The 70,568-nt window shown below is 33.1% G+C and overlaps 12 protein-coding genes across 12 annotated transcripts; 6 read left to right on the forward strand and 6 right to left on the reverse strand.

Annotated features, from left to right (window-relative positions):
• The first annotated feature begins 2,437 nt into the window (after positions 1–2,437).
• LOC133322707 (inositol-trisphosphate 3-kinase homolog) lies at positions 2,438–5,190 on the forward strand. Its single transcript, XM_061531672.1, has 3 exons — positions 2,438–2,562; positions 4,178–4,290; positions 4,355–5,190. Exons 1-3 carry the CDS (start codon positions 2,536–2,538, stop codon positions 5,175–5,177), a joined length of 963 nt encoding a protein of 320 aa, XP_061387656.1. The 5' UTR covers positions 2,438–2,535; the 3' UTR covers positions 5,178–5,190.
• Positions 5,191–7,079: 1,889 nt separating this feature from the next.
• On the forward strand, positions 7,080–12,845 carry LOC133322709 (UDP-GlcNAc:betaGal beta-1,3-N-acetylglucosaminyltransferase-like protein 1). Its single transcript, XM_061531674.1, has 5 exons — positions 7,080–7,112; positions 7,187–7,610; positions 11,901–12,031; positions 12,101–12,593; positions 12,649–12,845. The coding sequence occupies exons 1-5, from the start codon at positions 7,080–7,082 to the stop codon at positions 12,843–12,845; spliced, it is 1,278 nt and encodes a 425-aa protein (XP_061387658.1).
• A 428-nt stretch (positions 12,846–13,273) lies between these two features.
• LOC133322710 (uncharacterized protein C19orf47 homolog) lies at positions 13,274–15,099 on the reverse strand. Its single transcript, XM_061531675.1, has 7 exons — positions 15,069–15,099; positions 14,730–14,901; positions 14,546–14,667; positions 14,318–14,482; positions 13,987–14,258; positions 13,580–13,933; positions 13,274–13,507 (listed from the first exon to the last, which is right to left on the reverse strand). The coding sequence occupies exons 1-7, from the start codon at positions 15,085–15,087 to the stop codon at positions 13,274–13,276; spliced, it is 1,338 nt and encodes a 445-aa protein (XP_061387659.1). The 5' UTR covers positions 15,088–15,099.
• A 2,317-nt stretch (positions 15,100–17,416) lies between these two features.
• On the reverse strand, positions 17,417–18,326 carry LOC133322711 (transcription factor Adf-1-like). The gene is made up of 3 exons (XM_061531676.1): positions 18,197–18,326; positions 17,938–18,094; positions 17,417–17,870 (listed from the first exon to the last, which is right to left on the reverse strand). Exons 1-3 carry the CDS (start codon positions 18,324–18,326, stop codon positions 17,417–17,419), a joined length of 741 nt encoding a protein of 246 aa, XP_061387660.1.
• Positions 18,327–23,000: 4,674 nt separating this feature from the next.
• LOC133322712 (DNA polymerase subunit gamma-2, mitochondrial) lies at positions 23,001–24,056 on the forward strand. The gene has a single exon (XM_061531677.1). It carries the CDS (start codon positions 23,001–23,003, stop codon positions 24,054–24,056), a length of 1,056 nt encoding a protein of 351 aa, XP_061387661.1.
• Positions 24,057–25,432: 1,376 nt separating this feature from the next.
• Positions 25,433–26,320, reverse strand: LOC133322713 (uncharacterized). Its single transcript, XM_061531678.1, has 3 exons — positions 26,191–26,320; positions 25,981–26,125; positions 25,433–25,919 (listed from the first exon to the last, which is right to left on the reverse strand). Exons 1-3 carry the CDS (start codon positions 26,318–26,320, stop codon positions 25,433–25,435), a joined length of 762 nt encoding a protein of 253 aa, XP_061387662.1.
• A 570-nt stretch (positions 26,321–26,890) lies between these two features.
• Positions 26,891–27,658, forward strand: LOC133322705 (exosome complex component RRP41). Its single transcript, XM_061531669.1, has one exon. The coding sequence runs from the start codon at positions 26,891–26,893 to the stop codon at positions 27,638–27,640; it is 750 nt and encodes a 249-aa protein (XP_061387653.1). The 3' UTR covers positions 27,641–27,658.
• Positions 27,659–27,693: 35 nt separating this feature from the next.
• LOC133322715 (peptide chain release factor 1-like, mitochondrial) lies at positions 27,694–28,926 on the reverse strand. The gene has a single exon (XM_061531679.1). It carries the CDS (start codon positions 28,924–28,926, stop codon positions 27,694–27,696), a length of 1,233 nt encoding a protein of 410 aa, XP_061387663.1.
• A 2,743-nt stretch (positions 28,927–31,669) lies between these two features.
• On the reverse strand, positions 31,670–32,830 carry LOC133322716 (uncharacterized). The gene is given in 1 exon segment (XM_061531680.1): positions 31,670–32,830. A coding segment is annotated over 1 exon segment (1,161 nt).
• Positions 32,831–35,927: 3,097 nt separating this feature from the next.
• Positions 35,928–39,849, forward strand: LOC133322702 (actin-binding protein IPP). Its single transcript, XM_061531667.1, has 8 exons — positions 35,928–35,931; positions 37,402–37,656; positions 37,734–37,921; positions 37,981–38,172; positions 38,253–38,601; positions 38,665–39,157; positions 39,220–39,475; positions 39,545–39,849. Exons 2-8 carry the CDS (start codon positions 37,404–37,406, stop codon positions 39,677–39,679), a joined length of 1,866 nt encoding a protein of 621 aa, XP_061387651.1. The 5' UTR covers positions 35,928–35,931; positions 37,402–37,403; the 3' UTR covers positions 39,680–39,849.
• A 1,563-nt stretch (positions 39,850–41,412) lies between these two features.
• LOC133322706 (alpha-ketoglutarate-dependent dioxygenase alkB homolog 4) lies at positions 41,413–42,414 on the forward strand. Its single transcript, XM_061531670.1, has 2 exons — positions 41,413–42,168; positions 42,231–42,414. The coding sequence occupies exons 1-2, from the start codon at positions 41,426–41,428 to the stop codon at positions 42,412–42,414; spliced, it is 927 nt and encodes a 308-aa protein (XP_061387654.1). The 5' UTR covers positions 41,413–41,425.
• A 2,172-nt stretch (positions 42,415–44,586) lies between these two features.
• On the reverse strand, positions 44,587–47,532 carry LOC133322717 (tubulin polyglutamylase TTLL5). Its single transcript, XM_061531681.1, has one exon. It carries the CDS (start codon positions 47,425–47,427, stop codon positions 44,587–44,589), a length of 2,841 nt encoding a protein of 946 aa, XP_061387665.1. The 5' UTR covers positions 47,428–47,532.
• Positions 47,533–70,568: the final 23,036 nt, after the last annotated feature.

Raw genomic sequence — 70,568 nt, forward strand, 5'->3', positions numbered from 1 at the left:
AAAATATGAGAAAAAAATAAAACGTCAATACATTGTAAAATGAAACGTCAGGTCCACCTTTTTTTTAAAAAAGGTCACAATTGACGTCATAATAAATTTAATTTTTTTCGCCAAGAGAGAGAGAGATACACTTAAATATCGTCAGCAATATTAAGCATACAAGAAAAACGGACAAATTTATAAATGTATGCAAAAACAAACGAAGAAACATATTTAAATGTAAATTTATAGTTTGTTTGTTTTAGTTATTCATTCATTCGTACAAAAGAATAGCATAAAAATTGCGAATACAAAAATTTTAAAACATTTCAAAATTTTAAGCGGACATTTGATATTGATTCCAGGAAAATCAAATTGCATGTAGTATATTATTATTAAACCCAGTGAATATTTGTTTCGGTTATTTGTTTTAATTGCCGTTAACTAGGTCCATAATTTAAAAGATCAGTATGTTAATCCAGTAAAAGACATCTAAAGCACTTTTTTGTAAATTGTTTGATCTATTTATTTGAAATATTTAGTTCAAAACATGCATATGTTGCTAACAATAGGCTTAGTTCAAAATTACGTATTTCGATTCTAGCATCGTTCAATGGCTTTTATTTTCCTTGTTGTTTTTTATTTAATTTTTATTCAACTATTTGGTTTTCTTTATTTTACTCTTGTGAAGGTTAGTAACTTGGCGAACGTGTTTTACATAATTAAATTTTTTTTCCAAAAAAAAAAAATCAAAACAAAGGCATGCGCTGAAAATCCGAAACACAACAAAACAAAATAAACAATAACCATATCATAATAATTATTTAAAACAATTATTCATATGCGACGCATAATAACACTGTTGATTATTTGGATACGCACAAAGACAGTGTTGATTACATCGATACACATAAATTACTCTATTTATTATTAAATTATACCGGAATAAAATAATTATTATTTTTTTATTAGAAAACTAATTTACAAGATTTAATTGTTCAAACGAATGTATTTTTGTATGTAATTTATTGTATTTTAATTTCCGAACATATTCCAAAATATCCATCATATTTATGATTTTGCACCGAAGTGTGTGCGTAAAAATAAATACAATGTTTATTTCCGGTTTTATTATTATCGTTTTTTTCAATTGTCAAATTAAAATCACACAAATAATTGAATTTCATTAGAAATTGATTGATTGATTATTTATTCAACAAAAGTCTGTCAATAAAGTATGACTACAACAACAACAACAGCATTTTGATAAATAAATAAATTGTTAATTTCTATTAAAATATATTAAGAAATTTTATAATTTATATATAAATATACGTAATTTCCGTAAAAAACATATCATTATAAGTTTTCCTAAATCAAAATGTTGGAAACTCTAAAAAAATATTTTATCTAAAACTATTCCCACTGATAATTAGATAAACTATGAATGCAAGTGTGATAATATTTAAAAAATTATATTTATTCTCTCTTTTCAAAATATGTGGCATATTTTTAGGCGTAAATTTTATTTCAGCTGTTTTTCAATGAAAATCCTATTAACAATTGTTTAAAATAACTCCATTTATGTAAATAAAAAAAAAATAGAAATAAAATATACTGTAAATTCGCATTCTACTCTATAATCTGCATATTTAATGTATGTAAATCGCAAAAAAAACTACGTATACGAACAATAACACAAAAATTCCCTGACGGATCTTTATTTGTCACATGATAAAAATTTAAATAGACGACGACGTACACAGCAATCGTAATAACAAATCTCATGGTTTTTTTACATTTCATTTTGTGTTCATAGAAAAGAACACCAGAAATGGGAAAAACCCAAAAGGAAAATTTATACAAACGTGACTTTTTCCCAAATCCAAAAATGATTATTTTTAAAAAAGAAGAAAATATTTACACTTTTAACACGTAGTTTATTATATTGTAAATTATATCGCTTGATAGTATATTTTCGAGGTCATATATAAGATGTTATCAACGACTTTTTATTTTTATCATTTTTTTTTTTTTTTTTTTTTTGTGAAATATTTTCTTTCATCATATTTTTGTTTTATTGTTATGGGGGTATTATATATTATAACGACATTTTTACATATAAATATAGAGAAACTCAGCATTCTTATCACAGAAACCAGTCGTGGTTTTTATTCGTTGACATGTGTTTTTTGTATGATAACATAATATCAAATAAATGTGGAAGATTGACATGACAAGAAAATATCTTTTTCCACCTTTTATATTTTTATTTTTTAATTTAATAAGGTAACATTTTATAACCGTAAAAAGTAAATTTAGTTCAAGTTGAAATTCTCAGCAAGCAAGAAGTATAACATTGTTAAAGAAGAAGTACACAAAAAATAATAGTATTATGGAACAAAAGGTTTATATCATAAGTTCTTTATTTTTTAATAAAAAAAATTGTTACTAATTGTTTTGTTCGTTCTTCTTTTTTTCCAGAACATTTCCTATGACTACTGTGAAAATATCACCGATTATTTGGGTCAACGTGACTTTGATGCTCCCAGCCGCATGTCTTTGCTTAAATTTCTGGCCATTGTAAGTATCCACAATTTTTGTTTAATTTTTTTATTGGCATTTACATTTTACACTGACAAGCCGAGCTAGACAAAACGATTGTTGTAATAACACATTGTAGCTTATTTGTTTTTTACAACTGCTTGTTAATTAATCAATAGGTTTTTATATTAACAAGTAAATAAAATATATATTTTTTGCACTAGCCATAAAATGAAAAATTCCATGAATGGAAAATTTTTCAAAGATTACCAAAAAAATAATTCCATTACAAGGAGCTTTAATATGTCTGTTTGTTTATTTGCTCTACAAATAATTAAGCTATGTAAATTATAGCACATGGCTCTTATTTTTTTTATAATGAAATAAATTACTTTCGTGTACACCAGATTAACCATTAACCAAAATCAGGTGACTAGATTCTTTTTCATGAAACACACTATGGGGTCACATTTGACGTATGGCTTCCTTCCATAATAAAATATCAACAAAAAGTTCAAAATGTTTGGAATATTCTTTATGGTCCAAAGAACATGCTGATAATTTTTTTTTGTATATACATGCATATATTTTTTATTCGTTTTTTGTATTTTTTTTCCCAACTGACAAAATGATGCAATTTTTGTTTATTTTCAATTGTTGTTCATAGTTTTATTTTCTAATCTCTTATAGCAAAGAAGTAAATAATAAATAGGAAATTTGCTCACCTCTGGTGGGTGTGTAAACAATATTCCAATATTTTATTGTAATAAATTAATAAAAATTTGTTGCAATGTGTAATTACACAAGGTCCACCCAATGACGTCAATATTCAATTAATTTCCCACCTTTAACTCTCTTTAGAATAACAGCAAAAAAATCTATAAACAGTTTTATAATCTAATAAAGACGTTACAAATCTATGTAAATATTTTTAATCTGACAAGGCACAGACAGAATTTGCATTGCATACATGCACACGCCTTAGATTCGCTGGGGTGTGTCTTCCAAACACATATAGAAGCAATGATTTAAAAAAATATATTTGAGAAGTATCCAAATTTTTAAACTCAAATGAAAAGCAATTCATCTTCGATTTATTTGTTTATATTTACAAAGTAGCATACTTTTGGGCTTTGGAGGCGTGTATTTATTTGCAAAGCTAACTCCACGTGTAGCCACAATAAACCAACAGTTGTTTTTTCGTTTATTTATCTAAATAAGGTATTTATTATATTGTTTACTTTGTTTAAATATTAAACAAACGTTAGAAGAAACCAACTCTTTATTATTTTTCCCCTGGCAACAATTGCAATGGAGGCCTTTTAATTTTATTTGCATACAAATAAGGTAACATTTTCTCACAGACATACTTTATGGCCAAAGGGAATTTCCATTGTATTAAGACTTAACATATATTTGGCAAATTAGAAATATGTTTACAAATTTATTAAAAAAAAAATCTTGATAACCTTTCAATAGCGAACGACAAAACAAAACTAAATATGTATTTAACCCAAAACAAACAATAAACCTTCGTCTGTCTGCCTATACTTCTGTCTATATAGCTACCACAAACTTTTAAACAAAACAAAGCTCACCCCACTTTTTTGGTTAACTTATCACTAATTAAATATTTCATTTTTTCTAATTACAGAATGCTTTGGAATTAAGTGCCCCAGCAACACCAGTTCTACTACAACAACAACAGCAACAGAATAATAATCAAAAACCCACAGGCTGGCTACAGCTGTCTGGACATCCTGAAAGGTAATTTAATTAAAACCTCCTTTTAAATCTAAAACAAAATCTAACATTTTCTCTTTTATTTTAGTATTGTTCCCTGTGCCAGTGGTGTTGTCCGTAAACGTGTTGCCAGCTTCAGTGACTATGAAGTTCTGGCTTATCAACAATTATCCCAAGAATCGCTAACCTCAAAAATTGTACCCGAATTCTATGGTAATATACAATTGGAATCTGGTGAAATGTTCATTGAACTGCAGGATTTGCTCAAAGGTTTCAAAGATCCCTGTGTCATGGATATTAAAATGGGTTGTCGCACCTTTTTGGAATCAGAAGTTAGCAATAAAACCCTACGACCTGATCTTTATCAAAAAATGATCAAAGTCGATGTTAACGCCCCCACCACCGAAGAACATGAACAACAGGCCATCACAAAACTTCGTTATATGCTGTTCCGTGAAGCCATGTCATCATCGCAAAACAAAGGTTTCCGCATTGAAGCCATACGTCTAAAGGGTAAACCACCCATGAAAGATTTAAAAACCGTACGCACCTCCGAACAAATATCCCAAACAATTGATCAATTTCTGAATAGCAAAAAATCCGTTCAAAAGGATCTAATCTGCCGGCTAAAACATATGCGTACAGTTATGGAAAAATCAAAATTCTTCCAGACACACGAAATTGTGGGTTCCAGTATTTTCATTGTCTACGATGACGTCAAAGTCGGTTGCTGGCTAATTGATTTTGCCAAGTCGCGGCCTTTACCCGATAACGTAAAGGTTAACCATCGCGACGAATGGATTCCTGGCAATCGTGAAGAGGGTCTACTCAAGGGTATGGATGAACTTATTCATGCATTCGAGAGTGCCAATCAAAAACAGACCACAAGCAGAAAGTTTTTACAAATTTAAATTTGATTTGCTTTTCATTGGAGAAATCAAACCACAATCAAGACTGATCATTTGTTTTTTTATTAAACCCATTCATTGTAGATGTAAATATGAACCCATCAATTTGCTGTATACATTTTATTGTTATTAGAAATTTATTTTTCCATATTGGAAACAAATGTGTTATTTTGCCTATGAATTTGTATAGTTAATGAGAAAAGACTTTATTTTATTTGAATTAAAATGAATTTGTGCAGAATTTGTTTATACGGCAAAATGTAGTATTTTTATATGATAACGAAAAAAAAACTGTTTGTTAATTGTCTAGTTTTGTGTATAGCCTTTTTGGCACAATAATTCGAAGAGAAACAAAAACTTAATTACTAAAAATCTTTATCGATTTACTTAATTAGTTTTAAGTTTTGAAAACAATTGTTATGTTCAATGAATTTATATTTAAGAATTTTATATTTTATAAGAAGAAAAGAGAAACTAAATGAAAATATATATAAATGTATTTATTAAACATATTAAATGAACATGTCTTTCATTATTTTAACATAAGCGCAAAGAACCGAAATAGATTGTTAGTTTATTTTTATATCGGAAATTAATAAAAACATACGCTTGGGTCGAGAACAGGGCCCATTCAATGGGAAGATAACAAAAGGTGAACAAATATAGACTACATTAAATATAACCAGCTGAGATACGAGAAGGTTCTATAGCCTTTCCTTTCTCGCATATATATATATATATAGCAATAGCAAATTCCAAAATCATAGATTCTTTTTATCAACACTCAACGGATACTGAACGACTTAAGATTATTGTTCTTGGACATAAAAAGTATTACGAACGATACATTCAATATTGAGATAGTTCGAGGACGAAATTTTAGATGTAATCTACCAGTATCTGGAACCAATAATAGCAGATACTGACAACGGCGCTGTTAAACTTCCAAAGACTATTAACAACAAATAAAAATGCATTCGATGTTTAAAAACCAACTTCCACTTCTAAAAGGGAAAGTTTTAATACAGAGGTCGCAAAGGGGAACGTGAAAAAATGAAATAAAACAGCCCAGTTCAATATCAAATGTCCTTTAATTAATTAGGTGGTTAAGGACAACATAATGATAGTTGTCCTAGTACCAACTGTTAATAGGGCGGATTTGAGCAGAGTGGAATTTAAGTTATCTGTAAGTTCTAAATAGCGTAGGCTTACCAGCAAGTTTTTAGCTGTGGCCCAAGAAAATACATCGTATATTTAGAGTAATTAAGTTCACGGGAGATCAACAAAAATTTGAGCTCGTGGATTGAGTCCCTACGATTTAATGTAAATTGTGCACCAAAGACGAGTTACTATTTATTATTTATTATACAAAATGATTTTAGATTTTTTTAGAATAAAAATATGCCGAAAAGGGTATATAGTATTAGACCAATAATAATGTTAAATTCTATTTTCCAATTATAAAAAAAATCTCTTATCTCATAATGTTGCAAAATTACACAAATTCTATTTGAATTGAAGGCAGTTGCAAATATGATACATTTTGAACAATGTGCATATGTTTGTATATATGAACAATTATTTGCAATTTAACATTCAGATAAAATATCGAAACAAACCAAAAACAAAACTGATTTTTTATACTTGAGCATTTGAAAATACTAAAAAAACAAAACTCCTTCAATGATATTGTGCCAAGAAGAAGAATTGAGTATGATGCTATTTACCTTTACGAACGAATGAACAATCACACAAACAACATGACATTATAGCCTGGTCAGAAGAGAGTAAAACATTGTAAATGCCAGACGTGTATCTATGTATAGCTCAGCGGACAACAAATCTATACAGCATTTATTCGGCTACCGGTATCAATTGCTGCAAAGCAAATAAAAACCCCATAAAATGCCACACATAACTGAAACAAAAGACACAATTGTAAGTAGCATAACCTCTAGAATTCCAATAAATTCTAATTGAAATTTCTTATTTTCCTTTATATTCTCTACAAGTCAATAATTATTACGGTCTTAAATGGTGCAAAATGGGTTGATGGTTGCATGGAATCGATTATTAATCAGACAGCTGTGAGAAAATGCAAAACAAATACGTTAGGCGAAGCGCAGACTCCTGATGTGTCAAAAACCATGACCTCACCAACAACATTTGTAGTTACCGCCAAAAATAACAGTAACAGTGATAGTACATTTGCTCAATTAACAAAACAACAGGCAACAAGTATAACAACAAATGAATCTCGACAAGAACATCAAAGACAATCATCCGAATCACTACTACAAATTGAAATTTGTGTATTTGATGATTGCAGCTGTGATAATACCTACGATTTACTTTGTTCGTGGCAAAAAACACTGAGAGAAATTTATAATATACCAATGATTATCTTGAAGAATAGTACAGGACTAACCAAAGGAGGTTTGTAAAACAAATGACAAATTATTACATATTTCAAATAACACAAATTTAATAACATATTTATAGGTAACTACACGATTTAAATAGACAAAATTAAAAATTTAATCTTATTTTCAACTAGATCTATTTCGCTCCTCTGTTCGAATCGAAGAGTGTTTTAAGAATGATAATGGTAAAATTTTAGATATTAAGTCTTATCCCCCAGATAAAAGAAAAATGTACCTTAACTACTACCCCCAAACCCCCACGAAATTTTTAAAACAATTTTCTGAAAAAAACAAAAATCGTAAAATTTTTTGAGTATATTTGTGATATCATTGGGACCTTATACCCATAAAAAAAAGTATTTTTTTAATAATAATTAACATTAAATTTTGGAGCGAAATGGGTTAATGTACCCCCCTAAGCTTTAACATATTATACTGACTAATTATAAAGTCCAATTAAATTTGATAATAAATTAAAAAAAATAATTTAGTTTTTTATACTCTTTCGAGTCGAGCTTAATGATAGAAGTTTTGCAATGAAAAGGAAAGCCAATATGCCTGATGAGCCGCTTAACCAACAGCGAAACGCGTCGCATAATGGTGGGTACGTAGGTTCTTCTCCTGGCAAAACTTCTATCATTAAGCTCGACTCGAAAGAGTATAAATAACTCACTTAAAATTACTTTCAAATGATCACAGCCCTTACAAGGCAAAATTCAAATAACAAAAATAAAAAAATTAATAATTTTTTTTAAATTAATTATTTGAAACAAAAACTCAAAAGATGTGAGTCAACCTTAAAACCTATTCGATTTCCAAAGGCTTTATTGAAGAAGGCCGGAATATATTTGTAGTATGTGAGGAAATATCGGTTAATATGGGAATTTATTATATCAAATCCATTGTTCGAGAGTATAAATGATATTTGATCCAAAAATATATCAGTCACAACAGAATAAACTGAGATAAACGCATTCGTACCAAAACCTATAAATATTGACTTATGTTTCGTGGCAAGCCCCATATAAACGGAGCCCTCTTTCTTTGGTTCTTTGGGGATTTTGAGCACGTTTTTAAACCAAATCGACTATATTTCCTATTTCGTTATGGTATAAAGTCACATAATGTTACACCCGTAATACAAAAACGACGCTATTTTGATATTAAATGAAATATTTTTTCCTTATGTTTGATCCGCCAGTTTGGATTTATTTTATTTCATTTTCAGGATTTTTGTAATTTCATTCATACAATTTTAAATGTAAAATGTACTGCCATTTTTAACCCTTGTTATTAAATGTTTACTTTCAGCGTCCCCGAAATCCTCTTATGTGGTATTTATTTCATAAACCCTCTGCTTTAATTAACGCAAAAACCCATAGTGGAACGGCCGTATTTCAGTTAAATTGCAAAATTACTAATTAGATATTCTAAAATCTGCAGAAATATAGTTCATTATTCACATAGTCAATTCCATAATTCGCCCTTTCTGTGGAATTTTGAGCAAATAATAAATCTGAAAATTGAATATAAAGATTGAAGACGCCTTGTATATACCAAAATACAAAACAAAGGTCAATTCGGCCGGTCAACAATTTTTCTATGGATACTGAAAATAAAGGGATACTTCATATGTAATGAAAAACGAAGAAATCTATATATGGGATATACTAAAATAACTTAATTATCTTTTAGCATTTTCCTAAAATCTTAAAATACCAAAAATCATAACTTTTGGAAAAATACTTCCCAATGTGAACCCCACATATCAAATTACAATCAATTCGGCAGGAAAACGTGTTCAAACCAAAATACCGCATATCAGAGGGGACGATCATATGAGTAATATTCATTGACCCAACATGTATAGTTCTTGGTAATTTTTTTTTTTACCCAATGAAAATATTTAATTATAGTAAACTAGCGGGCCCGGCAAACGTTGCCTTGCATAGCAATATTGCTGATGTATAATTCACATATCCCAATATTACGATAGCCCAATATGTTTGCTTTTCTACCCTCCAGGATTTGAGATAGTGCTCTGATATTTCCACGTACATTGCTACTTCTCCTAGCATATTTGGGAATGAAAATGTTCAATATTAGTTCACTGTTTAGGGTAGCACCCATATAACGGTACCTCGAAATATGAGAAATTTGGACGATGCTATCAACAGAATTGGTTGTAATTGAGCAGAAAGTGTCCGTACCAAATATTAATAACATTGGCACATGTTTCGGGGTACTGCCCATGTAACGGTAGCAATAAACATTCCGTATTTTGAAGATATTGGCCACGGTTTCCAACAGAATTGGTTTTAATATAATATAGGGGATACGTATTGAGCAGAAAATCTCTCTACTTAAAATTATCAATATTGGCCTAAGTATCCGGGTAACCCCTAATATTCCGTTTTTGGCTGTAATTTTATATTTTGGATGATCATTGAGTACAAAATGTTCCTAAAAAATTTGTGCAAGCTTCCAATAAGCCTCCATATAAGCGCACTCCACATTTTTGGGGCACGTTTTTCAACATAATCAGTTGTAATTAATTGTCTTATTTGGTAGCATGAATCCTACTTAAAATTGTCAATATTGGTTAACTCTTCTGTATTTTGAGAGGTTTGGTCACATGTTTCATCCAAATTGGCTGTAATTTTGTATTTTCGATGATCAGTGAGTACAACATTTCTTTACAAAGAATTACCAATATTGGTCCAACTTTCCGGATAATATATCTCCATTCCGATTGTCGTAGCTAAAATATGTCATTCCGGGGTATTGGGTGTGAATAAGCATCATCCCAGAAATGATGCACTATAGCTTAAAGTTTTAAAAAGACCCACAATTATTTCGCGTTCAATTTTCGGTATGTTGAAATTCTTACCCCCTTTTACAACCTGAGTGTTATCGGTAGTTGGCATGTTCAATACGAATAGGTAACATCGGACGGAAGTTTTGTTATAACCTTCAAATTAGATATCATGCTGTTTTTCTAATATTGCTGTTTTTTTAGTTGTTCTCTTTACATCTGAGCTTAATGACAGATTTTTGAAAAATATCTCGTATATTAGCATTCCCTGTGATACACATTTTTGGTATCGGATATATGCGAGGTGTTCTGTGTACGTGAATTTAATGGAAAACGTGTACATGATCGCGTGTACATTCAATGATATACTTCTCAATTATTTTTTTGTATTCTCCCAAAAAATGTTTTAATACAATGTTAATACAATTGAAAAAATAAAAAAAAAATATTTTGAAAATTTTCAATAATTGTCAAATGAAAGCCTTGAGGAAAGATCCACCAACAATTTTACCCCAAAATATCTCAAAATAGCAACTACGACGTGGTGCAATCAAAATAGCTCTAATCAAAATTCGTGGAAATGCAAATATGCGTCATAATAATTTTTTGCAAAATTTTCGCGGTTTTCGATTTTTTCTCAACTTTTAAACCTTCCCTGGAGCTCCACGAACATTTCAAGACTAAAATAAGAAAAATCCGTTCAGCCGTTCTCGAGTTTTAGCGAGTCTAACGAACAACAATTCATTTATATATATACATATGTATATATGTATGTATATATATATATATATAGATTTTGTTGGAAAACGTATAACAAGATTCTAAGAATACTCTTTACATAAACGTGGACGCAGGCCATATTCAAACCTATGGCGAATTTAAACTATCCGTTTTGGTTTGTCGGATGCCTTCATTTTTGCATTACAATGTTCGTACACACTGCCACTTCTAAGTAATTTCTGAAAAGTGCGGTAAGTTATTTTAAAAACCTATCGGTATGAAGGGACAGAACAAGCACCGTGACTATTACAATTTATTGGTTAGTTTTTATTCCTGACTACGGCAAAATTATTCTTTATCGAAAAAGTTCTGATATTGCATCAGAGTGTTTTGATTTTTTTCATATTTTCTGTGATAGCGTCAGTTTTCTTATATATCAACTGTCCGTTCAGACCGTACTCAGCGTCTCTTTGCCACTTTGATCTTAAGAAGTGTGTTATATATTACCCCAAGTGATATTGATCTTATATCATTGATTACACAGATTATTTCGTTATTGGCCTAAAGCCTTTGTTATACATGTTAAGATTGAAATAAATAAATAAATTTGTAGTTATCAAAACAAACTTTTGATGGAAATTTTTGTATTCATAGAGTACAAACAACACTTTTTAACCAAAAAATCGTGTTTTAATTTATCCCACTATAATAAGATCATATATCATTTAAAGATGTATTTTTGAACATTAAATGATTTTAAATTTTCAGTTGGTTATGGGCGCAATAGGGCCATTGAAGCTTCCACAGGGAATTATTTATGCTTCCAGGATATTGATGATGAAATGATGCCAGAACGCATTTCAAAGCAATATACATTGGCAAAACTCCATACTAATGCGGTAATTGTGTGAAATATTTTTGTTTAAATAATAGTAATAAGTAATTTATAATCAAATTTCCTTTAACAGATAATTGGTTCGAAATTTACCCGCATACCGAATAATGCAACCTGTCGCTTTACAAAATGGGCCAATGATCTTAGCGCGGAAAAATTAATGATACAAATCTACACATCCAATGGACCCACAATAATTATGCCAACATGGATGTGTCATCGTATGGTTTATAATCAAATCGAAGGTGGATTTTCGGAAGAAGGTAAAGGATGTCCTGAGGATTTGATATTCTTCTACAAACATTTAGATAATAATGGCCATATTAAGAGAGTAGATGAATATTTAGTAAAATACCGATACCACAATGAAGCCACAACATTTAGTGTCCAAGAAAAAACCATACGACACATTAGATTAAAACATTTATTACAGAATGTAATGCAAAGAAAGCCATGGTCTGAGGGGTTTTCAATTTGGAATGCTGGTAAACAAGGTAGAAGACTTTTTCGTGAATTGCCAATGGAGCAAAAAAGAAAAGTTTCGGCATTTTGTGATGTTGATAAAAGTAAGTAATTTTGAGTTGTCCATAGCAATAATGACCCACATTTCCTTTCTTATAGACAAAATAAATAAATTTTACAAATACTATGATCGTCTATGCCGCCAGCAAACCTTTAGCATTCCCATTGTACATTTTAGTCAAGTTCAACCTCCCATTATAATTTGTATGAAACTGGATTTAACAAATGGTGATTTTGAGGCAAATTTACAAAGCCTTCAACTCAAAGAAGGCAAAGATTATATTTTATTTACATAAATAATTGAAATGCTTAAAAAGTGAAACAATTTCAATAATTAGTTGAAACCAAAAAATGTAGTGATAATTATTATAGAGTGCAATTTGTAATGAGTGATATGCAATAAAATACATAATCTATTTATTTTAAACATTCAAATTATTTATTTTACATAAAATATATCAAGGGAAGGAGTCATTTTATGTATTCACCTATCTTTTTATGTTTTCACAAACAAACCAAATTGTTGTTAAGAACCGAAATGAATTGAGATTTGAATATGCAATTTATTAAATATAAATTAGTAATTAAGCATACTTTGTAAACACAAAAGTTACAATGTGTTAAACCAAAAATTTTATAAAAATTATAAACTATAAAACTACACAAACTCCTGATTTTTGTTTGTGTATGTATTTAAGTGAGTGCAGCCTTTGTGAAATTGTTTTTAGCTATTAAATCCCAAACGATCAAATACAGACGCTTTCGCGTTCTTTGTCTGGTTGGCGGCTGAACCTGCTACATGAACTTTTCCCAAACGTTTTGAGATTGATGATACACCAGCTGTGGGACTTGATTTGACATTCGATGCATTACCCAAACGTTTATGGACAGGTATATCTCGGCGACTTAAATCCGCCTTCATTTTTGGCAAAGCCTTTGCTTTGGAGGGTGGTGAGGCCTTGAATGACACAGGTTTCTTTACCGTATGCAGTTTAGAATCTGTAAATAAGGTTTCTTGTTAAATATAAACAAAAAACGACATTTTAAATTTCATACTCAAACCCAGCCTTGCTTTAACTGGTTTCTCCTTCATCATGTCTTGGCGTGCATTAAATGTTTTCTTTGTTGGTGAACTATATCTTCGCGAGGCAAATTCTCTCACCTCAGCAGTAGATGCAAATTTTACAAACTTCTCACTTCCCCCTGAAGTGTCCATATCATTATCCCACATATCCTCGTCGGATATATCTGCGCCGTCATTGTTGTCATTATCTGTATCATCTTTAAGTGGAACCTTTTTGACTAAGAATACTTTCTGTTTAATCGGTTTCACAACAGTTGGCGCGGTGGCAACAGTTTTTGCCTTGACAATTGTTGATAATCTCTGAAATATGAATTGTGATATTAATGGCATTACAAAACTCGTATATAGCTAACACTTACATTCTTAGCTGTATTCTTTAATATGGGCTTAATTTGCTTCGTTACAGCTGCAACATCTTCCTCTTTACCACCCAAACGCGAAAATATTGATGATGATGTTTGTGATTTACTTCCCAGGCCAGTGATTCTTACTTTAACATTATCTGAGCTTGTGGATGATGATGTAGTCGATGTCTCTTCGTCAATCTCTATGGTATCCTTAGAATTAATGGCAAGTCTTTTGAATATTGTGGATTTATCTTTGGCAGCTTCTCTGTCAGAATATACTAAAATATATACAGGAGTTAGTGGTGCATTCCGTTTTCCATACAAATGGTCTTCTTACATTTGGCTTGTTTGGCCAATATTTGTTTGCTTCGTTCTGTGGTACCTGAAGGTAATTTGATTTTGTATTTTCCTTCATGTTCTGGTAATACTCTTCTGGGCTTGACGGGTGGAAGAGGGGCCACGACAGCTGACGATGTCGTGGTGGTAGATACCGTTGATGAGGCTAAATAAAGAGATGTTTATTAAATTGAGTATTTACTTTAAAACAATTTTTCTCATTTCTTACGCCTGAGTCTGATTTTGTTCTTTTCCAAAGGCAGGGCTGGATTAGCGGCCACGGCTGCCACAGGCACCTCTGTGCTCAGTACTTTCTCACGGGCTGTCTGATCACTGACATTCTTGGCATGTCTATTTTGAAAGAATCTTAGCATAGTGACAAGAGTTATTTGAATAAATTTATTTAGGCATACCTCAATATTGCAATTATATCACCCATCGGCGTTATTCCCATTTCTCGTAAATATTCCTTATTCAGATCCATTAACATATCACTTTGAATTCTATTCTCCACAAAAATGTGGGCATATGTTGCCGCTGCAGGAGAGGGTATGCCGGACGCATTGAAAAATTTCACCCATTGCCCTGACAAATGGAAATATTAAATTAAAATTCAATTTGTACAAAACTATTATCAGGAAGTATGTTGTTCTTCGAGGGGACAGATGTCCACTGGTGTACCGACAGGATTCTACATCGTTTCAATGAGAACTAAAATGTATTTTACATCACTAATGGGATGAATACTTTACCTGCTGCTGAATTTGACATTTTCCTTTCTGAAATAGGATTTTTTGATAGACTTTAACTATTTCAATATAATTTGTGTCTCTTCAAGCAACTATGAAGCTAATATTTCAATCCCAATATATCCTAATTGTTATTGATAAACTGTCAAGTTGTCTTCTTCTTATTCTACTGTGGCTGTATAATATCAATGTTGCCACATCGTTGGTGTTTCATTTACTATAATGTCAGTTTGCGATGTTTTCCCCGTGGTCGTTTTAGTCGTTTAGTATATAGTTCGCTAGTCGGAAGGCGGACCAATATCTAATACAACAAAAAATGTGGTACCATACCATAAAAATGAATGAAAGGTTATGATTTCTTTTCAAAATACAGTAGGAAATATCATGAAAAATTGTTTCATCTATAACAAAGTAATTAGTTCCAGACGGACGCGTTATTAAAGGGGGACACACGAGGATTTTGATTTTATGGAACAAGCCACCTTGCGAAAATGCAAATATCTTGTTCTAATCGAATTGTTTCTGATGTTCATGTTATAAATTAGAAAAGTTTTACCACTATTTGAGTACTGAAGAAAAATATTTCTTTTAGGTCTTTCTTCAAAAAATTCACCCAGCTAGCGAAAATCAGCGGTTTTCTTCTCAAGACTAATGCCACAAATTTGTCTGTGTTTACGCTTTCATAATAGAAGTCAGTTCACAATAATGGATTTTGACAGTAAATTTAAGAGGCAGCTGACATCCCGGTGATCTCCCTGGATGAACTTATTAATAGGGGATGTATCGACCCAAGAAGATCGACTTCTTCTCTAGTTTTGGGGGTGGGTGCATTGTTGTTGTTGTAGCAGCCCTATTGCGCATGGGGGCATTGAGTGGCAGCACCAAAAAACTTCAACAACATTAAGTGCTGTGTGCATATGGTTATTGTTCTAGCTACTAAAAATCGAACTGCATAACACTGTCTACCGATGGCCGGGTTACGCGTTATTAAGAAGAACAAGCATCAGTCACTCTATAATAACAAAAAAACTGTAAATAAACAATATCGTAAACAAACCGTTTAAACAAAATGTGGCTTGTGACATACGATTATATGGAAGAATTTTTACAAATTCTGAAAATCTATATTGCTTTTATACACTTTATCGAATTGGCATGTCCAACCCGTCTAAGATGGGCCAGAGAAGAGTTCTCCCAGCGGGAACGTGAAATGCATTCGCTGTACCTGCAGTTAATGGATCTAGTTAAGCAGCGAAATAATAGAGAATTTCGCAAATTTACCCGTATAAATATTTCAACATATGAACATTTGGTCCAGTTGCTGAAAAAGAAATTGCAAAAGTATTCGGCCAGGAAGCCTATACCGCCAGAATGTCGCTTATTGGTTACATTGATGTGAGTATTGAGATTAAGGTATTATTCTGAAATATATTTTAAAGCCAATACATTAATTTCCAGGTACTTAGCCTATGACTCTCCCCGACCATTGTTGCAAATGGCATTTCGTTTGGGTTCAACAACATTGCGTTCCATTATTACCGAAACATGTGAATGTATATCCAATGAACTGTCCTCAGGCTATTTCTTGAACACATTAAACGCCGACGATTACTATGAGCTAAGCGAAGAACAATTGGAAACAACTGGTTTACCGAATTGTGTTGGTGGTTTGGATGCTATACAATTTTTAACTGAACGCAAAACTCGTGAACCAATTGTTTTAGTAGCTTCTTGTAATAGTAAATATCAACTGATTAATGTCGACTTGGATCTGATGCAAGACCTAGTGGAAAGAGAGAATATTGTAAATAGTTTGCTACAAAGTAATTTGGATCGTTTGCCTTTACCAGCCGACATGCAAATGCCAGAAACTGGGGTTATGGTACCGTCCTACTTTGTAACACCCTCCCGTTTTCCATTTGTCAAACACACAATGAGACCATATCCTGGAAAAGTGTTAAATGCTCAAAAGGAAGCATTTAATGCTCGGCTGAAATGTTGCAGTGACTTCCTGGACAATGCTTTTGGAATACTACTATACAGATGGAAAGTTTTACAAAATCGGTTTTCGGGATTACCGGAAATTTCCTGTAACATCATTAGATCATGTGTCATTTTACACAATTTTGCAATAGAGCACGATTCCTCATATCTGCACAACCAACTAATGGATCACATAGACGAAGAAACCCAAGAATTCAAACAAGGTGTTTGGCGAGAAACGGTGAAGCTGCCAAAGACTAAACTATTCAATAACTATGAAAATTCAGCGGACAGTGAAGCTTTCGCAAGTAGAGATTTATTAAAGGATTACTTATTTAGAGAAAGTATATAATAATAAATGTTTATATTTAAGAAGTATATGTCTTATCTTGATACATAACCAGCTCTTGGGTAACGACTTCAAGAAGTCGTTGTTGCAGGCGCATTAAATCGATGGGCGATAATTTGGCCTCTTCCACTTGCAACGCCATGGCATTGAAGAAAACTTGATTGGGAGATGGTGGTGTAAATCGTTGTTTGGCATTTTTCAGCAATGACGAAATCTCTTGACATGCTTCATTTATAATGGCATCCTTGTCAATTTTTCGCTTTTTGTTCATTTCTTCCGATGTACCAATTTTACTCAGATTTGTTACCGTCGCTGTAGAATTGTCAATTTTTTTTATGTACTCGTTTAAATCGAAATTCTCAGCTTCATATTCGATATCGTGTTCTTCCTCTTCATCGTTGTAGGTAGTGGTCTCCTGAATATATTGAGCAAATTCTGGTTCTCCTTGCTCTATTTTATTGGAATTTGATGACCTGTCAAAATAAGTCAGATAATTTAAATAGTTACAAATACGGAGCTAAGGTGCAAGATGCTACTTACTCTCGGAGTTGACTATTCAAAAATTCCAAATGATGATAATACTTCCAGGTGTAGTGTGAACGTTCCGATTCATCCTTTTCGGCTTCCCTTTGTTTTCGCTGCCGTTCTCTGATGTACGTGTCCCTTAAGGTTTTCCATCGTATGCGAATTGTGCTGGCTAAAACCAAGATCATAGAAAACACAATTTAATCTAAAACTATTTCCTTCATCCTTAATAAGGTTGTAAAATGATCATGTGCAAGCCATTTTTTTTACTTACGGTCTCTTCTCAATTGCAGAGCCACCTCTGCCCATTTTTCCATCTTCTCTTCCCTATAACGAGGATTTCGATATTTCCTATCGTAAAGAATTGGATTGGCTTTTACTAATTCTATCAATTGATATTCCATGTTTAATTTGTTTTAATAAAAAATTAATCCAATCTAATCTGTTTACTGTGTAGTTATTGTTTTCAATCGTTGCATTACCTTTGGCATGCGCCACACATGTGGCAACGCCGTTGTTACCAAACAGCTGTGGCTTTGAACACATTAAAAACGATGATTTGTAAATTGATGAGTAGTTCCAATCCAATCGAAATTGGTTTACTTCAATGAATTTGTTCGCTCCAAGCATGGCACAATAAATATGTTGTCCATTTAGTGCAGCTGTCTCGATTAACTGCCAAAGTGCGCAATTTGAGTTCGATGTGCAATGTTGCCAACCATGTTAATTAAATATTATAACATGGCACAATGAATAGGAAGTCCATTTAGCTCAGCTGATGTCTCGATTGACTGTCAAAGTGCGTAATTTCTACTTGAAATCGAAATTTGACAGAAGGTCGAGACAAAAACAAAGGTTTTTGTTGTGATACATCACCTTATTATTGCATCATGGCGCAGCTGATGTATAAGATGTATGATTTGTGAATGCAACAACATGTAAATCATATTCCCAACTTGTTTTTGAAAAGAAACCCTGACATTCCATCAATTTTTTCGCGTCTTTGGTAAAATTTTAAAAATATGTGAAATGAACAGAACGACTTGTTGCATTCATTTATTCTGACATTATTGCCCATAAGGTAGAGGTGTATTTTCTCCTTTCTGACAATAAGTGTGTCTGGTTACTTTTCCAGTAACATTTATTCAGTAAGTTCTAGTTCAGAGAGTAAGTCGTTTTTAGTCTCTTTTGCTCTTTTACTGAGAAAAGTAAACAGACAACATTTAGTAAGATTTAGCAAATAAACAGCTGATTCAAGAAAACATTTGATTTGCGCCAAAATAAACAACAAACAAAGGACGAACACAATTATTTGTATTGCATTTAATATTAAAAAAAATGAATAATAAAAGAAAAATTGATTTGGTATGTTCCCCGGGAACATTTAAGCTTCCTGCATCAATATTGCCCTCTATCTGGAACTTGCCTAAAAATATATAAGGAATTAGTTTCTAATTTAATGAAACTTTGCATTACTTACGAAATGTCTTCCATTTTCTGTCATTTTTATACAACTTAACTTCAAATCGAACTTTGCAAATTAAAAAAAACATTTTGAATAATTTTTGTGTTTGGTCATAAAACAGCTGATCCAAAAATGACTGAGTTTGCAAAATCTTACTGCATAAAATTCTTTCAGTAAACTCCAGTAAGTTTGTTGCTGTTCAACTGTCAAACTTGCTCTCTCACTTGACTCTCGTTTACTGGATTTTTGGGTAAACAGACAATATATGGTAACAATTGTTACCAAATATCGAGTAAACAGACATAGCTTATATTATTCAGCGACGAGATTCCTGTAGCTCTGACAATTTTCAACATATGGCAACACTTTTGAAACACATTGAACAGCGTTAAACATCTGACATTCCAACAAAACACATTGATAGCGTTCGACAAGAGAATTTCTTAAACCAGTATCTAATTTTTGAAAATGCAATATTACAATAAAGTTAAAAACTCCAATATATTGGTTCGTTATGACTATATGGAGAAATTTATGGAATTATTTAAGATATATCTTGCATTTGTAAATTTCATCGATATAGTCTGTCCCAATACTTCACGCCAGGTTTGGACTCGTGAGGAATTCTCACAAAGCGAGAGGGACATGCATAGTCTGTTCAATCAAATTTTCGAATTAATTAAACAGAGGAACAATAGGGAATTTCGTAAGTTTACACGTTTGAACATAACAACGTTTGAACATCTGCTGCGGTTACTGAGAAAGAAGTTACTCAAGTATTCCCAGAGAAAGCCAATACCGCCACAATGTAGATTACTTATTACGATCATGTAAGATATTTGTTAATATACAAAAGAAAAAGGATGAATGCTTACTTTTTTGATTCCATTTCAGATATTTGGCCTTTGATACTCCTAAACCTTTGTTGTCGATCGCATTTCGTTTGGGCATGTCCACTTTGCGTAAAATAATCAGCGAGACCTGTGAATGCATAGCTAAAGAATTATCCGGCTATTTTACAACAAATTTGGACAATGAAGAATACTATGATCAAAGCGATGCCTATATGGAAGCAACTGGCCTGCCAAACTGTGTGGGTAGTTTTGATGCCATTCAATTTGTAACGGAACGTAAAACCAGAGATCCCATAGTGTTAATGGGATCTTGCAACACACGGTATCAGTTGGTCAATGTTGACGTTGGATTGATACATGAAATTGTGGAAAAGGAAAACGTTTTGAAAAAGTTGTTGGAAGACAATCTAACATCTTTACCCGAGGATATGCAGATACTTGATGCATCAACGGGTATGATGTTGACTGCTTATATGGTTACACCATCCTCGTTTCCTTTGTTAAAACATACAATGAGACCGTATCCCGGCAAAGCGATATCCGAGGATAAACTTAATTTCAACGAACGTCTTAAGAAGTGTTCCAATTACCTTGACAATTCCTATGGAGTTTTGCTACACAAATGGCGAGTATTGCAAAACAAATTCACTTGTCTTCCAGAAACGGCTTGTCATATTGTAAAGGCTTGTGTTATCCTGCACAACTTTGCAATCGATCATGACAAATCATATTTCTTCAAAGAACTAGTCGATCACTATGATGAAAATACACAGGAATTTAAAAAAGGAGTATGGCGAGAAACTATTACTTTGCCCAAATCAAAAGTATACGAAAACTTTCAATGTAGTTCTGGAAACGAAGGTTTTTTAAATCGAGATTTATTAAAAGACTATTTGTATAAAGAGAATATGTAACAACTAAGTTTATAAATAAATTCATGTTTCATACGTTCTATTTTGTTGATAAGTTAGAATTTCTTGTGTTACTACTTCTAGTATTCTCTGTTGGAGGCGCATCAACTCGACTGGATTTAATTTGGCTTCGATCACTTGTATTGCCACAGAATTGAAAAATGTCTGCGTAGCGCTGGGAGGTGTAAAATGATGTTTGGCATTTTGTAACAAAACTGTCATTTCCTGACATGCTTCATTTATCATTGTTTCTTTGTCGAATTTCTTCTTCTTGTTGGGAGGTTCATCGCTCGTAACTGGAACGGTAGTGCTGTGTGTGGTCGTGTTATGCTGTGTACTGGAATCGAATTTCTTAAGATAATCATTTAAATCAAAATTTTCAACTTCAAATTCTTCTTCGGCATTTGCGAAAGTTTGTTCAGCATCTTCAATCTGTGATTCCTGATCTGATTCGCTCTCCTTATCCGATTTGTAATCAACGATAATTCTATATGCAATATAAGGATTAATATTTTAGTTTGCAATGAGAAAAATAAAAGTAACTTACTCCGTATATTGATCTTTTAAAAACATGAGTGCGTTGTGATATTTCCAATTTCTAGATGTAAGAGCATCCTCCTCATCCACTTTCTTACGATGTAATCTCTTTCTAAATGTATCACGCAGACTTTTCCATTTGAGTCTAAGCGTATTGGCTATAATATCAACAAAATATAAATACAAAACACTGTTATTGTGTTCCTCAGAAGAAATCGTCGCTCGCCATAGCGTGCGTCTATTCTATTGTGTCCATTGTCACTTACGATCTCTACGCAACTTCCTAGCGATTTCATTCCATTTGGCATCTTTCCGTTCACGATAATTTAGGCTCCGATACTTTTTATCATACATTATAGGATTGGCTTTAACAAAATCAATCAATTCGAATTCCATAATTATTTTTGTACCCAAGTGAATTACAAATTATTTAATGAAACAAATCAAGCGAGCATCAACAATGTTTTGTGTTGAAGAAATCATATGTTTTTAAAATGTTACCAGTTATAGTTGCCAGATTCGAAATTTTCGAAAATACCAACAATTGGAACAAAACCATAATCATGGCACAATAAATAGGTAGTCCATTTAGCACAGCTGTTGACTTGATTAACTTTCAAAGTGCGTAATTTTTCGTGTGGCAATATACCCCCTACCTCTCTAAAGGGCTAAGCAGAATGCTCGCGTTGAGCCGTCCGTCGCGTTATTTGTCATTGAAAATACAACAACCACATGGAAACGATATGCGTTTGTGTTATCGTTCCCTTGTGGTTGTTGTATTTTCGATAACATATAACGCGACGGATAGCTCAACGCGAGCATTCTGCTTAGCCCTTAAAAGAGAGTTCGTCAAGTATCCCCTCCCCCCATATGTACTATTTTTTTTTTTTTTTTGGGACAATCATCTATTTTAACTCAAGTTTTGTCCTTTATGATATAGAAGAATTAGAGGATTTTTGCAGTACGGTTAATAACAGTTAAGAATTCAAAAGGTATATTCTTGTAGTTACAAAAATTTAAAATTGAATCCATTAAAAATTATTTACCACAGCATTTAAAACATTTAATATCTAACTACAATGTTGCTGAGATAAATCATAATTTTATGAAAGAAAATTCAATCTGTTTAATTGTTTGGAAATATCATTTGTTCTTGTACATTTTTGTAAACATGCGTCAGCTGATATTTGTTTATATCTACCAATAGTTTATGAAAATAGTAAGGTTTGCTTCTGGATTATCCTTATATTAAATTAATTTGTTAACATTATATTAAATGAATAGGTTTCAATTCTTTTCCAGGACTCTATGATGAGGCGAGCTTTGAAATTATTGAGCGAATCTGAATATCTGAGAACTCATTCGTTAACTGAGAAAAATCCCACATGCATAGAGTTCCTTAAAAATGCTAAAGTTTATCAGGATCAACTGTTGAATCATTGGAAATTGTTCGGATCAGATTCTATTTCACACTATAATGAAATTACATCTAACGTTGAAGTGAATAATGACCGTCTTTCATTTTTAAAAGACGAACATTTTACAAAGAGATTGGAAAAATACAGCAAGCAAAGTATATGCCTGCCAGACATGGCTAAAACTGTCTGTTATGGAACTGAGTCAGTGCAAAATTCGTGTTTTTTCATAAAATCTTCCAAAGATATTAAATTAGTGACTGACTACTTTACACATGCATCCCGTGGACGAGATATGTTTTATAATATACAACGGGAACGTAAAATATGGTGGATGCGCTATTCTGCTGATCCTAGCCGGTATGTTGTTGAGTCATTTGATGTATCAGAAGAGAGCAGGGACGAATTTACAAAGAAATGCCAATCAATAACTATAAAATCAAAAACTTTCGGCAACACAATTGAAATGGAGACAATAGTATTAGCACATCTAAATGAATTCGGTCAATTGAATACAATTTTAAATAATGATGTTTCAGTAGTTAGATCCGTGGTTGATTTAAATTTGGCCACCGCCGGCTTACTTTTAGATGGTGTAACTGACGAACATGGGAGAGATGTACTAAAGCTAAACCGAAAATTGGCACCATACCAGTGTTTATTGGTGTCCGGAGAAATTAGTAATGAAATTTTGAATGAATTATGCGTTCATTTAAAATATGTTTTAAATCGTGCTGGACTCAGATTGTATGACAATCACATAAGTGATGCAGAAGATGTTGGTAGCATTTGGAGTAAGGCTGATGTACTTGGAATTCCTTATGCAGTTATCGTTGAGAAAAATGCTTTGAAAACAGGTCTGTTACGTTTGCGAAATCGTGACACTACACTATCAGAAACCATACATATAAGTGATTTGAAACCATATTTATTGAAGCTTTTTAAAGAATAAAATATAATATAAATAAATTTTGTATACTTGTTTCTGTTATTCAAATTAAAATTTGAAAACATTTATTGAATAAAATATTGGAAATGCGGTGTTATTACATTCCTTGTATAATTTAGCCAAGTTGGATTGGGTTCGGATTGATGAAAATGATCGTCCAGAACACTATATTCATTTCCGTCAACTATGCCCAACAATAATCACTTAATAATAATTAAAAATATAGTTTAAGGGAACCCCAACCATTCTGGATTTTAATTTTTCAAGATTTTCAATGGGCTGGTAAATCAATACCAATGCTTGTTAAGGTTTGTAACTTTGCACATATATAATTGAAGATTTAAAAGAGAAGAAAAATAATTTACAAAAAATTTTTGTTGTTGCTTTGTTGCTGTTTTTTGTAATTAAAGAAAAGTCCTTACTTTTGATGGCGGGCATGATAACTCCCCACTGGAACATCGGAATCCGAAAATTCCAACGGTGTTAGAAAGAGTACATGTATGGCTCTCGTATGAACTAGGATTATTGACTTCGCTCTAAAATTAACAAAATGGCGGATCTTTGAAGAAATATTTTTGGAAAATCGCCGATTTTTGACCAAAAACCAAGTTAAAAAATAAGGAAGATCTTCACCGATTGGCTTTATCCTAGTTCATATGATAGCTATACACTCACAGAGAAACGCTTAAAAATTTGGAATCGATTGGGTTATTAGTTTTTGAGTTATCGTGCCCGCCATTCGCAAAAGAGAAAAACGCGTTTAAAGTTTGAGAAGCCCTTTAGCTGTCACTTGATGCTGAGTTAAATCACATTCTTCAGAGAATGGAACATAGAAGTGAACATGTTGTGTACCTAAATCGTTCATTTGCTAAACGACCGGTATAAATAAAAAAATCGATTTCGCAGAAAATGTGTTTTAAGTTTTAGATTGACTCACATCTTACAAGGAATAGAGGAAGATCTTCTTCTCAATCAGATTGTGTAAGAAATATTTTATTTATTTCAAAAAATGCAATTTCAACTTAAGGGGACCCCCCATTCTCCGTGTCAACATTTTTTTTACATACAAAATTACAAGTGAAAATCTCAAGAACTCTTGAAAATATAGCCGATTTATTGTGTCAGTATCAAGTGACGGCAAGAGTGATTCTCAAACTCTTTCTAACACCGTTGGAATTTTCGGATTCCAATGCTCCAGTGAGAAGTTATCATGCCCACCATCAAAAATAAAAATCACTTTTTTGATTTATGCCGGACTATAGTGTGAATATCGAAAAAGAATTAAGACATTTTTTGTATGATTAAAAATATATGTATTTTGCTATAAGAAAAGTTATTATATTAACATATGGTAACTAAACAAGATTACTTAAAGTATTTTATGTTTGAATAATATATGTAGCGCCATCCTGTGACATAACAATTTCCTGTGTTACGGCTTCCAAAACTCTTTGCTGTAAACGCATTAAATCTATTGGCGGCAAGTTGGCCTCTTCCACTTGCAAAGCAATGGAGTTGAAAAAGATTTGTGTGGCCGATGGCGGGGTAAAGTGTTGTTTAGCACACTGTAGTAGCGAAGCCATTTCCTGGGCTGCTTCGCTAATAATTGTATCTTTATCAAGCCTCTTCTTCTTCGACTGTTCTTCCGCTTGTGTCGTATTTGCATTATTATTGGAAACATCGAATTTCTTAAGATATTCATTCAAGTTAAAATTTTCCACCTCAAAGTCAGGTTCATGTGGAATAGTGACATCTTCCTCTACTATCTCTGCTTCATCATGTAAAAATTCTTCTTGTAATTGTTCTTCTAATTCTAGTTGTAACTCTTCGTCATCCTCTAGTTTAATTTCTGTGATTTCTGCGGTGCTGTAATTGCATATTATCGTATTAATGATACTGATTTAGGGATTAAGAATTTCATACTCACTCCGGATATTGGTCTTTCAAAAATGATAACTGTTCATTATATTTCCAATTTTTTGTTGGTCCATCATCATCTTCTCCATCTTTGCGCAACAATCTACGTCTATAGGTGTCACGCAAGCTTTTCCATTTCAATCTCACAAAATTGGCTGAAAATTGTAATTGTTTACAGGTATTATTATTGTTTAATCCCAAAATTCATTTCAATATTTACCATCTCGGCGTAATGCTTTCGCAATTTCATTCCATTTTCGTATTTTTTCTTCTCGGTATTGAAAGCTGCGATATTTTTTATCATATAGAATGGGGTTCTGTTTAACTAAGTCAATTAGTTGATATTCCATATTAAAAGAATAATTTATAATATTTAAAACAATACAAAAAATATAATATTGTTCACTTTACATTAGGGATCTTCAGATCGAATTGAGATATATCGATTGTATGATATATGATGTGTTCCCGTACACAAACATTTTAAAATGTATAAATGGAAAATCGAATATAATTTCGATTAACATATTCTTGCGGAACGGACCAATAAATAATTGATCTGTTCCCGTACTACAAGAATCTAATATTTCTTACTACGATAAAACTTTTTTCCTTTATGATATCGAAGAAAATAGTAAAATCTAGTAGATTCTTGCAGTACGGGAACAGACCAAATAACGACAGACATAACTCTAAAAAAAAACTATAGCAATTGTTCAATCTTTTATGGTTGTATTTTTCCTATTCATTTTAAAGTATCCTACATCGATTAATCGATTATTGTAATTCGATTAAAAACAACTGTTGATGTATCCGTTGCACGACGTTTTGACTAATTTCACACCAAAAAATGTAAACAATAATATTTATATCGGTAAAGGGGAACACGCGGTACTTCTTCCTTCCAAGTAACCAAGAGTATGTCCAATTTTGATTTGTTGAGTGAACAAGGACTTCGTTTGGATGGTCGTCGTCCACACGAATTGCGTAGAATAAAATGTAAATTGGGAGTTTTTGAGCAACCTGATGGAAGCGCCTATTTGGAACAAGGTAATACAAAGGTTTTGGCGGCCGTCTATGGCCCCCACCAGGCTCAAAACAAGAAGATGGACATAAATGAAGTGGTCATTAATTGTCAATACAGCATGGCCACATTTTCAACAGCCGAAAGAAAAAAGAGACCTCGAGGAGATAGAAAATCTCAAGAAATTACACTGTACTTGCGACAGGCCTTACGGGCTGCTATAAAAACCGAACTATATCCAAGATCTCAAATTGATGTTTATGTTGAGGTAATGCAAGCTGATGGTGCCAACTATGCTGTTGCTTTGAATGCGGCAACCTTGGCCTTGGTGGATGCGGGTATATGCCTTAAGGAATATGTGGTTGCGTGTACCGCATCGTTGAGTAAGAACAACATTCCACTGACTGATGTGTCCAATCACGAGGAAATTTCCGGAGGACCAACACTAACTGTTGCCTCACTGCCAACATCTAACAAAATAGCCTTCATGGAGATGACCCAACGTTTTCATTTGGATAATTTGCCCAAGGTGATTGAACAAGCATTGGCAGGTTGCCGTGAAATACAGGCAATAATGGAAACAGCTGTACGCAAGCATTTAATGCAGATGGGATCTGCTGGTGATTGGAGTAATATAGCTAAATAAAAATTCAGTAAAACATTTCCTAAATACTTTTGATTTTTTTTTTATTTTCTATTTTATTTTGTTTCAGGCATTTTCCAATTTTCAACCATTTCTGCTAGTTTTTTCTTGCGACATTCCATAGCCACTCTTTGCATTAGATTATTCAAATGTTCCCCGCCTTGAAGATACTCCTTCAGATTGTGTACAGTTCCACCTTGTATACGATGATCGGTGATACGATCTTGCACAAAATTATATGTACGAATTTTTTCATTCCTATCCAAATTGCCTTGTTGTGCTCTCCGTGTTGCTCTCGTGGAAGCCAAGGCAGATTCCAATTGTATTTGTTCCAATTTGGCTTTAAGTCGTTTCAGAGCAATTTCTTTATTTTTTATTTGTGATCGTTCCGACTGGCTTTCAACGGCAATTCCTGAAGGCAAGTGTACAATTCGAACTGCTGAATCCGTGGTATTTACGTGTTGACCACCAGCACCGCTTGCTCTTTTCGTTTCAATTTTTAAGTCTTTTTCTGCAATAACTACATTGATGTCAGCTGGCCTTGGAATGACGGCTATTGATGCCGTACTTGTATGGATGCGTCCCGATTTTTCAGTAGCTGGTACCCGTTGAACGCGATGTACTCCAGCTTCATAACAAATTGTCTGGTAAGCTTGATCGTCGTTGACTATGACATTGGCATGTCGCAAACCGCCAATATCTGTAATATCCTCCGCCAATACATCATAGTCCCAACCATTATTATCGAAGTAATTAATGTACATGTCGTATAATTCTCTGGCGAAAAGCATTGCTTCCTGACCGCCGGCTCCAGCGTTGACTTCAAAAATCAATGACGGGTAATACTCACTGTCAGCTAATAATAACATTTTACTCAAAAGGTTCTCTTCAGTTTTCTTCATTAGGTCGGCGTACACTTGATTCTCTTCTTCGATCAATTGACGCATATCACTATCCTTTTCTGCTTCGATTTCCTCCTTTGAAGTCATGTTGCCTTGTAGTGCTCTATGTTGTTCCAGCATCTTTACGATATCCGACAATTGATTCATTCTCTGATATTCCTTTTGTCCTCCGGATGAATTAACTCGCAAATCATAAAACTCGATACGTAGTGATTCCAAAAGCTGTTGTAACTTTTCATTTTGAAAATCCAATGTGTTAGGCGAACTGACAGCAGAGAATTGACGATTTCGGCCATTGACTGTAACACCTGATGCTGGTGTGAATTTATTTAATGATGACACTAGTGCCCGTGGCTGTCGGAACTTGGATAAAATATTTAATATCATTTTCTATTTTTGGTTGGTTTTATAACAGACAGAACAGAGGAAAGGTGGGAAAATATAAACAACTCAAAAACTCATATGGTCGTACCATGGGTCACACAGAATCATATGTTAACCGCTGCCGGTGAACGATTATTGTGACAAGTAATTTGAGGTTATCGATATCTCAATAATACGGAATAATAGGTGTGTTTTTTTAACTAAAATTTCAGTTCATGTTTCCAAATTGGGTCATGATTTATGCCTGTTTCAGGAGTTGCATTGCATAATTATGGAAGGTAGTCTCATTTAAGAAATTGATAATGACAAGTCTATTAAATATTTAACTCTTAGGGTCGTACCTAAATTTATGCGTATGCGTAGGAATTTATTCACCTCAAAAGTTAAATACATGTATTATCGCCCATGTGCTGCATTTCGAGTTTGCTCGAATGTGAAACATTTTCCCAAATTTGGCGTGCTTCATTCCGAATTCCCAAAAAAATATTGGGAATATAATTCGAGCACATATAGCCTTGTGGATTGAAAACGAAATGAGATCGTACGTGTTTATCTGAGCACGTACAAGTTAAAAAAGAACGCTGAAGTAATATTTAGCGTGTTTTTACAATATTTATTTAAAAAATAAAGTATTTACATTAGTTTTTATAGTAAAATTAAAGAAAATAAAAAAGGGCTCATTTTATCAAAAACAGCGCGTAACATTTTTGAGATCAATCTGGAAACTCAACCACCATATGATCAAAATAAAAAAAAAATCTATAAAAAATCTACTTTTAAGATTTCCAATAATACTTTTAATAAAGTTTCTTGCAGATGTGTGCCCTTTATTATAGCGATGTTGACAAGATCCATGCTCCACCCTCTGAAACCCATCAACAGCCAGAAATCTTTGCTGCTAACTGCAGGCTTTCGGGAATGGTACCCTTGTGTATGAAAGGACCAACTTCTCTCAAAATATACATAAATGCTTACATTAACACGTTCCAGTATCATTAGACTTTTTCTGGTAGAAACCAGGGCAATTAATAAGCCAGCAGGCATATTTTTGCTTAATTTTGTTGTTAAACAAATTGCAAATTCCAATGAAACATATGTTTTTTATTGACACACATATTGAGCACAGCTATGCTTTCGAGCCGCACTTTCGCTCGAAATTGAGCACACCATTTTGCACAACATGGGAATTTAAAAAGTATGGGAATTCAAAAACTCTCGGAACATGTCACATGGGCGTATATGTAGGTATGACCCATGATGCAATAATGGGTCGTACCTACATAATGATGTATCACAACAACAACCTTTGTTTTTGTCTCGATTATGTGTGAATTTTTTCCATATAATATTTCAAATGGTTGGCAACACTGCACATCGAATTCAAGTAGAAACTACCCACTTTGACAGTTAATCAAGACATCAGCTGCGCTAAATGGACTACCTATTTATTCATTGTGCCATGGTACGACCCATGGTACAATAATACAAGGTATGGCAGCTTGAGGTCTGCCAAAAATAAAATAAATATTTGCAACAAGTGTTTGTGTTTATTTGACATTTTTTCAACACAAAACTAAAAACGCGAAGTAGGGAGTATTTTCTCTGGTCCAAATTTCAAAATAAATATAGTCGCCGCGGCTTCAAAGCTTCTCTATACGCTTAGAATAATAAAGAGGTTTTGTCAAGAAAAAAAGATTTGCTATCTGTAAAAATATTAGGTTAGTTGCGTACTACTTTCGCTTATTAATTAAAAAGTGCCAGAATAAAAATTTTATTACACTTGCATTTTCTTGTCCAGTCTTATACATTAGGCGTTGTGACACAAAATGGCATAACGTTTTGTATCCCACGAAATATCTTTAATTGTGAAAATCTTAAAAGATTTCAGCTTCCCATACAAAGAAATATATCTGATTCAAACAAAATAACTTCACTGAATAGTAAAGAAAAACGTTTTGGGTATGTATGATACAATACACTAATATACACTTTCACACAAATGGGCAAAATCGAAAAACTGTAAATCAAATATTTTATTTATGGTGTATCTGATTTCAAGATCAAGTTTTAAAATTATCTGATCGAGTATACGATTTGGGTGCGAACTTTGCTAACAGTGAAAAAATACTCCACTACGTTGTGGGCTATAATGTCAGAATAAATAAAAACATATGCAACAATTCGTTCTGTTCATTTGACATATTTTTAAAATGTTAGTAAAAACGTGAAAAATGAATGGTTCATCTACAAATCACAAAATTCATTCATCAATCTTGTAAAATTCATCTTTAAACAAATGGATTTCAGAATATATTTTTTATATTTTTCAAAACGTCACATACACAGTCACACATTTTCCATACGACTTTGGCATTACAACCCATTTAACTATTTGTTCCGAATACGGAACGAAACTCTGCACAAATTTCCGATTCTGATGTCGAATTCGTACCGAAACCGGAAATTGTGTGAAGTTGCTCAAGAATTCGGAATTCCATATAACTCGGAAAATAATCACTAAAAATCGTTAGAGAATTCGGAAGCTACAATATGAAAAAATTTTAATTTATAAATAGCTATGACCTACCTAAAATAATTGTACCATGATTGGTACCATCTCCACAAATGTTCACAATTTAAAATATGTTTTCGATGTGAATCTTTATCAAACATAAGGATTTATTATTAAAAAAATAATTTCAATATATTTGTTTATAAGTTTTACATGTTAAATAAATGAATCAATTTATATCACTTGTTCGACAATATAATCTGATGAAATATACACACTTGCATCTAATACATTTTCCGTAATATCTTCTTGTCCTATACTCACTAAATTATTTAACTCATCTATTTCGTCTTCCACTTCATTTTTTGGTATAACATCCAATATTGTCATTTTAGGTGGCAATTGAATATGATGTACACGCCGTATGTGATGCCTTAGATTTGTATTGGAGCTTAAGGTTTTTTGACATATAACACATCGATGTTCCGTATGGACTTCTCTAATATGACGATAAAGTTCCGCTGCCATATTAAAGGGTTGCGTACAAAATTTGCATACATGAGATTTTTGTGTGTGAGTTTTTAAAAATTCTAATTTAGCAAATGCTTGTGGACAATACTGACACATGTATATAGCCCGTGAGGTGGGGTTTTCCGTTGCTTTATTATCTAAAAAAGATGTAGATTCCAAATTTGGAAGTTCATTTACGTCCTTCACTTCGACTGCTTTACAGTCTATTGTTAGTAGATTTCGTTTCTCATTGACTTCTCCGGGATTTGTATATGATGATGAGTCGACTGTTTGCAATAGAGTGGGGAAATATTGTGTTACCACATAAGACGAATTAGTGCTTATTTGATAATTGGGGGAAACATTTTTGGGGGGTATGTGCAGAAGTAAGTCTTCGGTGTCTGGCGTGTCAGATTCGTCTTTCTGAATTTCTGTTTCGGGATTTTCATTTGTGCACTCCAAAATAAAATTCGATTCTTCATTTATTTCTTCGGGTGGATCAACATCTAACACATTTTCGGTTTTCTTACAATGGTCATGGTATTCTTGATAGTAAGCACCAAGCTGTGAACTAGCTGTTTTTAATTTCTCATAGAATTTGTAACATATTTTAAATTCCTCCAGGCACTGCATGCAAAGGAGGGGCATAACATCTGAGAGTTCCAGTAGGGCAAGCTGTAAAAAAAACAAACGCATTTTCATTACAACTGCAAATATTATATTTGTGCATCATTTACATACCGTATCACTGAAAATATTGATTAGTTCTATAGCATCTATGAACGTGTCATCCTCACATATTTTCACCTTGTGATTCCATATGTTTACATCACCTTTCTGCAAGCACACACGACAGGATTGTTGCATGTCTGTAAATTCTTCCATTATTGTATAAATTATTAAAAAATCAAACAAACTCTACTTTTGATAAAAACAAAACAATTGATATTTGTAAACAAAACCTGGTACGCATATATAATAGGTAGACAAAAAATATGTCAATGTCAATATTTTCGAATAAGTATACATATGGTCTGTTCCCGTACTTCAATAATCTACTCGATTTTACTATTTTCTTCGATATCATAAAGGAAAAAGTGTTATCGGAGTAAAAAATAGTAGATTCTTGCAGTACGGGAACAGACCAATAATATCGGAAAAAATAGTAAAAATTAGTAGATTCTTGCAGTAGGGAACCAATAGTATTCATATTCAAAACAAAATGTCCAAAATAAAACGGCATTTACATTAGAACTTTTTACCGGGTTAACCTACTTTGTGAGGATTTATTTGACATATATGCAAAGGAATTGACAATTGAAACCCACTGGGTTAACGAAATCCGGTTAAATGTAAACGTACTGTAATAACCTCTAGTTGGTTTAGTTTGTTAAAAAGAATAGAATATTTATTATTTTTAATTAGTTAGCGTGGTTTTACACTGTTGGTGATTGGGATTGGTGTTGAGAGTTTTTTCTCTCCCTCATTGGTGGAGTTGGAAAACATTGCCACAGGTAGGAACAAAAAAGCACGAAAAGATACCTAAAATTCTACTTCAAATGATAATAAATCATAATTATCGAGAAATATTGACTTATATTTATACCAGTTATTTGCATAGATAATATATGTTATAATTTAAGCGTAAATACATTCACGAATAATAAAAACTCTACTTTTTGTTTTGGTACGTTTATATCATTTCGTACCTTTTGTGAACAAAAGGTACGCTTATTACAAAATTAAAAACAGCGCTAATTACTCTCTCAAGAGAGAAAAACTCTCCACACCCATACCAATCACCAACAGTGTAAAACCACGCTCATTTTTGTATTTATTAAGAATCGTATTTTTATTTACATATTTGGTCTGTTCCCGTACTGCAAGAATCTACTCAATTTTACTATTTTCTTCGATATCATATATAAATAAGGTCACCCAGGGGGACCAGCTGGATATCTGCGCCACTCCTTCCATTATGAAAACGTAAACAAAGTCGAAATTTTTGACATTAGACTTGAGAAAAAAACAGCTGTTTTCCGATTTCGTTTGCTACCTTGATGACCTTATTAATAGATCTTTAATAAGTCCTTATTTCGAAACTATAGGTGCGTTCGTTTACTTTTATATTAAAAATTTGAAGGTAAATTCAGTGGGTTCCAGTGGGTTTCAATTGTCAAATCCATTGTATACATGTCAAATAAATCCTCATAGAGTAGGTTAACCCGCTATAAAGCTCTAATGTAGTTTTATTGTCTCATCATGGGACAAACGAATGTCAATATGAATATGACAAATTATGTTTTTAAAAATGACCCAACAGGAAAATAGGGCATGCATAGGAAAATAGGGAAACTTGTTATCGTAGTAAATAATTGTAGATTCTTGCAGGTTCTGGAACAGACCATTAATATTGACCTGTTCCCGTACTGAAAGAATCTACTATTTTTTACTACGATAACAAATTTTCCTTTATGATATCGAAGAAAATAGTAGAATCTAGTAGATTCTTGCAGTACGGGAACAGACCATATGTGTTGCACATATGACAGCTAATGACTCAATTAGAGAAAAGATGTGGAAGCGATAGAAATTAAAATTTGATGTCTTTCAAGTTTATTTTGAAAATATTAAAATTTTCAAAAAATAATTTTTTTTTTTCGCCTACAAAAAGAATCTACATTTTTTCTTTTTTCATAAAAGAAAAAATGATATCGTAGTAAATTGTTGTACATTCTTGGAGGTTCAGGAACAGACCAACAATTTCTTGATAATTTGCTTGTTTGCTTTTATTTTTCTGTGAAATGAAGTTGACACTAGTATTATTATTACAAACATGGTACAATAATAGAAGGTAGGACAGCTTGAGTTGAATAACAAAAATAAAATAAATATACGCAACAAGTAGTTAATGAAATGTTATGATTTCTTTCCAAAATCGACTAGGAAATACCATGAAATATTTGTTTCATCCATAACAAAGTAATTACTTCCAGACTGACGCGTTAAAAACATAATTTTAATTTCTATTAAATTGGAATATATTTCAATTAATTTGGAATTTATTTGACATGGTATTTAAAACAATACACATATACACAAAATATGTATTTTGATTTGATGGAACAAGAAACAAATTGTAATCAGTTGGTACCTTTGTAATAATTATACCATGCTTACAACAACAACATTTCAGGTTGTTGTTGTAACAACATGTCGTTTTGTCATGCATCGTCGGGTTCTGCTTCTTCTACTTCCAAATTCAGGAATGCTGTAACTTCAGCGGGCCGCGTCCAAAGTGAATTCGGCGATAGGTGAGTAGGCTTCGCTGGGCAATTGAAGAGGTGCAACGTGTCGTGTGGTCCTAGTCCACATGCCGGACTGTGTTAGGTATCGAGCCGTCAACTTTTGCTCTTGTTGTTGTTGTATCTCTCGTTGTACAACAACACTTCCTGTTACCTTAAATTGTTATATCATGTTGTGTCGTGTTCTGCCAAAGTGATGTTTGTAGGGTTAACGGTCTAGTGGTAACGATTTTTTCATTTTCCGGTCGATAGGTTTCTCCCACTAATCGATAACTACTTTGTGTGAAGTAAACGAATTATAGATCCCTAACGCAAAAAAATTAGTGAAAATAACAAATCTATCAAAATTTACATTATAAAGAAGTAAAAGTGCGTGAATTTGTGTATTTAAATGATTATTATTGGTATAAAAGTACATAAAATAAGAAATAAATAAAATAAAAAATAAATACATTAAAATAAAATTATAAAAAATTTGATTTATGTGTTTCTATTTTTTCGATACAGATGAATTAACATTCAGCAAATTTATATGGGTAGCAGCAGCAAATGAAACGGATGAGTGAAAAAATTGCTGGCCAATTAAAATTAATTAAAACTAATTAAAAAAGTTAGTGCAACAAAACCAGAGAAGCACCAACCTCTGCAACCTAATTATATAGAAGACTTTTTTTGTAACAAGTAAGTAAACCGCAACTGAGTTTTTGTGTGCTTCGTTGGGGTGTATAGATATTTTGCTAGAGGAAAAGTGTTACAAATACTATTATTGGATTAATGGGTTTCAAAATTTGTTGGATTGAATATACTTTACAAGACCTGGGTCAAATTTGAATGTAATATAAACTTTTATTTCATTTTTTTTAACTATGATTTTAAGATAATAATAATAATAAGGAATTGAAATACTATTATCGACTATTTTTGTTACAGTTTCGAAAACCCACCCAGTTTAGCATTGTGGATTACTATTGGCAGGGTAATTTATTAGTAAATTTTACAAGCAAGAAGGTAGAGGAAAACTATTTGTTAAAACTGATCAAATTTAAATGCCCTACTCCTACTATTTGTACATTTGTTTGTAACATTCTAAAGGATGTAAGACAGATTCATAGTTATTTTTAAGGATATAACTACACTCACTTTCCGAGTCTATTTTTAATGGCATATCGTTTTGTAATGAAAGTACAGGTCAATATTATTATCCAACTGCGATGATATTTTGCATAGCTCATTTGTTCGTCCCCAGGACAATCTCTACTTTAAGTGGTCGGGGTTTTACACTGTTGCTGTTTGGTATTGGTCATGAGAGTTTTTTCTCATTGGTAAATTGAGAGTAATTAAAGTTGCACTATTTTTAACAAAAGGTACGAATTTACGTAAAAGTACCAAAACAAAAAGTATATTTTTTATTATTCGTGAATATATTCACGCTTAAATTATAACATATATTATTTATGCAAATAACTGGTATAAATGTTGGCCAATATTTCTCGATAATTATGATTTATTATCATTTGAAGTAAAATTTTAGGTACATGTTTTCCAACTCTATTCCCAATTTACCAATAGAGAGAGAGAGAGAGAGAGAGAGAGAGAGAGAGAGAGAGAGAGAGAGAAAACTCTCATGACTAATGCCAATCACTTACATTCTAAAACCCCGCTTAATCGGCCAACGTTTGTCATCTCAGCCGATTGTGTAAAAACTGTAGGGCTGTTACAACAACAACAAACACTTAGAAGGTCAGCAATAATTTTCAAAATAACGGTATTGGGGAGATAGCATTTCACAAAGACAATATCATATAAACATATCTTTGAGGCAATATTCTACAGACTCAAAGTTCGATATAACAAGATGATAACTAGAAGCAAAATCTAGGACTTTTAAAATACAGAAATTAAAGCAAAAAAGAGAAATTCAGGACATCGGATACATTTTTGAAAAATTGAGGTACAATTGGTAATGGAATTTTAGAAACATTAGAAAATTTAAAACAAAGTCGAGAGATGATGTAGTGCACCTTAACAGAGGTTCGTTATGATGTCAGCTATAAATAGAAGGTCCAATTGGAAATTTAGTTTTAATACATTCATTTTAACTCCAATATCAGGGACACAATTAATTTACTATACATTTGTTTTGTCTTACAGAAATGCCACCGTTGAAATCGTACTCGCCACAAAACGAATATAATGGTAATGGTAACAATAACTCACCTACCGAAAACACCTCAGGAGCAAGTGGTTCATCAGAAGCTTCAACTTCAAATGTTACCACGCTGAATATTCAACGTTCCAACACTAAATCACCACCATATTGTAATGGACAATATCCGTTTAAGGTATTGTCCAATCTGCAGCAATTACGTTCACAAAAACGATTTTGTGATGTTGATATAGTGGCCGGTAAGTTGGATGAAAATAATAATTCTTATTTACCGAGAATTAAATTCCCAATTTGTATGATATTTTTATCTTTTTAGGTGGAGCAACTTATTATTGCCACCGTGTTATCTTAAGTGCTGCTTCGTGTTATTTTGAAGCTATGTTCCGGCCGGAGTTGGGCTTAAATGAGGTGAATCAAAAAACCGTAGTATTGCATACGATTGATGGTGATATATTAAGTATACTATTGGATTTCATATACACTGGCAGATGTGAAATAACTCAGGTAATTGCAATTTTTTTAAAATCGAAACATATTAATAGGTAATTTTCTTTTCATTGCAGTCCAATGTCCAAGAGTTACTAGCAGCGGCTGATATGTTACAATTACATGAAATTGTTGATGGTTGTTGTGAATATTTATGTCGAGAACTGCATCCCACCAATGCACTTGGAATTTTACGTTTTGCCGAGGCTCATAATTGTGAAGCCTTGGCTAAGAGTGCATTGAACTATGTACATGGCAATTTTCCAGCGGTAAGTTATTTTTTGTTGAAGTAAAATTGCAGAGATTTTTATTCATATTGCAAAATTGGTTTAAAATTATTTTATTTTAGATTGCCCAGGAAGATGAATTCTTGGAGACACCTCAAGCTCTTTTATCGCAATTGCTGTCATCGGAACTTCTACGGGTAGATTCGGAATCTCAAGTATTTCAGGCAGCATTACGTTGGATTAAACACGATGTCACTCAAAGGCGTTGCTTTGTTTTTGATATATTATCATTGGTACGACTGGCCCTGGTACCGGTAAAGGTTATAGACCAAGCCTTAAGAGATTGCCGCGATATGTCAGTGAAAATTGCTTTACGTTCTATATGCAGAGATATAGCATCCAAGCGCGGTCAGCTAGTACCTTTGCGCGTTTGTCCTCGTCAGCTGGCTAAGAAAAACATTTACATTATAGGTAAAGTGATTTTGGAGAATTACAAGTAACAAATTTACAACTATTTTGTTTTTTTAATTTTAGGTGGTTCGCGTAGAGAAGCATCTTCCACCTGGAATCCGGCCGATGATATATTCGATACGGTGGCGAAATTCGATATTTTCCGTAGAGAATGGACGGAAACAGCACCCATGGAAATCGGCCGTATTCTACCCGGCGTGGCTGCATTAAATGGCAAAATATATGTTGTTGGTGGAGAGAGGGGTGCCCAGATTTTAGCTAACGGTGAAGTATACGATCCACAAAACGATTGCTGGTCGCCCATATCGCCAATGATTGTACCACGTTGTGAATTCGGTTTGTGTGCTATGGACAATAGTCTATTGGCTGTGGGTGGTTGGATCGGTGATGATATTGGTGGCTCAATGGAACGTTACGACCCCGATAAGGATGTGTGGGAAATTATTGGAAATTTACCAGAACCACGCTTTAGCATGGGTGTTGTCAGTTTCGAAGGTCTTATCTATATTGTGGGTGGATGTACTATTTCGTCACGTCATCTAAACGATTTAGTTAGGTACGTAACTAATAAATATGATCATGAATCATTTGTAATTATATTTTTGATACAAATATTAGTTACAATCCTGTTACCAAAGAGTGGCAACCTTTAGCTCGTATGCAAGTGGCTCGCTGTCAAATGGGTGTTGCTATATTAGATCGCTATCTATATGTTGTCGGTGGTAACAGCAGCCCACAGGCAGTTTTAAGCTCAGTAGAACGTTACAGTTTCGATGACAACACTTGGTCTACCGTCTGTGCAATGTCTGTGCCTAGAGCTATACCAGCAGTTGCTGCTGCTGATGGTTTATTATATGTGGCGGGAGGAGATCAGGTAAATATCACTATCTGAAATATATTTAAAATATTTCACCATAATCGTGTCTTCTCTGTTTTCTTTTAGCCCTGTGAAGCCACATTCTATCGTGCTCAAGTCACAATTAGCGCCGTAGAATGTTATGACCCGTTGACGGATACTTGGAAAAATTGCCCAGACTTACCACTTAGCCGCTCCGAGGCAGGAGCAGTAGTTGTTTAACCCAAAAACAAAATCTGATAGTATAGAAAATTTATATTGTATTTTTTTCATATTGCGTATTATTTAATATATTATATTCATTAACCGTTAATCTCAAATGCTACTACATATTTAGGTTAAAATAACCAAACTCTCTCTATTTCCATGTATTTCTTTGTAGCCCTTAAGTTTTATATATATATATATATCTATACAAAAATGTTCCATTTTTTTGTCGTCGAAGTGCAAGCCAATCACAAACTAATCCTTTAAAAGGTTCAACAACAAAAACCCCCCAATCATATTGAATGTGAAGATTATTCCAAAACAAAAAATAATTAATAAATAAAAAAACTTGAAATCATACGTATTAATTGATGTAAAATTACTGAAAAAATAAATATATATACATATATTGAAATAATATCTTGAAGACTTTGAAATATAAAAATGTATGCATTGGCACAGCATAGTGGCAAACTATGAGTTGTTTTTGCCATGCGACATTATCGTAAAATGTTATCATAAAAGAAAAAGGTTATGATTTAAAAAAATAGTGCTTAGTTTGGTGGACTGATTAAATTAAAAGTCTAGACTCATGTTTGTATTCGGTAATATTTGAGGGCTCTCCTATTTGTGTTATTTATTGATTTAATGCAGTCCTAGGTCTCCATGATTTTCGTTTTCATTTATTCCATACATAGTAACTCATAACTTGAACAAGTAAACAATTTTAAATTAAACTATACTAACTAAAAAATAAGGTTGGAATACTACAATCGTGATTTTTTTACAAAAACATATTTTTCAAGAACTCAACTCAAGCGTAAATTTTTTCAAGAACTCAAAATATTTTCTGAATGTATCAACACTATCGTAAATTTTTTCAAGGTCCCAACCCAAGCGTGAATTTTTGAAAAATATTTTTTTTATCAGGTTCTCAGACGTGCACGTATTTTTTCAGTCTACCGGTGACATTTTAAAAATAATTTTCCAGGTGTCATGCGTGTTTTTTTTTAAGTATCAAGAACAATTTTTTTTTTTCAATTCAATTCAATTAAATTTTATTTCATAAACGAGAACCTAGCCCAAAGGGCCAAGAGCGATTCCAAAAACTTCATTACATGGACTACTCCAAAAGCTTAAAATTAACAGTATAAGTAGTGTATTTTAAAAATGGGTTTTCCAAGGTCTTAACAAAAGTATTGATTTTTTTAAATGTTTTTACAAGGTCTCAACCTCGATTTTTTAAATATACGTTTTAAAGTTTTCAAGAGAAATGTTTTTTAAAATATTTTGAATATCTCAACACTCGTGTTAACTTTTTAAAAAGGTTGCATATATGCTGTTGCATTCAAAAATATATTTTCTAAACGCTAGAAGAGGGTTAAATCAGTTTGTGCGTGCTATCACTTTATTTGGATTGTTTCGTTCTTACGACATCGTTGTTTCAACCGGCAACTCTGTTGGCAACAGCTGTTTGTTTTCAATTTTTGTTTTGATTTCTCAGATTCGTCCAAATTTCGACTAAGCACCTAAGGTCAAATGAAGTTTGTTTTGATTCTGCTTTATCAGTTACGTTTTAATACCTGCTTCGTCGGCGTTTTAATACAAGAGTTTCTTCTTTTGAAAGCACGCCAAAATCGAAATTTTGTCAAATAAATAGTTTTATTTTTTAATCCGTAAAAACGTACTGATTCGGAATATGAAATTGTAAACTTAAATATTTACTTGTTTTTTCCCTTTTACAGACAACCAAAAAACATAATGAACACAATTCGTCCTTGCGGCTGCAAAGGAGTACGGACTTGTTTAAAATGTGAACAAGATTTCGGCATAGAGAAACCCAATCTAAAGGATGTATTTGAAAAACTGGATGCATGGTCATGGTGTATTAAATGTGAGAAACTTTATCCCGGCTGGAATACCAAAGATGTACAAGAACAACATCCAGAACATATGCAGTCCAGTGGTTTAAATTTGCCAGGTATTGTGGTGCAAACAGATTTTATTTCCCCTGATGAGGGACAAAAAACAATGGACGATTTAGATGCCTTGCCATGGTGTATATCTCAAAGTGGGCGGCGCAAACAAAACTTTGGACCAAAAACAAATTTTAAAAAGAGAAAAGTACAAAACGGTACTTTTCAGGGATTTCCAAAGGTCACAAAATACATCCAGGAAAAATTAAATGCCGTACCGCTGCTTAATGATTTTCAGACTATAGAACAATGTTCTTTGGAATATGATCCCACTAAGGGAGCATCAATTGATCCCCATATAGATGATTGTTGGATTTGGGGAGAACGAGTGGTAACTGTAAATTGTCTGGGTGATTCTGTGCTAACATTGAATTTGTACAAAGATTGTTTGGACAAACCTTTAAAAAATATTCCAAAATACAATTTAGAGTTGGTGCCAATATATGAACATCAACTCTTGGAACCGCTAATGGATAGAGAGAAATTGAAAATATTTGAAAATAAAATAATAAGAATACCAATGCCATGGTAAGATTATATATGTGCGGAGTTTGAAATCATTGTTCGATTCTAATATGTATTATTTTCAGTTTGTCTTTGATTGTTTTATATGGACCCGCCCGATACCAATTTGAACATTCAGTTCTGCGCGAAGACATTCAGGAGAGAAGAGTTTGCCTGGCCTATAGAGAATTTACACCAATGTATTTAGAAGGTGGACAATCACACGATAAAGGTGTTGAGATATTAAGGAATTCTAAAAATTGTTGGTAGCCAATAACAAATAAATTAATAATAGTCTATCATTGAAAATCCAGCCAGAAGACTTTGTTGATAAATGCAGCTCAGACTGCGGTCTCGGATGTTCGAGTAGCAGTCAGGAAGGATTGTGGGGAGGTTGTATTGGGAAGACGAAAGATGAACTTATTGATAACTTTTCACAGAAACCTTTAGGGTCTTTTGATGGACAAAAGATCGTTCGTCTTTACGAAGAGACACGAGAAAATTATACAACAAAGCAAATAAATCTAAACTTAGTAAAGATTGGGATACTTATAGTGAGTTTTTAATATGTACAAAAGTGAAATCGAGATTCTTGGATATTCTTCTTGGATATATGGAATTAATGAAGCGTTAAGATTTCGGAAAATATCAAAGAGACCAAAATCCATCGGTAGTATAAAAAAATGAGGGCACGTGGACTAATTCTGGCTTAGAGACACAAGCTATTTAAAACTGGTATGGGCGATTAACACTTTTCCACCATATAATTCTCCTGGACCAGATGGTATAATAACTGCATGGTTGTAGAATAACACTGAGAAAGATTTGCAGGGCAGTTCTAAGTTTATCATTCACACCAAGTCTGTGGAAAAAATATAAAATTTACCTTCATACTCAAGGCGTGGAAAACTGGCCTCAATTTTCCGGCAATATAACTGGACTTAAATAAAATTAGCAAATCTCAGAACGCCTACATCCAAGGCAAGTCTGTACATACTTCTTTACATGAAGTAGTTAGGCACATGAAGTAGTTAGGCATATTGAGAGAAATTTGGAGAACTCCAACTTCACGTCGACGCCTTTTCTCGGTATAGAGAGAGCTTTCAACAACGTAAAGTTAGAATCAATGCACTCTGCTCTCATTAATACGGGAATATTTTCTATCCTGGTGGGTTGGACTGATATTAAGCTGAAAAGCAGGATAGTCAATGATTTGGCTTCTATTGATAAACGAGATTCTTGTTAATTTTGACCAATTCCGAACAAAAGTAGTGGTTTATGCCGATGATGTAGTGTTGATTAGCGGAAAATATTGGATGACACTGGATGACCTGAACTTAGAAACTTTGGGAAAATGGGGAATCTAGGTATAGAACCTCGAAATCTATATGGGCAGTAATTTCTAAGCGTATGGTGGGTGAAGTATTGCAGTCTATGTGAAGATGAAGAGAAAGCAAAAACTACGCTAACCTTTTGCCCCAAATTAGTCCCCAAAATCATTTGCAGCTTTGCTAGAATGGTTTAAATAACAATATTTAACATACTACCCCTTTTAAAGATGATCACCTAACTTATTATTGAAAAAATAAGTATTTAAAGATTGGATCTTTAATGATGCAATAAATTAAATAGAATTGGGTTAGGAAGACATCGAAATGTTCTTATGAAGAAAGTTATAATGGAAATTTAGCGTCTGTTGAAGGCAGTCGTAATATTTGATTTGCCAGATGAGCGAGGATTTTTGTCAGATGTGCGAGGGGATCAACTAGCTAAGAAGCATGCATGCACAAACCTTTTCAGCAGTCCATGGTTGAGTAAGATTATTGAGTTGATAATTGAAATTCAAGTCTATTTCTACTTACCACATTAGATATCAAGGAATAAAATTCAAAATAACAACAACTGAAGTATTCTTTTAAGCAAAATATTCGCAAATAGATGAACTTTTATTACGACATTTTTAAAAAAATAAATATATTTTGTTTCTTCTTCTTAATCATCATCATCTTTGTGTGTTTACAATACAATTAGCTAAAGATATTTTGTTTTTTATTAGTTAAGAATTCAAAAAAGGACTAGTGTCATTATTATTAATATTAGGTTTTTTGGAAATTTCATTTAAAAATCTTTTACTTACATTTATTATTTTTTTAAAAAAATATATATGGAATAGCTAAAAATGTGTGTGCTTAACTTAGAATTTATTTATTTTTTTTATTATTAATTAATTTAATTTAAGATAAGATTCATTGTAGGCATTTAATTCATCACTTACGAGCGAGCGGCCTCAAGCATAATCGATTTCCCGTGTATCACATGACACCTGAAGGTTTTTGTGTGTGTGTTTGTGTTTAAATTTTAGTAAAGCTTTTTTATCATGCCAAGTGAAATAGCTCACTAGCTGGGTTTTGGGGATTTGGTTCTAGGATAAGGGATGTCTTATTACTTCTTAATTTGATCCTTTCTGCTGTTGCTATTAGTGGTTGTTGCCACTTCCTTTTCACCAGTGGCGGACGGCCGATAATAAGCATCCGTCTTGTTGAAATCTCGTGCTCCCGAACCACACAAAACCATAGCAGGCAAAGCTTTCAGGAAACCATGCAGACCCGAGGGTATGGGTGGAGTAGCTGGAACAGATAGACCACATCTGTTGTAGAGATATGGCATAGTACCCGTAATATTAGTGTGGAGACCCAAAACAGCTTCCAAATCTGCTTCCTGGGCCTGCGATAAGAATTCGAGGAATAGACTAGTTGGAATCATAGCAATGTGATCAAAAGAATCCACATAGGCTTCGGTGTCCCTATTATATTGTTCAAGGAAATCGCCAAGCAATTTGGCCACCATGGCAGAACGAGCTTTACTCACAGCTCCAAAATTTTGAGGATTTCTAAAATATACCGGTGCTTTGACTGCACCTCCCACGCGATTAAGGAATTTCAAAATGATCTTTTCGTGACTATCTTTGGGTTCCAGTACGAGACGGCGTAATATTGCCTCCAAATAAGTGCTGAAGCTTTGACGGGCCTGCAGCTGAGTAAGCTCCGAACCATTCTGTATCAATTTCAGCACTTGTTTTCGCAAACGTTTACCCTCCTCTTCACACTTGGGTTCAATGCGTTTCGTATCGAAATATATGGGCGTTGCTGTTTCCAAAGCACGTTCGTATTGACCCATACGTTCCTCAAAGGAATTGCCCTCCTTAATATCACCATTCTGCTTTCCAGCGTATAATTGCTGATACAAAAGTTGATTGTAATTGTGTTGCGACAGGGTTGATTGAAAGGTTTGACCTTGTAATACGGGTGTTGACATTGGTATACCCGTTGTGGAATCGAGGAAATTACCATACCTTGACATGCTATCTTCCGTAGGGAATATGCGTACAAATCCTCCCCGACGAGCATTCTGGAAACGAGCATTGCGAATTATACGCTGTTCTTCCAGAGTCAAATTTTTACAAGCCGATGCACTGACAGAAGAACGCTTAGCACCTCCCACGCCAGACCCAGCTCCTGTTGGTTCAGCTGAATTAGTACGTCGGCTGTGCGAAACGCTTCGGAATCGTGTCCATCGGCTATCATAGTGGGCTCGCATTGCCGGACTGTAGGCTGGAATTCCTACACAGGTTAAGAGATCGGTTATGAGACATGATTTGACCTTGGCATCCAGCGGACTATCTACACCCATAGACGGTGATAAATTCACCTCCAAAAGCCACGGTTTCAACGTATCATCGATGAGTATATCAAAACCATACAGCTCAAAGCAATTGTTCCCGTTCGGCACAAACATGCGACATGCCGATATAATGGATTGGGCACATGAGAATATCGATTTGATGATTAAATCTTCTATATTGGCCATTAACATATGAGTATCACAACCTTGAGATTTCAAATGCCTCAATAGCGCCGACAAAGTCCATTTGTGGCCCACGTCCTCCTCATGGGCATCACTGGACTTGATGTAGTCGGTGTGGTATTTATTAATACTGTAATTGCACAGATGCATACAAGGGTTCCATAGATTGTCAGCGTCCAAGTCATACTTGACAGTGGCCAACCTAACCAGACCTTCTTCGTATAGATATATTATGAGTGGGTCAAAGGATGTGACCAACACATATACACGCAAATCGCATTTATGACCATCAATACATAATGGATCAGCTACATATTTGGATACTAAAACCTGTTCATCCTGGGGTATTTGGTCGGGCGAGTTGACAATGAATATGCCACGACCACGGCTGGACGCGGCCGGTTTTACTATCCACGGACCGCGACACTTGTTGTGAGCCGTCACCAGATCCTTATACTCCAAAGGCAATAAGAATGATTGTGGCACTATATCAAAGTGTTTCATGCCTCGCAGATGTTGCATACGTTCGATGTTCTTGTAGAGACGATCTTTGCGTGTCAGCTCGTACGAACGTGGGAAATGATTGACCCTTTGATATGGGGATAGATTTCTTAACATATCAGGTTTCATGTGTATTCCAGTCCATAGAATGCTAAATGAATCGTCGTCCTCAGCTTCGGTAAGGCCATGTCTAGCGAATATTTTACGCAGTAACTTTGTTTCGGTTTGAAGAAATTTATAGGTCATCTTGAGGTTTGTGGCAGGCATATCCAGGGCGGCAGGAGTGTGATCGACCTCACCATCGTTATCGTGCTCATGTTCCTGTTCGTTATCATTGTCAAGTTCGGTTTCCGTCGTTTGGGGGACATTCTTTCGCGGTCTGTCATCAAAAGACCTCTTACCCGACACCTCCTTTTCATTGTCTTCCGAATCATTGCCATCACTGGATATGGAATTATCACTAGATGACATAGAATCCCATAATTTTTTGTCTAAGTGCTTTGGTATTGAGACAACACATCGTTTCTGTTTGCTAATTGGGGAGCTACGATTGCTTGATCCGATTCTTCGTTGTTGTAATTCGTTAGAATTGTTACGTTCGACCTTGCCACTGCTGGAGCTAAGGCTAGATGTGGATTTGCTTTTGGCGTTTTCTTTCCTCAATGTTGTTACATTCTTTTCCGGCGATGTTTCCCGTTCCTCTTCGTCCCCTTTAACACATACTCCGCTCGAACTAGAACGACTTACATGTTGTTGCTGTGGTCGGGAATTTAAAACCGTTGTTCGAAACACCAGAACGGCATCTTTCGAACCCAATCCGCCACTAGTAATCCATTCGTCGTCGGCTGGCTTTTCGAAACGTCGATTGCCTGCCGTAGTGGTTCCATTGTTGTTGGGACGGGCATCAGTTGTGGGCATAATGAATTTTCCAGCACTCTTGAGGCTGACAGCTCACTGGTACATTGCTCGGACGAACAACAACTTCGGACGTATTGCGTAATTTCTACACCACTTCGGTTAACTCTTTACTGACCGAACTGACTTCCGTTTAATAATTTCAGTTAATGATTCATCCAATGATTCCAGCAAGTCGATGACAACATATATTCTTCCTCTGTCGCCTAGTCGCCTTGACATGTTCTGTAATAGCCTTAGGGGTGTGGGTATGAAATCGTCGTCATTGCCCTTGTCGCCTGGTTCGTTCGCTGCTGCTGCCTCTTCTACTTCTGAAATTAATTTGATCACAGAAATGGAATTTTGATTGTAGTTCGCAGTAAAAAAAATAATTTTTGATAAAAATTAATAACGCGAATTCGTGATGGCCAAAACGGTTTAATAATATTTTCGAAGGAAAAAAACTATCACATAAAATTTTCGTTTTATTTCCTTGTGGCAAAACACAACGCGGCGCACCACAGCAAGCTCAAAGGGAATATAAAACAGAAAAATTAAAAAAATCACAAACAATTTTGAGGGTTGCTCGCTCGTCGTCAGTTGTGGTGTTGTTTCCGAAGCTAATAAAATATTCCTACTGACTGCCGCCTGTCGCCTGAGTACAATGGCTAGAAGAAATCCATGTCCTTAAAATAGCAGGTTCACATTTCTCGCGTGCGCACAACTCTTCATACATTCTCTTGGTGTGTCTATGTTTAGCTCTTATACTCGAACCAACCAACCAAGTGCAGTACAACTTCCGAAGTTTGAGTGGAAATTCTGTTATCATTCAGTCCGTTAGTTGGTTCACCATGCGTCGTCAGTTGCATTGTTTACATTATAGTTAGCTAATGGTGGTGGGTTATGATGGCTAAGGGATGGGGGGAGTCTACAGACAAGAGAGTGTGGTGCGGCGGATATAGATGTCAATGTTATTTTCCAATAACACAAACAAATAGTAGCTGCTATATGATTTTTCTTCTTCTGTTTCATTTTGAGCAGAGCATTTAGTGAACGTGTAAACAAATCGATTAAGGTTGGGTTGCTGTGACTGTTTGTCTGTCTGTCGTTCCCTCGGTCGATTTGTGTGTGATGATGCGAGCGTGTGTGCTTAGCTTTTTGGGATTTTTGCTTCTTAGTCACGTCCAATTGGAGAAAATCTATTAGATGCTGTTAATAGTTGTATGCTTATCGGCAATAACGCAGACCTCTCTAATGGCAATGACTAGGCGCTTCACAACAAAAGTGACCAGAATCTGCGAACCGCATATGCAAATTCGAAAGTATTTCAATTGATTTGTATTTTCAAAGGTATTTTTGTTGAATATTGAACTATGCACAGTGGTACAGAATTATTATATATGTGTTTTTTGTGGATACAATTATTTTAGTATCCTCCGAAACGAATATAGTATATGTGTTATAGTTTCGAATAAGCAGAAATCTTAGATAATGATGACATTAATATCTACCCTATAACATATTAACCGATTCTAAGCGAATGTTTATATTTAGAAGCAATAACTTATTCCCGCTAACATGACACCGTTTTTTAACTTTGAAACTATTTTCTGCTCAAAATGGAAATTATAAAAAAAACCTTTGCCTTTTAGTTTATAGTCTGATGAGTAACACTTCCTATTATTTACATTAAATGACACAAAAACAATTCGCCGAGGAATAAAAACGGAACGTAAAGACAACAATTATTTTTCAAAAATAAAATAGAACTTGTACCGTATGTTCCGATGACTGTTACGGCAATAACGCAGACCGGAATGCGTTCGTAAAAAAGTATAGTCGAATAGCCAATTTGACTAGTGGTTTTTGGAACACCTTTCACGTATGAGACACAAAATATAAATAAAACCGAAACTCATACCTCTATAGCAGCTACCGAATGAAGAACTAAACAATCAACTGGATGTACAAACATTAAAAAAATGACAACAACAATAGTACAATAAATATAATATATTCATATATTGACATGAATTCGTATGTTTGGTTATTAAAAAGAAGAATTTTCGTTTTACTTATTTGTGGACACCCTTTTTTGTTTGTATGTTGCTTTTATTTGTTTAAAAAGTTTTATTGTTATGGGAAATACAGTGGCACATAAATATAAAATATAAAGGTGTGTGGTGTTTGTTGAGAGTACCGCATTTGATATTAGGATAGGTACACTAGGTTACATAATTAAACAAGTAAGTAAGTGTAAGCGTACCAACATCGAAGTCATTACCAAGGAATAAATAAAAATGACAGTAAACCTATTTGAATTGAGCAAGGTAAAAATAAATTTCCCCGACATAAACATAGCATTTGATATGGATTGCGATGAATTTGTCAATTTTTCTAAATTTCCATGTCGAATTAGGATAAGATTTTCACAGACACACATCTGTAGTCAGTCTAGTATAAATTGAGTGAATAATCAAACAGCGAATAATATTGAGGGTTCAGACCTGTAAACTGAAATTTCCTGTACATAGATTGGAGTTTGTTTAGGCTATCAATTCCAATTGGTTAACTTGTGTCGTATTAAGAGATTAAACACTTGGTTGCAGATTTGAACAATTTTTATCATAAGCAGGACATATCGACGCCTTCGAAGAATAGTATGCTAAGTCTGAAAAGTGAGTTTTTCAGCAGAAGCTCTCAAAGTATGGAAGTTTCTTAAATCTTACGTGCCATGCTAAGTACATTTTTGCTTATAACTTTGGTTTGGATTGGCCGATGATTACCAAAATTTCAGAGAATTTAAATTAAGGACCGTAGTATCTAAAAACGTAAAGAACTTTAAAACATGCTAAGTCGACTTAGCATACTATGGTTCGGAGGCGTCGATATAATAGATGCATACCTACTCAATAATAGTTGTTTCTGTTTACTGGATATTTGGTAACAATTGTTGCTGGTTACCCAAAAATGCAGTAAAAGAGAGTAAAGTGAGAGAGCAAGTTTGGTCGTTCAAAAAAAAAAAAAAAAAAAAAAAAAAAAAAAAAAAAAAAAAAATATTGGAGCTTATTGAAAGAATTTTATGTTTTAAGATTTTGCAAACTCAGCCATTTTTGGATCAGCTGTTTTATGCCCAAACATAACAATTATTTAAAACATTTTTTTAATCTGCTAATTTCAATTTGAAATTATATTGTATAAAAATTAGAGAAAATGGAAGAAAATTCGTAAGAAATGCAAAGTTTCATTAAATTAGGAACTAATTCTTTATATTAGTTGTGTCTGTTTACTCAATATTTGGTAACAATTCTTACCAAATGTTACTAAATGTTGTCTGTTTACACAAAAATCCAGTAAAAGAGAGTCAAGTGAGGGAGCAAGCAAAATGGAAGACAATTCGTAAGTAATGCAAGATACAGGAAGCATAAATGTTCCTGGGGAACATACCAAATCAAATTTTCTTTTGTTGTTCATTTTATTTTTAATGATAAATGCAATACAAATAATTGTGTTTGTTTCTTTATTTTGGCGCAAATAAAAATGTTTCCTTGAATCAGCTGTTTATGTGCTGAATCTTACTACATGTTGTCTGTTTACTTTTCTCAGTATTATCGCAAAAGATAGTAAAAACGGCTTACTCTCTGAACTAGAACTTACTGAATAAATGTTACTGGAAAAGTAACCAGACACACCTATTATTTGTATTGCATTTAATATAATATTTAATTTTCCCCTGGAACTGAGTAAATGTTACTGAAAAGGTAACCAGACACACCTATTGATAAATCATGGTTTGTTTACGTACAACTAGTATTTTGGTAAAGTTTATTTTGATTTTATATCATTAAACATAAAATGGACAAAGAAAACGAAAGTACAAATAAAAATAAATTATATAAACGATTTTCTCTTGATATTCAAATTTCTAATAAAAAATTACCTTTTGTTGTAATAAACTGTATCGACACAACTTTTTTACTCGTTGTTGTTTGTTTACTTTTGCAATATTCTCTATTCTTTCTCTTTCTTTACCCTTCACCATTGTATGGAGGGTATATTAATTTTGTTTGTTTTTACTCTCAGTAAAATCTTACAGAGTAAATGTTACTGGAAAAGTAATCGAACATACCTAATATTGATATGGGAGGATCCTGAGAATATTTCATTTTTAAGAAACCACACAAAAATCCTTCTAAACTTTTCCTTAAATTAACTTTTAAGTGAAATAACTCTATTCCACTGTACTTAATTAAATACAAATTGCTTTTTGAGACATTGTTAAGAAAGACATAAGTTCCGGCCGTGCGTGTCAAGTAGGCATGTAATCAGGTACATGTGTAGGTGGTTTTAGCTGAAGTTCAAATGTTATTTCCACTTAATAAGGAAAAAAACTTTGTTTATCCATCCGGCCGTTTACCTACTTCCGTAAGAAAAGCAAACTTTTTTTTTGTAATATCTTCAATCCATTCCTTAATATTTACATATGAACATGTTCTTCAGACATGTCCATATGCCAATGGGCCTTCATAATAATGTAAATAGTATGTCAGTTTGTATGGAAATTATTCATATATTTTTCTTTTTATTATTAACAGCAAACAATTTTGTTTATTATTCTACTACTCACTCACATTATATCGTTATATCGATTAGCATTTTGTGATGTTGCTAAGTTTAAGTTTGTCGTCTGTGGTAGAACTCAAAGGGGTCGGTCGTCTATCGGTCTGACTTTCTGTCTGTCTCATATGTGACGTGCTATGTATTATGACATTTGAAAGAAATTTGATATGAATAATGTCTATGGTTGGTTGAATTTTGTTTAATGGATATTGCTTATAAATTAATTTCAAATGCGACATAAACAATAATGAATATGTAATCTACATGGCAAAGTAGTTAATAAACTGTTCCGACAATTTGCTTCCGAATGCGACCATAGATATGTGTGTATGTTGCTGTGTTCAAATGTAACTAAATATATGAATATTTGTGGTCACCAAGGGTTTTAGCCAGTGTTCATGGTATTGCAATGTGACTTCATGTTAATTTCGTTTTTCCTAATAGGGATGCTAATTCGTAATTGATGATTTTTAAATAAATACAGGATTTGGGATCTTAGGAAATTATAAGGTTCGTTCGTTTACTCAATAATTTGTACAAGTTATTACGAAATGTGAATTTTATTTTGACTTTGTTTCATTAAACATTAAAAGGATGTTTTAATCACCTGTGTCGATATAATTTTTTTACTGGGTGTTGTTCGTTTACTTTTTGCAATTTTCTCTCTTGAGAACGAAAACTTCGTATTTACTGTCTGCAAATTCTTACTGAGTAAACGCTACTGGGAAAGTAAATGAACCTATAGATTTCTAGAATTTGAATACTAGGAATTATGAATTATTCGTTTCAAATAAAAATTTCCGTTTTCTTTCACTTTCGTTGAGTGTGAATTTAGAGAAAAAATTACAGTTGTGTTACTGCAAAGATTTTCTAGTAGCATCAGCAGGTACTTTTCCAGTTACATTTACTCATTAATTTCTAGTTCAGAGAGTAAGCCGTTTTTACTTTCTTTTTCGATAATACTGAGAAAAGTAAACAGACAACAAGTCCGTTCCTTTACCTTCCCAGTAACATTTACTCAATAAGAATTTGCAGAAAGTAAATACGAATTTTTCGTTCTCAAGAGAGAAAATGCCAAAAAGTAAACGAACAACATCTAATAAAAAAATTAGGTTCGTTCATTAGGTTCGTTCGTTTACTCAATAATTTGTACGAATTTGTACAAATTATTACAAAATGTTGTTCGTTTACCCAAAATTCCAGTAAAAGAGAGTGAATTGAGAGAGCAGATTTGACAGTTGTGTTACTGAGTATTTGCAAATTCTTACAAGGAAAATTTACTCAGTAAGAATTTTCTTGTACCATCAGCTGATATTTAATCAGCTGTTTTGTTATGTTTTGTAAACAAACAAAAAATTGTTCTCAAGAAAATTGATTGTTTTGTGAATTTTATTTTGATTTTGTATCATTAAATACCAAAATGGATGAAGAAACCGCAAGTATTTAAAAATAAGAGTAATAAGAGTAATTGGCGAACGATTTTTTAGGTTCCAAATCGAAACAAAAAAGTGTGCATCCCTAACATGTCTGGAACACCATCGGTTATGTCCACCCCCATATCAATTGCAGATACAGGAATAACAGGTCACAATCCTTTTAAATGTTTATGGGGAACAAACAACATCAATTTTCCGCTTGTTATCCATTTTTCTAATAAAAATGCTGTTTTATAGTTTGCGCCAATTTGTTTGTTGTTTTAATCAGCTGTGTCGAAACAATCTTTTTACTGGATGTTGTTCGTTTACTTTTTGCAGTTTTCTCTCTTGAAAAGGAAAAATTCGTATTTACTCTCTGCAAATTCTTACTGAGTAAATATTACTGGGAAAGTTAATAGGTTCGTTCGTTTACTTTCCCAGTAATATTTACTCAGTAAGAATTTGCAGAGATTAAATTCGAATTTTTCCTTCTCAAGAGAGAAAACTGCAAAAAGTAAACGAACAACATCCAGTAAAAATATTGTTTCGACACAGCTGATTAAAACAACAAACAAATCGGCGCAAACTAAAAAACACCATTTTTATTAGAAAAATTGATAACAAGGGATCATTTTAGATTTTTTTTATAAATACATGCGTTTTCTTCATCCATTTTCCTGTTTAATGATACAAAATCAAAATAAAATTCACAAAAGAATCAATTTGTTTGTTTACAAAACATAACAAAACAGCTGATTAAATATCAGCTGATTGTACAAGAAAATTCTTACTGAGTAAATTTTCCTTGTAAGAATTTGCAAATACTCAGTAACACAACTGTCAAATCTGCTCTCTCAATTCACTCTCTTTTACTGGACTTTTGGGTAAAGGAACAACATTTTGTAATAATTTGTACAAATTATTGAGTAAACGAACGAACCTAGTTAGTCGTTTTTATTCTCTTTCTCCTTATTTTTTTAACTTTTATTAATATTTGAAATTCTGGAATATGTAACTTTACACTTTCCTTTCACATTCCTATTGACATCCCTATTGGCTTAGGAAATTTGATTTTCCAAAACACTCTGACCTACACAATGCTATTAATATCATTAAAAAGGTTAGCCATGCTCCAACTGATTGTTGGTTAAAATGTTAGGTGTGACCTAGGTCAAAGCTATTTACAATAACAAAACAAACGAAAAAACATTTCAAAATAATGTGATGTGTTAACGCAATGACCTAGAATGGCACAAAGCACACAAAACGGAAATGCTCCAAAGTTTCACTGCAATATTTAATCTGATTAAAAATACAAAACGAAAAAAGAAAACTATAATATAAAATTGTAAAGTCCTGTGTCCTTGTCTATTTAAATATTAAATGAATGAACGAAAGTTAATATTTTCAATAGAATTTATTTTTATATTATTTTGTTTAATAAATTTACATTCTACCTTCAAGAGGCTATAGGCTATATATCATGGTTTAATGCAGGATTGGAATGGTACTGATATGGTCTCGGGGGAACTACGGTACTTTTTTGTGTAAAAAGGTACTGAAAAAAGTACTATTGTACTGAATTTTCCATCCCTGGATCATGGTATAATTATAGGTATGTTCTTTTACTCAATAATTTGTACAAATTGTTACTGGATGTTGTTCGTTTACGCAAAAGTCACGTATAAGAGAGCGAATTGAGAGATAAATTTTGACATTTGTGTTACTCCGTACTAGCAAATTCTTACTGGACTTGACTCCTTTTAAATTTGCTAACCAATTTGAAGCATATAATGGTTTAAAGTTAAGTGGTGAACTATTTTATACCAGAATGAAAAAACCAACAATTCCCACCTAAGAACACAATATAGTTTTAGTAAAAATATTAGGTTATTCAAAGTTTGGGCCAAAACGGACAATGCTTTCGCTGGATATTAAATTAAAAATTTTGACCATTTGTAGGAGAGGTATTAAGAGTGGTCCGATATTCTCCGTTTTTACAATACATTTGTGACCATATCCTCGTTATACACTTTGAAACCATCATCTGCTAATAACTTTTCCAATCAATTGTCAGTGTCTGAATATATTTATGTTATTTGAAATTATTTTCAAAAAAAGTTTCGACTTGATTTTGAAGGTCGTGAAAATTGTTGAATAGCATAATATCAAATGTTAACCTTCATTGCACACATGCACACACACCGGAGTGGCAGACAAAGTAACGTACATATATATAATACAAAGTATGTTTAGTGATGGTGTAGTAAGTTGATATTGATTTGATTTTTCTTTTTTTTTCAATGCAATATAATGTCTATATTTGGGAAAACAGGCCTTCATGAAACGAAAAACAACGAACAACAAACAAATACCTATAACTACAATATGGAGTTGGTAGGCTTAATAGATTGTCTGCTTATGTATGGAGATACGTACGTATGTACTCCACTTGTAAACAATTTTAAATACATATATACGTGTGTACGTTTGTACATACTTCTTTTGTTATGAGCTAAGTATGTTTGAGGTACTTAACGCCTTACTTGTGATATAATCAAATTCAAAGCATTGGTGTTACCCAAAAAAATTTATTTTGTATTTTGTTTTATCGGCAACAAAAACAAAAATGAAAGTTATAATTGACATTTTGAGTCATACCATGTGGAGACGTACGCTAGTGCACAAATTGGTAACAAAATATATAATATTTTTATTAGGGTGGTTCATCTTAATTTATATAAGATTCTAAGATAAATTTTGTACAATTTGAATTTTGAATGAACTGATCGAACTGGAATCCTCAAATTTGGAGTTAAGATCATTGTAGGATTGGGGTATGTAGGCCTATGTTCGGACAAATCTGGTACTAAATTTTGTATAATTTTAATTTTTGGTGAACCGATATAGCTGGAATCCTGAAATTTAGAGTTAGGATCATTTTAGGTTTAGGGTATGTAAGTTTTGGAAACACGTACTAATGTGTACTAATTTTGGTACAATTTAAAATTTTGTTGAAACGAAATTTGGAGTTAAGATCATTGTAGGATTGGGGTATGTAGGCCTATGTTCGGACTAATCTGGTACTAAATTTTGTATAATTTTAATTTTTGGTGAACCGATATAGCTGGAATCCTGAAATTTAGAGTTAGGATCATTTTAGGTTTAGGGTATGTAAGTTTTGGAAACTCGTACTAATGTGTACTAATTTTGGTACAATTTAAAATTTTGTTGAAACGATAGAGTTGTAATCTAAAAATTTGAAGGGAGGATCACTGTTGGAGTGTAGGATTGGGCAATGTAGGGAGTTTTGAAATTCGTAATAATGTGTACTAAATTTGGTACAATTTGGATGGAATCCTGAAATAAGATTTCCATTGGTCGTAAAATTCGTACTTATGTGCACTAAATTTGGTCCAATTTGAATTTTGGGTGAACCGATACAGGTGGAGTCTTGAAATTTTGGATCAAGATTACTTTTGGATTGTAGGATTGGGGTATATAGGATGTTTTGAAAATTCGTACTAATGTGTTCTAATTGGTACTGAATTTGGTACTATTGTATTTGGGAGAAGGTATCGGCCTGGAATCCTGAAATTGGATAATACAATTTCTATTGGATTTATATTAATGTGAACTAAATGGTAATAAATTATGTCAAATTAAGATTTCGGTAAACATATAGAGCATGAGTCATGAAATTCGGAATTGGTTTTGACAATAAGTACTACAAAAGTGCGAAAGGTAATAAATAGTACCAAAATTAGTATAGAGTTAGATTTCTGTGCGGTCAGAATTGGTGTGTAGTGTTGAGATATGGAAGTAGTTCTAGAAATACGTACTATAAGAGAACAAATGAATTAAATGGTACTAAAATTTTAACATAAATATTTTTTACATAACATAAATTTTCTGACCTAATCAATTAAATAATTCTCACATTCGTTAACGGAATTTCAATTTCTTTAATGTACAATATATTTCGGTCCATTTTTGTTAATTAATTATGCTTTTAAATAATATAAATTGTCTCTAGTTGTCTGTTTAGAGCTCTATAAGTCAGTACTTATTCAACAGATATAAAAACTTAATTATAAAAACTATTACCAAAAACATATGATAAATTAGTACAGTCGAGCACGTTTATAAAGAACTTTCTTTTTAGCGAATACATTTCCTACGGATAAAGCGAACATTTTTTATAACGAACTGTTATTCGGTCCCATTTTTCAGTTTTCCTTTTTTTGTTAATTTGGTTATAACGAACTTCGCTATAAATATACAAAATACTTAACGATGACAAACCTGCTCAAAAATTAATTTATAGCTAACGCTGGCAACATTCACAAAAAATCTCAGGTTCACATTCGGCACCCATAGGCATAGCCTGCTAATTAATCAGCTGTTTATTTGCTGAATCTTACTAAGTGTTGTCTGTTTACTTTTCTCAGTATTATCGCAAAAGAGAGTAAAAACGGGTTTCTCTCTGAATTAGAACTTACTGAGTAAATCTTACTGGAAAAGTAACCTGACACACCTAGTAACATTTACTCAATAAAAATTTGCAGAGAGTAAATACAAATTTTTCGTTCTCGAGGGAGAAAATTGCAAAAAGTAAACGAAAAACATCCAATAAAAAATTGTATCGTAACGGCTGATTAAAATAACAAACAATTTTGCGCAAATAAAAAAGCAGAATTTTTATTGGAAAAATTGATAACAATAAGAAAATTGATTTTATTTATAAATACTTGCGTTTTCTTCATCCATTTTAATATTGAATGATACAAAATCAAAATAAATTTCACATAACAAACAATTTGCTTCAGAAAAATTTTGTTGTTTGTTTACAAAACATAACAACACAGCTGATTTAATATCTGCTGATTGTAGAAGGAAATCTTAAATGACTAAATTTTCCTTGTAAAAATTTGAAAATACTCAGTAAAACAACTATCAAATCTGCTCTCTCAAGTCACTCTCTTTTACTGGAAATACTGGTAACCGAACAACATTTTGTAATAATTTGTACGAATTTGTACAAATTATTACAAAATGTTGTTCGTTTACCCAAAATCCCAGTAAAAGAGAGTGAATTGAGAGAGCAGATTTGACAGTTGTGTTACTGAGTATTTGCAAATTCTTACAAGGAAAATTTACTCAGTAAGAATTTTCTTGTACCATCAGCTGATATTTAATCAGCTGTTTTGTTATGTTTTGTAAACAAACAAAAAATTGTTCTCAAGAAAATTGATTGTTTTGTGAATTTTATTTTGATTTTGTATCATTAAATACAAAAATGGATGAAGAAAACACAAGTATTTAAAAATAAAGTAAAACAAGAGTAATTGGCGAACGATTTTTTAGGTTCCAAATCCAAACAAAAAAGTGTGCATCCCTAACATGTCTGGAATGTTTGCGCCAATTTGTTTGTTGTTTTAATCAGCTGTGTCGAAACAATAGGTTCGTTCGTTTACTCAATAATTTGTACGAATTTTTACAAATTATTACAAAATGTTGTTCGTTTACCCAAAAGTCCAGTAAAAGAGAGTGAATTGAGAGAGCAGATTTGACAGTTGTGTTACTGAGTATTTGCAAATTCTTAAAAGGAAATTTTAGTTAGAAAGAATTTTCTTGTACTATCAGCTGATATTTTTAGTCACCTGTTTTGTAAAAAAACAAAAAAATTGTTCTCAAGTAAATTGGTTGTTTAGTGAATTTTATTTTGATTTTTTATAATTGAACATTAAAATGTTTGAAGAAAATTCAAGTATGTATTTATAAAATTAGGCAATGCAAGACAAATTGGCGAACGATTATTAGGTTCCAAATCCATCGGTTATATCCACCCCGCTATCAATTGCAATAAAAATTTTCATTTTTGCTTGCGCCAATTTGTTCGTTGTTTTAATCAGCTGTTTTGATACAATCTTTTTAATGGATGTTGTTTGTTTACTTTTTATAATTTTTCTCTTGAGAATGAAAAATTCGTATTTACTCTCTGCAAATTCTTACTGAATAAATGCTACTGGTAAAAAGTATATGAACGAACCTACTATTATTCTTTATGACACCCCTTTTATTTTCCGAAAAATAATATTCACAAATGTGTCACACCACCCTAATGTACATACAAGATACATGCATTGTTGTTGTTGGACAATGTGAATTATTATCTTCAAGCTCATGTCGCATAATATGTACATACATTAACCTGTTTTCATTTTGTCCAAACTAATAACACATTTATGGACTAATGGAATGACGACGTACCCATAGTTCTGACCATTAGTGTTTGTTCGGTTTTACACAAATGGAGAAAGAACTACCAATGCGGTCGGTTGTTCTCAATCTTTGAGTTCTTCGTTCTTTCACACTCTTTTTCACAAATCTATTTCTCCGCTGTGGAGTTGACAGTTCTTACTCGTCTCATTTGTTGACGCTATCATATTTGTTACTGTTGTTGTTGGTGCTGCTGTAGTTATTCACAGTTCTGCAGTATTTTGTCTGCATGTTGAAGAAGAAGTGTCAATGTTTGCTTCTTGCTTGGCGCTGTCGACGCTGCTTATCAATCCACGCTTTCACAGTAAACAAAAACAAATATATGGAAGACGACGGACGACACATCAACAATTGACACTTCACATTGGGCTTAGTCACTACGGCCAGAAGAAACTCCACTTTATGTTGTTCTTTTCTTTCTTTGACATGTTCGATTTTTTGTTTGCCTTTTCACTTTGTAATGAATTTGAATTGTTCTGTGTTTTAATTTTCTTTTTTTATTTTCAGTTTAAAACCATTAAACCTGGACCATCACTAAATCGTCGTGTATTGAATATTAACAAAAATTGAAAACAATAACAGAAAACCAAACGAAATAAAAATCAGTAATCAGGAAAATGACAACGTACCGACCAGAAACCGCTGACGTTAAGCGTTCGACTAGAAATGGGGGTTGCTCTTGTACTGAGATCTCTGGTCACTGGGTGTTTTGTATTTAGTTCGGTTTGGTTCAGTTGTTGGTTTGTTTGGATTACAACTGGAAGAGGAGGAGGGCGGGCAGGAGGAAACATAAAACAGAGAGACAGAGGCACAGACGACGGTCGTTATGTGTCGGCTGATTTTTGCTTCCATGTGCTTGGTATCCATAAAAAACAACAACAAACAAATCCACTCAAGAGCATAGAGAGTGAACAGCAATCTCTTTCTTTTGGGGGGTACCAGAGTTGGGATTTACGAATGCTTTGAGAGTTAAAATACTCAACAGACATTGAGTTGTTATTTTTTGCAAATATTTTTTTCTTATATTTATTCTGGTAGTTAAACTAAAAAGAGTATATTTAGCTGTGTACACTTGCTCATTTGCAAACTATTTTAAAACAAGTGAAAGAAGCGCTAAGTTCCGAACTTTAGAAACACTCCACCACAGGTGTACTGAAATTTACATGAAATGAAAATATACGGAACATTCCAAAAAATAGACGAGCAAAGTTTTATAAAGTTATATCTAAACCAATATTGATAGGAATTATCTATACCGTGTAGGAATTAGCGAATATTTGGGGTGATCATTATATGAGGGCATATGCCTAATAAAGACCGATATAGCTCAATTTCGAACTTAATATTTTAGTTTTGTATCTCAATGGGGGCCTAAATGCCCCCATTTAGGCATAGCCAACATATTTGCGGGCTAGGCCTAAATGGGAGCTAGAATTACATACTTTGTATGATATATAGCATTTCCAGATTAAATGAAACCTCTTACAAATTAAATGAAACCTTTTCCAAATTAAATGAAACCTTTTTCAAATTAAATGAAACCTTTTCCAATTGGAATGAAACCTTTTAGAAATAGAATGAAACCTTTTCCAATTGGAATGAAACCTTTTACAAATAGAATGAAACCTTTTCCAATAGGAATGAAACCTTTTACATATAGAATGAAACTTTTTCCAAATTAAATGAAACCTTTATTCTTATCCAAGGAAATATAATATTTGCAGTAATTTTAAACCAATATTTGAAAATTAAATCAAAGAATATTAACAAAAATAGTTGTATGGCTATGTAATTAACATATATTCTCTAATTCGTTGTAATTTTTTTTATATCTTTACTAAATAAAACTAAAAAACCAGTGAGCGGAGCAGTATAGTCGGACGGGACCGACCATATGATGCCCTACACAACTTCCACGAAAATCTAACTTTCTGTGGTTATATATTCTGAGCATGGAAAATATTTCGCTATATTTACACCCCCTTGATCAACTACAGTTCAACAAATATTACTAATATTCAGTAAATCTCTTCTCTTCACGGTGGATTGTGTTATGATGTTCGACTTTCAATTGTGGACTATGGACTAGGACACAAAAAAACACAAAAAAAATAAGTTTTCGGTCCACCTCAACCCAATATTATTATCTGATCATCACCGAAAATTATAGGTTATCCTTGACCATTCCTGGATCCTCATGGAAATTTTCAAAGCGATCCGCGCTGTATTTCCGCCTCCAGTGTGGTAATGTGTTACTAAATAATATCTGAGTACGTAAGCACCTGTAAATATTTAAATGTAACTCCCGAATCCGAGTACATACAACAATATAACTGGTATCAATTTAAAGGTCAACCACTCCTCTTGAATATACTATCCACTTCTCGGGTCTATGTCATTCAGGATTAAATATAAACCCCATAGAATACAAATTTTGTAATTTTTCACACAAAAGTCAGGGTCCATTTGACCCGCTAAATATTGACCTATCTTTATCAAAACAGGCATGCTTATTCTTTAGCTCGAACCCTTTCTCCGTGTAAAATTTCGCGACGTTCGGGCCATAATTACGGCCTCTAGAGCGACCAGAAAAGTCTTTTGGAGGAAATCAATCCAGAGTTGGAAAATTCGTTCTTGATAATCGATAACGCTCAAATACACAAGCGACATGACATAAAAAAATTTATCGAATCCAAAATATGCAACCTTAAATTCTTACCGCCTTATTCTCCAATGCTAAATCCAATTGAAAATTCTTTTTCAAAAATAAAATTATGTGCAAGAGCTGAGCTGTGTGACGCTTCAATGGAACATAACATTGTTGATGTAATCGAGCGAAGTATTCAAAAGCTTATTCGGCAAGATTGTTCTAACTACGTTATGGACATGGTTTTGAAAATTCCACAAGCTGCAAGTCGGGAACCTCTTCATTAAGATAAGCAGTTACCTTATCATCAACAATTTTTTAAATCAAATATGTATTTCGCATTTAGGACCGGGTATTCAATAATTGTTCTAAAATATTTATTTATTAAAATGTCAAGATATACCCCAGTTTGTATTACTATTTTTTTAGTTTTATTTAGTAAAGATATAAAAAAAAATTATAACGAATTAAAGAATATTTATGTTAATTACATATCCATACAACTATATTTGTTAATATTCTTTGATTTAATTTTCAAATATTGGTTTAAAATTACTGCAAATATTATATTTCCTTGGATAAGAATAAAGGTTTCATTTAATTTGGAAAAAGTTTCATTCTATTTGTAAAATGTTTCATTCCAATTGGAAAAGGTTTCATTCTATTTGTAAAAGGTTTCATTTCAATTGGAAAAGGTTTCATTTAATTTGGAAAAGGTTTCATTTAATTTGGAAAAGGTTTCATTTAATTTGGAAAAGGTTTCATTTAATTTGGAAAAGGTTTCATTTAATTTGGAAAAGGTTTCATTTAATTTGTAAAAGGTTTCATTTAATCTGGAAATGCTATATACGGACAATTTCAAGTGAAGAATATCCCTCTACTTTTCGATTTTTGCCTCTGACAAAGAAGTCTATTTTTAGATTTTTTGATTTTTGCTTTTGACTAAAAATTCGACTTTTCGATCTTTCGATTTTGTCAAATCGACTAAGAATTTTAATTTTTATATGAATTTTTGTCAACAGATTAAATAAAACTCTAGAATGTGTATTTTTTTTAATTTTGGCTTTATTATACTTACTTAGCTGGCTTGTTACAGAACGGTTGTTCCAAAAGCCGAACTTAAAAAAGATTTCCAAGCGCCTCGTTCTTGGTCGCATCTCTACAGCTTGAAAGACCATGTTCCAAGATGTTGTTTTCTACTTGGTCTTTCCATCTAATTCACAGCCGAAATTGCCTAAAATTTACACATTTCAGAACTTTATTTCATCTGTTGACAACAATTCTTATACAAATCAAATTTTTAGTCGATTTTGCTTTAGTCGGTAAAAGTCTAAAATTCATTTTGGGCAGGCCTTCCCCTTGTACGGAAACCATCAGTAGGCTCGCTTTTATATGCTTTTTGACAGGGGCCATTCATTCGAACAACATGGCCTAGCCACCGTAGACGCTGCAGCTCAATACGACTGACTATGTCGATTTCAGCGTATAAAATATAAAACTCGTGGTTCATTCGATGCGTATATTCTGTAGATCTTAAGTTTTACAGTTAATCCGAGTCTAATGGTCGTCTTGCGCATTGATTCCATCAGCTTGGTCTTCTCGCCGTTTACTGCCAGGCCCACTTTGGCAGACTCCTTCTCAGTTTGTTCAAAGGTGGCTGTTACCGCTCTCAATGTTCGACCCATTATATCGATGTCATCGGCGTAGGCGAGTAACATGTGTTGTTTGGTGTACAGAGTGCCATTTCTGTTCACCTTTGCGTCTCGTATGACCTTTTCCAGCAGGATGTTAAAAAGATCGCACGACAAACTGTCACCTTGTCTGAGTCTTCGTTCCGTATTAAAGGGCTCCGATAGACCCTTTTCGACTTTAACTGCTGACCTTGTGCCACTTAAAGTTATGCTGCATAGCCGTATTAAACACCTCTGAACGGATAGGGCTTTATGGTCGACGAATAGGTGGTATGTGTCATTGGGCATGCATTCCTCTGGCCAAATTGTACTAATCAGCTGGTGCATGCTCCTGAACAGCCGATTTATTGCTTTTATGACCTCATTTTGGCTAGGTGGTATACATTCTACTCCATCATCTCTTATTGGTTCTGGGGTATCTTCTTCACCGCTACTATTTAATGCCAGAAGCTTTTCAAAACGCTTCTTCCAGATCCTCAACACGCTGTCTGTATCTGTCACCAGGTTTCCTTCTTCATCTCTACACGAGGATGTGCCTGCACCAACACCTTCGGTTTGGTGTTTTACTCGCTGGTAAAATTTCCGGACTTCATTCTGACTCCTGTACATCTCGATTTGCTCTGTTATAATAAACCATATATTTTTATTATATGCCTATTATTTTATATGCCTTAATTTAAATGAAATATGATTTTTTCACAACATATTTTTACAATTACGCATAAGTGTGTTTATTTTTGATGAATCTTGTTGAAAATCGCAGCAAAAACAACAACAAAGCTGTTGACAATTTTCAACAAAAATAATTTACAGTGTGGCTCTATTTTGAGTTCTCATTGATAAATATTTCTATTAAAATTCGGCCGATCATTGCGTCCTATACTAATATTCCGTACAATACCCACCTTTAGTGGGTCATATCTTGACTAGCTGAATCGATTTAACAATGTGTATCCTCCATTCTGTTCATTATAAGTTGTAAAGTACAGTTCGAATCTATGAACCAATCATCACGAAATTTCTGTCTAAATAACTAGAAACAACATTATTCCGAAAATAATTATATATAGAGCTTCAAATAAAGTAATATAGAGTTTCAGGTCGGCTGATACTAAGAGATCATAAAGGCCTGCTGAAAGGGGGGAGCACCATTGATCTGTGTAGTTGCGATTTCAAAGGGGATTATCTAATGCCAGAGTTTGAGTCATCAAAGAGCCTAGAAGCTCTGAACAAAAATGAAGGCGATTGGATATGTGGTGATCTACCTTTTTTTCTACCAAAAGGAATTTATTTTAAATGTAATTTTTCTATGTTTAAAAATTTATTATTGCAAATAAGAACTTCATATTTTATTAAATTTTCTTTCATTTCAACTACAGTTATTCATTTATACAGTTTTAATGTACATATGTTTCGGAAATTCGTACTAAAGGCATCTAAGAGTTCTAAAACATAATACAGTATATATATATATATATATATATATACCAGGGACGTACGCAGGTGGGGGGGGGGGAAGCCCGGGCTCCCCCCGAAATGAATTTTTTTCACAGTAAATTTTTGTTTGCAACAGCGAATTTTTTCATTTTGTACTACCGGGCCCCTCCCCCCGAAATGAAATCCTGTGTACGTTGCTGATATATACATTGTATAGTATTGTAATAATTATGTACAGTATAGTAAATATATAATAATATAGTAATATATAAAAATTTAGTAAAACTATTACGTTGTACAAAGTTGGCACCGATTTCGATTATCAATTAGCTTCTAATGAGATTTGCAAATTGTTTAAAGTTTTAAAATGATCCACCGTTTTCAATTCTTAATTTACTTTTAAAAACTTACTACGTTTGTTGGTACAATTAACAACAAAGAAATACACATACGTACCTATCTTTTTTTTAATACTCAACATGGAAATTCCACAACAATGAAATAATGAGCGACCGCTTAAATAAATAATAGTGCGTAAATATACTAAACAAGCTCGATCGTTATTTTGTAATGTGTAATATGGTGTGAATGTGCGAATTGAATTAAATAAGTAAAAGTTCCTAGCGAAACAGACAGACACTGTAGGGGTCATGAGCAACAGCTTCTTGTGGGGTTTTGATATCAGAATGTGTCATCGTCAAACAGTTCGTACAAGTCATCGATGAAACTGAAAGCCACAACGAAGAGATAGCAACGAAAATAGTTTTGTTTAAATTTAGTTCTGCGGATGATTCGGAATAAGAATAGAAAGAAGAGCTACAAGCGAGATTCGAAAACTGTTTCAGTGTTGAAACACAATACAATTTATTTTTTTCTTATTTCGATGCGATTTTAAGTTGTTTATATTCTTCCTGCAGGGGATGTATGCAAACAAATTAATCTTTCGGTAGTATAAATCGTATAAATTACATTACATACAATTTGCAGTGCCCTATGGACCAGAAATCTCATAAATAATATATACATGGTTTTCAGGAACGCTGATTACGATAAAAGGTAAAAATTAAAAGCGGAAATCGAGTTGTCAGTCGATTTTTTTAAATACTCAATTAATCCAAGTTTTGTTGAAAACGTTTTGTAGAGCTATATGGTCACTGTTACAAATTTAGACCAGTAAGGAAAGTTGTAAAGTCGGACGGGGCCGACTATATGATACCCTTCACCACTTTAGGTATATTCAACAGATGAATCCTAACAGACGTCGCATTTTTAAAGAACCAGTAAAATGAAATTGGATCCATAAACATGTCATTCTGCAAACGATACTAAATTTTTCATTTGGTCAGATATAGAAGCTATATCTAAATCTGAACCGATTTTTACGAAACTAAACACACATCATTCTAGACCTAATTCATTACGCTGTGCTAAATTTCGTGCAAACCGAAAGATATTAAGGGACTTTGGTACACTATTTACATTAAATCGGACGAAAATATATGTGGGAACTATATCTAAATCTGAACCAATTTTCACAAAACTTAACACACATCATTCTAGACCTTATTCATTACGCCGTGCTAAATTTCATGCAAATCGAAAGATATATAGGGATTTTGGTGCACCATTTACATTAAATAGGACAAAAATATATATGGGATCTATATCTAACTCTGGACCGATTTTCATTCTAGACCTAATTCAGTACGCTGTACCAAATTTCGTGCAAATCGAAATATATATAGAGACTTGGGTACATCATTTACATTATAGATATAAATATATATATATATATATATATATATGGGATCTATGTCTAAATCTGGACCGATTTTCAGGAAACTTAACACACATCATTCTAGACCTAATTTAGTACACTGTGCCAAATTTCGTGCAAATCGAAAGATATATAGGGACTTTGGTACACAATTTACCTTAAATCGGACGAAGATATATATGGGAGCTATATCTAAATCTGAACCGATTTTCCCGAAACTTAACACACATCATTCTAGAGTTAATGGAATACGATACGCTAAATTTCGTGCAAATAGAAAAATATATAGGGACTTTGGTGGACCATTTACATTAAATCGGACGAATATATATATATGGGAGCTATATCTAAATCTGAACCGATTTTTCCCAATTTCAATAGGGTTCGTCCTTGGGCCAAATAAGTGACATATGCCAAGTTTCATTCAAATCGGATTATAAATGCGACCTGTACTTTGTTCACAACAATACATGGACGGACGGACGGACAGACGGACATGCGTAAATCGACTCAGAAAGTGATTCTATGCATATTCTCAAAAGGAACCATGTGTCTATCTCGTTTCCTTTTGCCTGTTACAAACATATGCACAAAGACATAATACCCTGTACCACAGTGTGGTGAAGGGTATAAAAAATAAAATAAAATGAACGCCAAATGGCGGATCAAATATAGAAAAAAAAATAAATTCTTCATATCTTAGCAGCATTTAGGATCGAAATATCACGAAATAGCTGGTTTATTTATTAAGTGCATCAAACTATGGCATACCTTAATTTAATTTGAAATATATAAATTTTTATAGAAAAATGTGCCCGAAATATCAAATAATGGGGCCTACCCCGAAACTTAGGACAATATAAAAAAAACTAAATTACAGTCAATTTGGTTGAAAAACGTACCGTTACATGGGGCTATAAAACGGGGACAAAATTTATTAAATTACTGCTAATTTTATTTATTAGTAAAAGTCACTATTATTTTTTTCATTAAATTATTACATGCAATTTTCGACGAACGGCCGCAAAATTGTGATATAGAATATGCCAAGGCGTCTATTGGGGCTATAACATTAAAATATCCTCATAGACCACATTTCCGGAATGGACTATATTTAAAGTTTTAAATGGGTCTATACTTAAAGTTTTTGTTTAAAATTTTGGAAAGTTACCACAAGAAGTGAACCCACAGACTGCATCTTCGGATATAATCCAGATTTGGTAAAAATAATATTTTGTGTGAAGTTGGGATCAAATCGGATTCTCAATAAGCTTCGTACTATATTTACACCTGTTCAAAAATTTCGACCCTTTATGGGGGAGGAACTACAGGCGTTGGGTCCAGAAATACCATTTTCAGCTTCATTGAAAGATTGACAAATGTACTATGATGTACAGATGTACATATTACTTAGTACTTTTTAACGTTTAAAGTACGAATTTTAAAACCAACTCATAATCGTAATCCAGCACACACATAGGGATACCGAATGTCAGTTCTATACTTGCAATGTACTAAATTAATGCCATTTTGCACTTTTCTCATAACTTAAGTATAATTTCTAATCCCAATTCTAATCATATTTTTCTAATATTAGTACAATTTATAGAAAGGCTCAAATTTCATAAAGTAAAAATTTTATTTGATACACTTTTTGTACAATTACGATTCTAATAAGAAAATCCTCCTCCTATCGTTTTACATACTTAATTTCAAAATTCTATATCTATGCCCTTATGTTCTTAGCCCACTTTAGTATGCACAACAACAATGGCCTAGTGCCAATTTTCAGTTGGTTCGATATGAAAATGTTCAATGCAGAAATACATTTTTTGTATTATTTTAGTACATTATTGTACTAAATTTAGTACAATTTAGAACTTTGTGCACAAATGAGTACTATTTCCTAATAAGCGATGTTCCCTCAAGAGTTAAATTTGCACGATACATTGATTCATTAACGACTAAATGTATTTTTTAGTACCTTTTAAAATTATTCTTGCACTTACAAGACTAATTTAAAAATCCAACTCCTAACCTCAACCCTGCACAGCAATTCTCATACCAATTGTAAATATTCTATCTCCGTTCGATCACTCAATACAAACTATATAGCACGAATTTTAAACATTTCGTACAATTATCATACTAATTATCGAAAACCGCCACAATACCACAACCCTGAATTGCAACAACATTCTACATATTTAATTTCAAGAATCTATTTCTATGCATTCATCCACTACATATTGTATTAAATTTAGTTACATTTAGTAATTTTCGTACCACTTTAGAATCGGTTTCCTAAACCGCCTCATTACTTCATCTCTACAAACAAACATTATTTAAGATTCTAAGTTTAGTCGTTCACCCAATATCAATAATAATTGACATTATACATTTCAGAACAAGAATCTAGCTTCAGCCTTTTCGTCTAGGCGTTGGAAGTAGTCATTATAGTACATATTAGTCCTCATACTAATATAGAACAAATTTCAAAAAAAAGAACATTAAGTTCGGCCGGGCCGTACTTTGGATATCCTCGACCATAGATATACTGACAGGTACTTGAAATGAAAATATAGGGAAAATACAAAAAAGTGGACTCGTACCGACTTTTCTACAAACAGATTATTCAAACCATAATACAAATTTCAGAAATTTTTAATGGATAATTATAACCTCAGACTTATGGCTAATGAGGGTGTATACACTTTAACATGGTGAAAATGAGCCTCATCGAAATATTGGTTCCAGACCCCATGTTTCTTTGGACCTAATTTGTTTCAGAAAATTTTGATTTCATTCAAACTTTGCCCATCTTATTATTTCTTCCAAACTTAGTTCAAGTTGGAAGATGGGGAATATCGGTCCACTCCATTTGGTACCTCCCATAGAGGGACTAGGCCTAAATGCGGATTATAGTTCATATGTAGTTCATTATCGAACTTTACGTTCTAGTTTTTTTTATCTCGAACCAAACCCAAAACGCGGAACAAATTAGATAACTATTTATACCCTTCACCACACTGTGGTGTGGCAAAAGGAATCGAGATAGACCCATAGTTCCTTTTGAGAATATGCATAGAATCACTTTCTGAGTCGATATGTGCATGTCCGTCCGTCCGTAAGTTTCGTGAAAATCGATTCAGATTTAGATATAGCTTCCATATATAGTTTCGCCCGATTTTATGTAAATGGTCACCAAAGTCCCTGAAAATCATTCGATTTGCACTATTTTTGGCATAGTGTACTGAATTAAGCATAGAATGAAGTATGCTAAGTTTCGTGAAAAT

The sequence above is a fragment of the Musca vetustissima genome, unplaced genomic scaffold (genome assembly GCF_032173495.1).
Source record: "Musca vetustissima isolate MV318-11 ecotype Yass unplaced genomic scaffold, APGP_CSIRO_Mvet_v1 utg5628, whole genome shotgun sequence".
Classification (NCBI taxonomy): Eukaryota; Metazoa; Arthropoda; class Insecta; order Diptera; family Muscidae; genus Musca; species Musca vetustissima.

What these genes read in the sequence shown, in the direction of transcription:
- LOC133322707 (XM_061531672.1), top strand. Translation starts at nt 2,536, where the DNA reads ATGTCTTTGCTTAAATTTCTGGCCATT. An exon ending in TGCTTAAATTTCTGGCCATT is followed by an intron (nt 2,563 to 4,177) that starts GTAAGTATCCAC and finishes TTCTAATTACAG; the next exon opens with AATGCTTTGGAATTAAGTGC. An exon ending in CTGTCTGGACATCCTGAAAG is followed by an intron (nt 4,291 to 4,354) that starts GTAATTTAATTA and finishes CTTTTATTTTAG; the next exon opens with TATTGTTCCCTGTGCCAGTG.
- LOC133322709 (XM_061531674.1), top strand. Translation starts at nt 7,080, where the DNA reads ATGCCACACATAACTGAAACAAAAGACACAATT. An exon ending in CTGAAACAAAAGACACAATT is followed by an intron (nt 7,113 to 7,186) that starts GTAAGTAGCATA and finishes ATTCTCTACAAG; the next exon opens with TCAATAATTATTACGGTCTT. An exon ending in CAAAACTCCATACTAATGCG is followed by an intron (nt 12,032 to 12,100) that starts GTAATTGTGTGA and finishes TTCCTTTAACAG; the next exon opens with ATAATTGGTTCGAAATTTAC.
- LOC133322715 (XM_061531679.1), bottom strand. Translation starts at nt 28,926, where the DNA reads ATGATATTAAATATTTTATCCAAGTTCCGACAGCCACGGGCACTAGTG.
- LOC133322705 (XM_061531669.1), top strand. Translation starts at nt 26,891, where the DNA reads ATGTCCAATTTTGATTTGTTGAGTGAACAAGGACTTCGTTTGGATGGT.
- LOC133322711 (XM_061531676.1), bottom strand. Translation starts at nt 18,326, where the DNA reads ATGGAATATCAATTGATAGAATTAGTAAAAGCCAATCCAATTCTTTAC. An exon ending in TCTGCAATTGAGAAGAGACC is followed by an intron (nt 18,095 to 18,196) that starts GTAAGTAAAAAA and finishes TCTTGGTTTTAG; the next exon opens with CCAGCACAATTCGCATACGA. An exon ending in TTGAATAGTCAACTCCGAGA is followed by an intron (nt 17,871 to 17,937) that starts GTAAGTAGCATC and finishes TTATTTTGACAG; the next exon opens with GTCATCAAATTCCAATAAAA.
- LOC133322710 (XM_061531675.1), bottom strand. An exon ending in GAACAAAATCAGACTCAGGC is followed by an intron (nt 14,483 to 14,545) that starts GTAAGAAATGAG and finishes CTCTTTATTTAG; the next exon opens with CCTCATCAACGGTATCTACC. An exon ending in AATTTAAAATGTCGTTTTTT is followed by an intron (nt 13,508 to 13,579) that starts GTTTATATTTAA and finishes GTGTCATTCAAG; the next exon opens with GCCTCACCACCCTCCAAAGC.
- LOC133322712 (XM_061531677.1), top strand. Translation starts at nt 23,001, where the DNA reads ATGAGGCGAGCTTTGAAATTATTGAGCGAATCTGAATATCTGAGAACT.
- LOC133322717 (XM_061531681.1), bottom strand. Translation starts at nt 47,427, where the DNA reads ATGCCCACAACTGATGCCCGTCCCAACAACAATGGAACCACTACGGCA.
- LOC133322706 (XM_061531670.1), top strand. Translation starts at nt 41,426, where the DNA reads ATGAACACAATTCGTCCTTGCGGCTGCAAAGGAGTACGGACTTGTTTA. An exon ending in ATAAGAATACCAATGCCATG is followed by an intron (nt 42,169 to 42,230) that starts GTAAGATTATAT and finishes TATTATTTTCAG; the next exon opens with TTTGTCTTTGATTGTTTTAT.
- LOC133322713 (XM_061531678.1), bottom strand. Translation starts at nt 26,320, where the DNA reads ATGGAATATCAACTAATTGACTTAGTTAAACAGAACCCCATTCTATAT. An exon ending in GAAAGCATTACGCCGAGATG is followed by an intron (nt 26,126 to 26,190) that starts GTAAATATTGAA and finishes TACAATTTTCAG; the next exon opens with CCAATTTTGTGAGATTGAAA. An exon ending in TTGAAAGACCAATATCCGGA is followed by an intron (nt 25,920 to 25,980) that starts GTGAGTATGAAA and finishes ATGCAATTACAG; the next exon opens with CACCGCAGAAATCACAGAAA.
- LOC133322702 (XM_061531667.1), top strand. Translation starts at nt 37,404, where the DNA reads ATGCCACCGTTGAAATCGTACTCGCCACAAAACGAATATAATGGTAAT. An exon ending in TGATGTTGATATAGTGGCCG is followed by an intron (nt 37,657 to 37,733) that starts GTAAGTTGGATG and finishes TTATCTTTTTAG; the next exon opens with GTGGAGCAACTTATTATTGC. An exon ending in TACATGGCAATTTTCCAGCG is followed by an intron (nt 38,173 to 38,252) that starts GTAAGTTATTTT and finishes ATTTTATTTTAG; the next exon opens with ATTGCCCAGGAAGATGAATT.